General features: G+C 50.8%; 20 protein-coding genes across 23 annotated transcripts in view; 11 read left to right on the forward strand and 9 right to left on the reverse strand.

Moving 5' to 3' along the window:
* The window catches only part of PV10_03249 (uncharacterized protein), a gene marked incomplete at both ends in the record, with an annotated part of 618 nt that extends 499 nt beyond the window's left edge, over window positions 1-119 (forward strand). Inside the window, one exon of the mRNA XM_016367675.1 lies at window positions 1-119. This exon is cut by the window's left edge and continues 499 nt beyond it. Coding sequence (XP_016227193.1) covers window positions 1-119 — 119 coding nt within the window.
* A 173-nt stretch (window positions 120-292) lies between these two features.
* PV10_03250 (uncharacterized protein) lies at window positions 293-1,402 on the reverse strand. The gene is made up of 3 exons (XM_016367676.1): window positions 1,246-1,402; window positions 853-998; window positions 293-763 (listed from the first exon to the last, which is right to left on the reverse strand). The coding sequence occupies exons 1-3, from the start codon at window positions 1,322-1,324 to the stop codon at window positions 410-412; spliced, it is 579 nt and encodes a 192-aa protein (XP_016227194.1). The 5' UTR covers window positions 1,325-1,402; the 3' UTR covers window positions 293-409.
* Window positions 1,403-1,535: 133 nt separating this feature from the next.
* PV10_03251 (uncharacterized protein) lies at window positions 1,536-4,877 on the reverse strand (the record flags this gene model as incomplete). Its single annotated transcript, XM_016367677.1, has 4 exons — window positions 1,536-2,162; window positions 2,221-2,424; window positions 2,489-4,477; window positions 4,575-4,877. The coding sequence occupies 4 exons, from the start codon at window positions 4,875-4,877 to the stop codon at window positions 1,611-1,613; spliced, it is 3,048 nt and encodes a 1,015-aa protein (XP_016227195.1). The 3' UTR covers window positions 1,536-1,610.
* Window positions 4,878-10,908: 6,031 nt separating this feature from the next.
* On the reverse strand, window positions 10,909-14,022 carry PV10_03252 (uncharacterized protein). The gene is made up of 3 exons (XM_016367678.1): window positions 13,585-14,022; window positions 13,164-13,534; window positions 10,909-13,114 (listed from the first exon to the last, which is right to left on the reverse strand). Exons 1-3 carry the CDS (start codon window positions 13,986-13,988, stop codon window positions 11,160-11,162), a joined length of 2,730 nt encoding a protein of 909 aa, XP_016227196.1. The 5' UTR covers window positions 13,989-14,022; the 3' UTR covers window positions 10,909-11,159.
* A 186-nt stretch (window positions 14,023-14,208) lies between these two features.
* On the forward strand, window positions 14,209-16,343 carry PV10_03253 (uncharacterized protein). Its single transcript, XM_016367679.1, has 3 exons — window positions 14,209-14,641; window positions 14,697-14,868; window positions 14,920-16,343. Exons 1-3 carry the CDS (start codon window positions 14,319-14,321, stop codon window positions 15,691-15,693), a joined length of 1,269 nt encoding a protein of 422 aa, XP_016227197.1. The 5' UTR covers window positions 14,209-14,318; the 3' UTR covers window positions 15,694-16,343.
* A 741-nt stretch (window positions 16,344-17,084) lies between these two features.
* On the forward strand, window positions 17,085-18,479 carry PV10_03254 (uncharacterized protein). Its single transcript, XM_016367680.1, has one exon. The coding sequence runs from the start codon at window positions 17,244-17,246 to the stop codon at window positions 18,201-18,203; it is 960 nt and encodes a 319-aa protein (XP_016227198.1). The 5' UTR covers window positions 17,085-17,243; the 3' UTR covers window positions 18,204-18,479.
* A 970-nt stretch (window positions 18,480-19,449) lies between these two features.
* On the forward strand, window positions 19,450-22,910 carry PV10_03255 (uncharacterized protein). The gene is made up of 5 exons (XM_016367681.1): window positions 19,450-19,735; window positions 19,789-20,297; window positions 20,357-20,504; window positions 20,556-20,907; window positions 20,959-22,910. The coding sequence occupies exons 1-5, from the start codon at window positions 19,711-19,713 to the stop codon at window positions 22,526-22,528; spliced, it is 2,604 nt and encodes an 867-aa protein (XP_016227199.1). The 5' UTR covers window positions 19,450-19,710; the 3' UTR covers window positions 22,529-22,910.
* Window positions 22,911-23,087: 177 nt separating this feature from the next.
* Window positions 23,088-24,750, reverse strand: PV10_03256 (uncharacterized protein). Its single transcript, XM_016367682.1, has 4 exons — window positions 24,433-24,750; window positions 24,281-24,350; window positions 23,921-24,204; window positions 23,088-23,810 (listed from the first exon to the last, which is right to left on the reverse strand). Exons 1-4 carry the CDS (start codon window positions 24,596-24,598, stop codon window positions 23,200-23,202), a joined length of 1,131 nt encoding a protein of 376 aa, XP_016227200.1. The 5' UTR covers window positions 24,599-24,750; the 3' UTR covers window positions 23,088-23,199.
* Window positions 24,751-25,060: 310 nt separating this feature from the next.
* PV10_03257 (uncharacterized protein) lies at window positions 25,061-28,685 on the reverse strand. Its single transcript, XM_016367683.1, has one exon. It carries the CDS (start codon window positions 28,464-28,466, stop codon window positions 25,290-25,292), a length of 3,177 nt encoding a protein of 1,058 aa, XP_016227201.1. The 5' UTR covers window positions 28,467-28,685; the 3' UTR covers window positions 25,061-25,289.
* Window positions 28,686-29,149: 464 nt separating this feature from the next.
* On the forward strand, window positions 29,150-30,493 carry PV10_03258 (uncharacterized protein). Its single transcript, XM_016367684.1, has 2 exons — window positions 29,150-29,391; window positions 29,444-30,493. Exons 1-2 carry the CDS (start codon window positions 29,332-29,334, stop codon window positions 30,332-30,334), a joined length of 951 nt encoding a protein of 316 aa, XP_016227202.1. The 5' UTR covers window positions 29,150-29,331; the 3' UTR covers window positions 30,335-30,493.
* Window positions 30,494-31,294: 801 nt separating this feature from the next.
* PV10_03259 lies at window positions 31,295-33,775 on the reverse strand. 2 transcript variants are annotated; one of them, XM_016367686.1, is made up of 2 exons: window positions 32,893-33,775; window positions 31,295-32,841 (listed from the first exon to the last, which is right to left on the reverse strand). In XM_016367686.1, the coding sequence occupies exons 1-2, from the start codon at window positions 33,285-33,287 to the stop codon at window positions 31,653-31,655; spliced, it is 1,584 nt and encodes a 527-aa protein (XP_016227204.1). In that variant the 5' UTR covers window positions 33,288-33,775; the 3' UTR covers window positions 31,295-31,652. The 2 variants fall into 2 exon arrangements, with proteins under 2 accessions (XP_016227204.1, XP_016227203.1); XM_016367685.1 differs by having other exon boundaries at window positions 31,295-33,775.
* Window positions 33,776-34,111: 336 nt separating this feature from the next.
* On the forward strand, window positions 34,112-36,750 carry PV10_03260 (uncharacterized protein). The gene is made up of 2 exons (XM_016367687.1): window positions 34,112-35,998; window positions 36,049-36,750. Exons 1-2 carry the CDS (start codon window positions 34,486-34,488, stop codon window positions 36,480-36,482), a joined length of 1,947 nt encoding a protein of 648 aa, XP_016227205.1. The 5' UTR covers window positions 34,112-34,485; the 3' UTR covers window positions 36,483-36,750.
* A 744-nt stretch (window positions 36,751-37,494) lies between these two features.
* Window positions 37,495-39,302, forward strand: PV10_03261 (uncharacterized protein). The gene is made up of 4 exons (XM_016367688.1): window positions 37,495-37,673; window positions 37,729-37,944; window positions 37,999-38,344; window positions 38,398-39,302. The coding sequence occupies exons 1-4, from the start codon at window positions 37,523-37,525 to the stop codon at window positions 39,245-39,247; spliced, it is 1,563 nt and encodes a 520-aa protein (XP_016227206.1). The 5' UTR covers window positions 37,495-37,522; the 3' UTR covers window positions 39,248-39,302.
* Window positions 39,303-39,620: 318 nt separating this feature from the next.
* PV10_03262 (uncharacterized protein) lies at window positions 39,621-44,223 on the forward strand. Its single transcript, XM_016367689.1, has 2 exons — window positions 39,621-42,924; window positions 42,977-44,223. Exons 1-2 carry the CDS (start codon window positions 39,903-39,905, stop codon window positions 43,960-43,962), a joined length of 4,008 nt encoding a protein of 1,335 aa, XP_016227207.1. The 5' UTR covers window positions 39,621-39,902; the 3' UTR covers window positions 43,963-44,223.
* Window positions 44,224-44,469: 246 nt separating this feature from the next.
* PV10_03263 (uncharacterized protein) lies at window positions 44,470-46,734 on the reverse strand (the record flags this gene model as incomplete). The annotated part of the gene is made up of 1 exon (XM_016367690.1): window positions 44,470-46,734. The coding sequence occupies exon 1, from the start codon at window positions 46,528-46,530 to the stop codon at window positions 44,470-44,472; it is 2,061 nt and encodes a 686-aa protein (XP_016227208.1). The 5' UTR covers window positions 46,531-46,734.
* Window positions 46,735-47,484: 750 nt separating this feature from the next.
* Window positions 47,485-48,374, forward strand: PV10_03264 (uncharacterized protein). Its single transcript, XM_016367691.1, has one exon. It carries the CDS (start codon window positions 47,840-47,842, stop codon window positions 48,347-48,349), a length of 510 nt encoding a protein of 169 aa, XP_016227209.1. The 5' UTR covers window positions 47,485-47,839; the 3' UTR covers window positions 48,350-48,374.
* A 1,485-nt stretch (window positions 48,375-49,859) lies between these two features.
* PV10_03265 (uncharacterized protein) lies at window positions 49,860-50,610 on the forward strand. Its single transcript, XM_016367692.1, has one exon. The coding sequence runs from the start codon at window positions 49,936-49,938 to the stop codon at window positions 50,110-50,112; it is 177 nt and encodes a 58-aa protein (XP_016227210.1). The 5' UTR covers window positions 49,860-49,935; the 3' UTR covers window positions 50,113-50,610.
* A 715-nt stretch (window positions 50,611-51,325) lies between these two features.
* On the reverse strand, window positions 51,326-56,267 carry PV10_03266 (uncharacterized protein). Its single transcript, XM_016367693.1, has one exon. The coding sequence runs from the start codon at window positions 56,137-56,139 to the stop codon at window positions 51,622-51,624; it is 4,518 nt and encodes a 1,505-aa protein (XP_016227211.1). The 5' UTR covers window positions 56,140-56,267; the 3' UTR covers window positions 51,326-51,621.
* Window positions 56,268-56,548: 281 nt separating this feature from the next.
* PV10_03267 lies at window positions 56,549-59,799 on the reverse strand. Of its 3 annotated transcripts, none has more exons than XM_016367696.1 (3): window positions 59,518-59,799; window positions 59,093-59,371; window positions 56,549-58,562 (listed from the first exon to the last, which is right to left on the reverse strand). In XM_016367696.1, exons 2-3 carry the CDS (start codon window positions 59,183-59,185, stop codon window positions 57,156-57,158), a joined length of 1,500 nt encoding a protein of 499 aa, XP_016227214.1. In that variant the 5' UTR covers window positions 59,186-59,371; window positions 59,518-59,799; the 3' UTR covers window positions 56,549-57,155. The 3 variants fall into 3 exon arrangements, with proteins under 3 accessions (XP_016227214.1, XP_016227213.1, XP_016227212.1); XM_016367695.1 differs by having other exon boundaries at window positions 59,461-59,799; XM_016367694.1 differs by having other exon boundaries at window positions 59,093-59,799.
* Window positions 59,800-61,485: 1,686 nt separating this feature from the next.
* On the forward strand, window positions 61,486-62,986 carry PV10_03268 (uncharacterized protein). Its single transcript, XM_016367697.1, has 2 exons — window positions 61,486-61,926; window positions 62,013-62,986. The coding sequence occupies exons 1-2, from the start codon at window positions 61,716-61,718 to the stop codon at window positions 62,492-62,494; spliced, it is 693 nt and encodes a 230-aa protein (XP_016227215.1). The 5' UTR covers window positions 61,486-61,715; the 3' UTR covers window positions 62,495-62,986.
* The last annotated feature ends 1,288 nt before the right edge of the window (window positions 62,987-64,274 follow it).

A 64,274-nucleotide genomic window follows, 5' to 3' on the forward strand; every position in this document is an offset into this window, starting at 1 on the left:
TCGATTTCCACCGTGAAACGATGAGGAGGCGGAACGCTCCCACCGTTCTTACCCAAGAGACCGATGGTAAGAACGGCGACCAAGATCTCAACATCGGTGCAGAGGAAAAAGGGGCTTGAGGATTACCTCACCATGGAAATCACAATTGAGGGCAAGAATGACATGAATGATGAAAAATGGGGCAGATGAAAAGGCCACAGCTTGGGCTAGGGGTTCATATTGCATGAAAGACATGGCATATTACTGGATTCATACTGAAATATACCCAAAACCAGCCAGGGTAATTTCTTTAATGCAGCGATTGGTGCTATCTTGAGCATTTCAATGACATGAACTTCATACTCAATCATCGTTTCATTGGATTTTGGTGATTTTTTGGTGATTTGTCGTGATTAGAACCCACTATTCCTCACATCTCACCACATTCAGCCACCCTCACATCCAAGACAGGACGATCTCCAGACCCTCTTCCCCCTGGGCCGCCAGTCCTAGTAGATTCAATCATCCTAACCACATCCATACCCTCAATGACCTGCCCAAAAACAACATGTTTACCATCCAAGAATGGGGTTGGTGCACAGGTAATAAAGAATTGGCATCCATTGGTATTAGGGCCCGAATTCGCCATGGACAATAGACCTGCACAGGTGTGCTTATGCTGGAATGATTCGTCTGGGAATGAGCCGTTGAGACTGTAAATGCTGGTAGTTCCTGTGCCGTCTGCATGTAAGAAGTCGCCTCCTTGGATCATGAATGCTTTGATCTGTGAGAATTCAAGGTAATAATAGGGTTAGCTAGGTAAGCTTCTAGATGGTGGGATGTGCCTGGATAGACAAGACAATATGACCGTACCACGCGATGGAATTTAGAGGCCTTGTACCCCTGTGGGCGGCCATTAGGGCCTTTGTGCTCTCCGGTGCAGAATTGTCGAAAGTTCTCAGCGGTTTTGGGCACAGTGTTGGAGAAGAGATGCATCTTGATTCGGCCCAATGGTTCACCTGAGAAGAGGTTAGGACTGGGCGCGGATGAAGCAATATCGAATGTGGGAGACGTGGTTGCCGAGCCTGATGGCAATGTGAGGGCAGGAAAGAGCGAAGGCGATGGCAATGTCGCAATTGTTTTGGAAGGTGCGCAGGCCCCCATTGAATTGATCCAGCCAACTTCAAATCTCTTCCTCTCTCTCTCCATTGCACCATGCTTCGTAATCAAAAGGAGCCAGGCTTTGGTGTCCAGCGCTAAACTCACCTCCCAAGGTAATGTCAAAGAAGACAATAGGTTCTCCTTGGCCCGGTTTGGGCACTGGAATTCCACTCTCCGCAGCCATCTTTCCAGGGTTTCACACACTTCAAGACTAACTTCTCATTGAGCAGAGTTTCCCCCTCGTTCTCGTCGGAGTTGTGGTTGTGGTTTTTGTGAGAAAAATGATCAAGAGGTCCAACAACATGAAATAAATTCTCCGAATGATAAACGCGGGTGACTTCCCCGCACAGACGAGGCTGGATTATAAGCAGAGTCTTGTAAGTCTCAACCCCAGGGGACTGCGCTCTATCACAACTGCATACACACTCTAGATCTCTAACTCGTGGCTCTATCATTAGGCTCTATCCTCCTCATCCGACGTTCCCAGCAGCCAATTCATCTCTGACATCAAACTCATCAATAACGCTCCGTGGCTTACGATAGTCCATCAGGACCTGTGGATCTCTAAAATATTCAAACCCCAGCTTGAAATACTCTGGGCCTCCAATCTTCAACCCTCGAGGGTCGTCTGTCCAAAGTGGATGAGCCGGCATGGCAATTACACTAACCTTCAACCCATATCGCAGATCCGGAGACCCGAGCGCTTCACCATCGCTATCGAGAACTGAAATCAGATCTGGCATTGACACCACAACCTGTTCTTCTTGTGGCGAGCTTGATCCGGTCGGACTCAGGTACGCAGCGTACAGATATTCGTTTTGGAAAGGAATGACGAGATGCCGTGTCTCGCGTGACTTAGGAGACATTCCTCTCGCAGTATCTCTCTCTTCAATGGCATAGTCGTCTTCATCCTGCGATAGAGGTCCCAACACACAACGTCCCATTGTGTAGCCTCCTGACACGTCGCGGCTCACGTCGATGATCTTGCCCCTGTATAGGAGGGTGACTGGTGAGATCTCGGCCTGGCACAAATTGCAGTCAGCCGAACCTGGAAGATAATTTGATTTATGGTCGACTTACCATGGCATCAATCAGATTGGTTTTGTTCTGCCGCGCCATCCGCACAGCTCGCCCAAGGTACCATGCTTGCGAAACGGTATTGGGAATGGCATATTTCTTGATGATTTCTCCCTTGAGCGGGCACGTTGCGAGCGCCGTGGAGTTGCCCAGCTCGATGCACATTTTGCGCACCATGCTTTCAAGCCGCGTGTTTGTTTCCGCATGCTGAAATGAGAGTGAGCAAGGCGCCCCACCTTGTTACCAGCCATCTCATTAGGGAACCACTCACCAACATAAGCGCCGAATTCCCCTTGCAATCCGAAATAACGCACGGCGCCACAGGAGCTCCATATACGTGTGGGGTAGAATGCTCGAGAGTGGGATATGCTCTTCCCATAAGGTCACAGTCCACCACCGGTCGATCAAATCTGGCGCTGCTGGGAAAGGTCACGATCCCATTACCGCCTCCTATTTCATCAGCCACAACGCCTTGGAAGTCGTCAACTTTCAACATTTCATTCAATGATTCAATTGCAAGGAACACATCATGACCAGAACCCAGCCTCTCGTTACTGACCGATGGTGCACCATAGCCAGACCCAAAGACGCAGAGCTTGTTGTCATCCAAGGACTCCGGTTTGATGACCCGGATTTTTCCTTTGCCCTCTCGACGAAGTATGTCCAGAGTATAGAGTGCCATCAGATATGGCGAACCTCCACCACCAGTGCCGAGGATTCCTGCGCCTGAGGCAATGAGTTCGACGTCCACGGGCGAAATCATCCACACTCCATTCCTCACCTCGGGTCGATACTTTACCAGATCCACATCCAGACACGGTTTCATCAAGCTGCCGCGGATGATAGAAGTCACTTCGGCCTTGTCGACCTCCACCTGTTCCTCAGTGTCGTCGTCCAAGTAGGTGTCACTGATTGAGAATTCATGATCATGCTCAGCTGAGGACTGGTTCACGGCAAGGCTGCCGACAGCTTTGACGACGATTCTCGTGGCCTTGTTAAAGACATACTGCAGGGGGATTTTGGTGATGTCAACGACTCTGGTGTCTTCCGCGTTGGCTCCATTGGTCACGGCTGCGTCTACTGCGGCTTGGGTTGCCTTTTCGATGGCATGTTCCTCGGTGACATTGGCCAAAATTTCGATCATGCTCACCTCGCCAGCCACTTTGGCAATTGCAGCACCTACCGCGTTTGCCGAGTCATGATGTGGTGGACGTAATACTTTGTCCACCCCGGGCAAAGGCTCGTTGACAAGAAACGATCCGCCTCCTACCAGGATGACAGTTACAGGGGCGGATGAGACCTTCATCTTGTCAATAGCTCTCTCTATCTGAGCTGTGATGGCTATCTTTGCTTCTGTGATGATGTCTTCTGATAAGTGTGCCACTAGAGTAGGATTGCCGATGTCTGCAGCTTTCGCGGCGACCATGATATCAGTCGAGGTCAACACATTTCCTTGAAAGACTAAAGCGTCAGTTGTGAGTCGATGTGCCACAGAATCCGGACCAACAGAAACTTTATTAGTTCCATGAATCTGTCGGACCTTACTTCCGCCTCCGAGGCCAATTGAAAGGACTTCGGGCATGGAAAAGGCCGTGCGGATACCCCCAACCTCGACAAAATTGGGAGCCTGACGGGGGAAGCCAGAGGGTAGGAGAGCACAGATGTCTGTCGTGGTCCCGCCGACGTCAATCACCAGGATCTGGGAGTCAGACATGCGCTGATCCGCATAGCCATATCCCTGCAAATAAGCCGCCCCTATCAGACTGTTGGTGGGGCCACTGGCAAAGGTCTTGATGGGGAGCTCGGCGGCAACAGCGGCGTCCAGCAGTGTTCCATCATTCTGTGTCAAATAGAGTGGAGCTGTGAGTTGGAGATTGGACATGGCTCGTCGAAAACCATTGACAGTCTTTCTGGCGAAGGACAGAATGGAAGCATTGAGGATGGTGGCGTTTTCCCGAGGAAGAAAATCCAAACCACCAATGGAATGAGAACAAACCACAGATATCTGAGGCTGAAAATCTTTCAGGAGATCTTTGCATCGCCGCTCGTGGATGCCGGCGTGGTCAAGAGCGGAGAAGACGCCGATGATGGCTATGAACTTGATTCCTGCTTGTGCAACTCCTTCTGCGGCGGCTTTGATCTGTTCAACGTTGAGAGGAGCAATCTCCCGCCCATCAATCTCTAGTCCTCCATCCAAGTAGAAGCAAGGGCCTGCGATGATGTCTCTCAGTGCGTAGGGGAAGTCGGAAAAGGGAGGGATCTTCAAATGGTCAGAATGGAGCCGGATGCGAAATAATCATGAAATATTTAATGGTACAATCACAGCCGAAGAAAACAAGCGGCCGTTGAACACATACTTTCCGTGTGTAAGGACCGCATAAGCGAAAGACCGCCACACGACTCAGTCTTCGAGCATCGTTCTCAACGACGGCATTGACAAAGTGGGTGGTGCCGACCGCGACGTTCAGAATGTTGCGTGTGTCGACCTTGGAGGTTTCCAGGATCTGCTCGACTGCAGTCTTGATACCGTTGGTCACATTGGGAGTTGTTGAGGTCTTACACGTGGCCAGAACGCCACGCGATGCAGTATCTGTCTTGTTGAGATCGATGATGGCAGCATCAGTATTGGTGCCGCCAACATCAACTCCAATGCAAAACATTGTCCGGGGACTGATAAAGTCCAAGGCTTCAGGTCCCAGCAGACCTCGGCGCTCAGATGCGATTGTAGCGGCTGTCACTACCCGCAACAGAGAACACGAGAGCGCTGACGGGAAGCAAGAGATGATGGATCATAGGGTCTCGTTGCTGGAGCGCGGGAAGAAGAATATCTAGGTACTTACAACTATCTCGTCCTTCCCAACAAGGAAGGTGCCTTACTTGGCACATGTGATGCCGCCACCCAGGGCGAGACTCAGATTGATAATGTATCACCGCCTTTTTAGCATTTCTCGGTCATGACTTTGTGTGGAATGAGCTTGGAGGAGCATTCGTTCGTCAGGATGACTTTCGTCGGACTTGTGCGTGCAGAGCAAGGTATTTGCAATCCTGTCTGCACTTTAGGCAGAACTACCATGACAAAGGAATGAGTAAGAACATTCTGACCAAGGATTCAGGGTTGGCTTTGAGCGTGGGTAATGGCCGAAAGCTTGCTTTGGCTGGTACCCATTCTCTCAACTGACTGGAGCTGGAGATGGAGATGGGGGTTGGGGATGTCGGTGGGATGCCAGTCTGGGGGTTGATCATTTAATTAGAAGAGCGACAGCATTGGGCCCCTCGGGCCAAAACTGATGCCCGTCTCCGCCTCTTGAGACCAGAATGATGATCACGTGAGTATGATGATCACGTGAGATTCATTAGGGGCCAACACTTCGATATTTCCCGTTGGGGAGTTCCTCACACACAGGCTCTCCCCCCCCTCTCTCTGGACGTACCAGTCGTGCTGAGAGGTTCATATTATAACTTCACTCACAGGTCCTGTGCAGCGATGATAGATGTTTTCAGGTTTCCCACCCATGGAAGATGCCCAATGACATCAAAGTGAACCCTGGAGGCCCTGAAAAGAACAGAGATGAGAAAGAGACAACCATGGGAGTCTTTCATATGGTTGGCACTGTGGAGGATTCTGGAGGCTTATAAATTTGGCAGCTGAAATTGTCTTGATCTCATGGGAATATTAAGTAGACAGGGCAACACGTGATGGGAAAACACAGAAACACAAAGACACAGAACCAGGTGATCCAGACAATGGTGAACAAGGATGCATGAAGCATTCATGCCACGATAGCAAGCAATCAAGTCGGTCGTAATACTTAGCTGATATAAAATCTAATGCAAGGCCATCTCTGAAATAGACCAACTACCCAATTGGTGCTACTGATCTAATCACAACATCTTGCAGATCCTCACTGCTTATAGAAATACATCTGGTAGCATTGACTGGGCATGGCATGATTGGTGTCAGACACTAAATCTTTAACAAGAAAATGCAGTGCTTGTGTCTGCATGGGGAATACGCTATGAACAGTTGTACGAGGAGAATAGTCCCTACACATAGCCATACAAATACGCATGGAAGCGACTTATTACCAAATCCAGTTGGAGGGACAAGGAAAAGTGTGAACACACAGAAGGCTCTAGGAGTCTGGATCATGGACTGCAATGCAGCCAAGGACGCCTGTTTGTCAGCTTGTTCAACGGTGCGACATGGGCTTCAAATGGACCCTTGAATAAGTACGATGGATCCAATAAGCTACATTATTAGGTACTTTTCAAGCTTCAGCGCCCAGGATATCCAAGACAATACTCGGTAGTGATAAGATAGTGGCCATGTGTCAGCACATATCCCCCCTCTTTCGGCAAAGGACAAAGCGTCCTCGCAGCAAATGATCATCAAACCGGGGAAGGCCTTCACTGGTTCCCCCTACCGTAACTCCCATTCCCGAGAGTCTATCTCGACCCAGGCCACCATGTCTATCCAATCTACCGCCAATGGGGGCCAATTGACGATTTGACCAGCCAATGCCAGGCATGTCAGCTCACCGTAGTGGTTAAAGCATGGGGCTGAGAGAGCATGGAAGGGTGGGTACAAGGGACCTTGGGGTCTTAATTCCTGGCACTTTCACCACCCAAGTACAGTACTAGGTAGTTGCTCGTACTGTTCGATGCGCTGGTCCTTATCTCGAACAAGTATGTATGTATGTATGTATGTCTTTCATATGGTCTGAGTTTGACCACTTACTTTCCCATCTCTTTACCTCATCGACGTGAAGAGCCGCTTGACTTCTATTGCAGCCATGTCTCTTCGGCGGCTCATCAAGAAGCTCCAAGTGCCTCATGATGGTGGTACTGTTCCTAGTCGATGGATCAATAATGATATTCGGCCCATTGAAAAGGAACGCCGTACTTGGAATTTCTGGGCGTTCCACAACTTGTGTAAGTATCCACTTCATACTATGAGTCTATACAGTAAATGCTGATTCAGGTCTCATCCTCTATCAGGGGTCCTGACAAATACCAACATCTCGACCTATATGGTGGGAAGTTCTATGATCGCTTTGGGTCTTACATGGTGGCAAGCCATCATCGCTATCATCGTCGGCGCAATCATCTCAGCCAGCTTCATCATCTTCAACTCCCTACCCGGAGCATACTACCACCTGGGATTCCCCGTGCTCAATCGATATGTCTGGGGCATGTACGGCAGTTCCTTTGTCATCTACAACCGTATCCTCCTGTCTCTGGTCTGGTACTCGGTTCAAGCATGGATCGGTGGTCGCTGTGTCTATGTCTGTCTGGAAGCCATCTGGCCTAATCTCGAGGAGCGCATCCCCAACCACATTCACGCCACCGGCCTCACCACCGCCACTTTCATGACCTATATCATCTTCTCCGTCATCTCTCTTCCCTTGATCTACATTAGACCTCACAAGCTCAAAAAGTTACTCTGGGCTGGTGTCGTCAGCATTTTTGTTTTCTTCTTTGTCGTATTGGTTTGGGCTCTCGCTACCATGGAAGGCTTTGGAAGCATTATTACCAGCCGTCCGGCTATCCAGGATCGATCAACTGGCTGGTCCATCTGTTATGCCATCATCAGTGCGATTGGAGGAATCTCTGCTGGTATTCTCAATCAAGCCGACTATGCTCGATTCGCTCGCAGGCCTCGAAGTGCTTGGTATGGTCAACTGGCCGCCGCTGCTCCTTACTCTATCATCAGCTCTGTCATTGGCATCCTCGTCACTGCCGCCACACAACGACGCTATGGCGAGCCAATCTGGAGTTTACCTGACTTGATGATTGCCATGATGCATGACGGAGGCTCTCGGTCTCGTGCTGCCGGTTTTTTTGCCGGCGTTGCCATGATCATCTCTCAATGGGGAATCAACATTCCTGGAAATGCGTTGTCCGGCGGCTTTGATCTTGCTGCCACCTTTCCAACCTTTATCAACATTCGGAGAGGCGCATATATCACCGCGCTACTGTCATCAGTCGTCAATCCCTGGCAATTGTTGGCCACCGCATCCACTTTCCTCCAGGTCTTGTCAAGTTATTCCGTCTTTCTGGGCCCTATGATTGGGTTGATGATTTCCTCTTATTATGTTGTCAACCGACAAAAGATCAAGGTGGATGACCTTTACCTTGGCAACCGCTCGAGCATTTATTGGTACAGCTATGGCGTCAACTGGCGAGCTCCTGTTGCGGTAAGTGTGATTTACTAATGATTCATCCCTAGCCCCCGTTGCAGGAAATGATACTGACCGTCATCAACAGTGGGCGATGGGTGTTTGGCCATCGATGCCCGGCTTTGTATCTGCAGTCAATTCTGGTGTCACAGTTTCCATCGGCTGGACTCGATTGTACTATGTCAGCTTTCTGGTCGGCACGACCATATCTGCACTCACCTTTTCTGCTCTGCATTATCTCTTCCCTGCCCCCTCGATCAAGGACTATCTTCTTCAGGCACCTCCTCGAAGAGTGGTCCAGGCTCAATTCACAGCAAAATGGGATGGTGAAGAGGTCACACATTATTTCGACCGTCCCAAAGAGGATCAAGTCTCCGTGGAGCAATATCCTCGAGATGTATGAGCTGGATTCTAGGCATGCTGGGTCAAATTCCACACATATTAATAACATGACCATTTCAGTTGTTAGTCGGATGACACAAAGGGTTGAAAATGCATCAAGTGTCGTCGTCTTCATTTGTCACCAACCCACCAGAATGTTTTCATTCGAGCCGAGTCGCATCGATGAACGTTGGTCCATGGCTCCAAAAGCTGTTGGCAGAAAACCAGAAGGAAGTCTCCTTGGAGCTGTTGACCTTACGTCCACAGTCGTGCCTGCATTTGCAAGTTTCGTTGCCACCCTCAGGCTTGAACTTTTCTGGTTCATTTCCCGCAACATCTCTCCTACGTTCAATCCCATCCCCCTTCATCATTCAGCATCAATCCAGCATCAGTTGGAGTGAAAGATTCCACAGCAGAGCATTTGCATATCAGCATCAGAATAGCAGTCGTTTCGATATACCTCTGGCGGACAACCCACACCCGTTCCTTTCTTTTGCAGACACGTTGGGCTCCAGTGTCACGATAACTTGATCGAATTTACACTGCCTCTTCCTCCTAGCCATTACACAGTCCCCGTATTTACACATATCAAACCTCTTGACTGGTTCGCAATTTTTTCGGTCGGCTCCTGTCGCCTGGTGCCAACATGGCCTGTTCGGCCGCACCCCGTCTCCATAACCCTCTTTATAAACCGACACCGAACTTGATAGGTGACGAATATGTTGGATGGGTGTCTTGTGGCGGAGATTTCGAGATCATTGGTAATTTTTCGACTTGTCAAAATGAACGTCAGTCTCCTGGAGGATTTCATACCCCAGCCTTGGACGTTCCTGCGGACGAATACATTGGTTGGGTGGACTCGACACCAGAGCAAAGAGACAACACTGCGGTGAAACCACCTTGCGAATGCACATGTGGCCGACAACCGGAATACAGCAACATTGTGGTTTATCAAGACAAGTTGATCTCGGAAGAGGAGAAATTGAATCAAATTCGTCTGTGGGTGCATGAAACTATGGTCGCTACTCGTGGATCCTTCAGGCAACCGACAAGTGGGAACAAGTCGGAAACAGTCAATCAAGGTGTGAACTGGCAGCCAGGGCCATGTGGAGGAGTTAAACGATATATAGAATTCAAGCCCAAGAGACGGTGGTGGCAGAAGATGTTGAAGTCTCCGAGGAGAAGCAGCACAGCTTAGGTAATGATAGCATTAATGAGGACAATTATCGAGGTCTTGACTTGACTTTGCTAAGTAGGTAGCTCTAGAAAGCAGGAAGATGCTGGAGGGATATAATACCTAGATCCAAGCGCGAGGCGCCTAGCTTTAGGTGCTGCAGTCTTATTTCTGAGGCCGAGGGGGCCGAGGGACCAAGTAAGTAAGCTGGAGCACTTAAAGTTGCTACTTAAAACCTACGCTTTAAGTCAACCCGAGGCGCCTTGTGACATTCACAAGGCACGACAAAGGAAAAGTCTATGGAAGATGAATACACTAAGGTAGGTAGGTAACAGCAACATACATATCTTGATCAATAACATACACAAAAAGACCATTACCTATCAACACTTTTCCTCTAGTAACAAGATCCAACAAGACCGTCAAAAATGACCGCCACCTCCAACAGCATAGGAGAAACAAATCTATCCAAACTCCTGAGCAGTCTACGCACTACCGTTGCACCATCGACATATGTCTGGATCACCATCCCCATTGCAACAGACTCACCAATACCCATCCCGCTCTCCTCCACCATAATGACATTCCACGAACCGGCGACGCCCGACCACGGCCCATCGACAACATTGATCACAACGCTAGAAACAGCGCTGACTCACAAACTTCCCTACCAATATGAGAGCCGTATGATCACTTGTGCAGTGCATTCGAGTCTCGAGGCAGTGGGGTTTTTGGCCGTTTTGACACGTGTTCTGGCGGATAAGGGTATTAGTTGTAATCCCGTCAGTGCGTATTATCATGATCATCTCTTTGTGCCGGTGGGGAGGGTGGATGATGCGGTTGGGGTTTTGAAGGGATTGGGATTGGCAGGGGTGGAGGGTGAGGGTGAGGGTGAGGATGGTTTAGGTCAATGAGGGTAGCCTAGGTCAAGTTTTGATTCTAGTCGAATATCATGTTTGTACATATATCAGTATCACAATGCTACTCTCTATCGCTTGGGAGAACTGATTGCAAATTAACCTTCAAAACTGACTCCTTGAACCATTCTCATAAATGGTCATCTCCGTTGACATCTCCAGATAGTGTGGTGTAGCTCATCTCGTCGTGTCTTTCGTACATGCTCCGTGGAAGACTAAACTCGGTCATCCAGACAAAACGAAAACGTAAATCAAAGTGCAGTCACTCATGCATGAGATACAAAGGGCTGGTCACTCCTCCATGATCGTCAGAGAAATTGCAAGGCTTTTCGATATTGTCCTCATATCTCCTCCATCTTGACTGTGATATTGCGTCGTGATCATCTGACGCAGTTTCTCTTGCCAGTCTTGTGCTTTGTCCAGTTTCGGGAACTGGACATATGTATTCGCGCCTTGGCTCACATACGTATCAACCGTCGTTAGGAGTTGCACGAGGTTTTTGATCGAGTCGACGCCCTCCTCTAACTCAACAGTGCATGTCAGCGGGAGTGTCGACCATTCATCGGGTATGGTTTCAAGAGGAAGCTGCGTTGACTTAATCCGGCAAGCCTTGTTGGTTGTGGACCTTTGTCGTGTGCGTATCAAGTATGCTCTGGGATCATTGGACGAGAGGAATGATGATACTGGAGATGGGCTCCTGGCTGGTGTGAGGTGATCGGAATCTTGCTGTACGCTTTCGAATCGTGGTGTCAACATCGAGCTGCCCATGTTCACTGGAGTATGTCGGCTTCGGGGTTGAGGAGATTTCGATGGCCGCGTTTGTGGTTGACCAAAGCGTTCGTTGAAAGCATCTTGATCTGCAGTCATTACATTTGTGCGTTGCAAGCTTGACGCTTGTTCTTCAGACGCGATGCTCTCCCACTCACCACCCCGGCGAGATATCCCCAAAACGTCAGAGATGGGTTTGGGTGGCTGACCGAGCGCTGTTCGCCGTTGATATGCGATCGCCGCTTTCTTTCTGTGCTCGAAATCCATAATCTCTTGTAACTCGGTATTATCTTGAACAGTACGCTGTGTCAGGGGCAGCGATAGCCTCCTCTGTGAAGGCTCACTTTGCTCGCTTGGGGAACCGGTTGATGTGGTCTCATTGATGAGCTGAGAACTATCCGCTGGTGAGATGGCCGTCATAGCTGTACTTTGTTCCCGAGCAAGACCAGCCGATGATGCCTTGAATGGAATTACGAAGGGCTTCTGCCTTTGACCAACATGAAGAACCTCATTTGCAAGCGTCCTCTGATTTTCTGTGGGCTCTGGTGATCCCAAAATGCTATCGTGTTGATCGCTCAGGCCACGAGAGCTTCCGGAGATCGGCAACCTTGTCGGGCTCGGTAGTGGAGGACGGCGCTTTTGTGTTTGTGGCGTAAGCCACGCCTGTAGTACTGTTCTCCGTGAAGATGATTGAGATGTTGCCTGCTGATGTGGTGAATCAGAATCTTGAGGTTCAACACCACTCGTGGCTCTGGCTCTGCGTCTCATCGGGGGCCCTGGATTCTGATAGCGTGATTCAATGATTGGAGAAGGGCTGGGTGATAGTAGTTGTGAGACTTGAGGTGGTTGAATTTCGGTTAAACTGGTTCTTCGAGTGGTCGGTAAGCGGGCATCTTCATTGTTGAAATCGTCGGGTAATCTATTGCTTGAAAGATTACATGATCTCTCGTGCTGTGCAGTGTCGTTGCTTGATGGCAAGACTCTGTTCTTCATGGCTGCGATTGTGAAGGGACCGGACATGACTCCTTGGTCAATGGGAGAGTCAGCTGCGGGGGTGCTTGGTATCTCAAATATGGTCGGATGTCCTGATAGCCCCTGTGGTCCAGCGATAGAAAGCATGGTATTCTTCGTTGGCTTTGTCGAATGATCTTGAGAGCTAAGTGCGGAGTCAACCTCTCGATCTTTGAGTCGGCCATATACCTTTTGGAACAAGGCCTCGCACAAAGAGAGAAGGCGACTAGGATTGAAGAATAGGACTTCATCCTTTGCGGGTTCAATATTGACATCATAACTCTCCGGAGGACAATTTATCCGTAAGAAGATGAAGAGCTTCGAAGATGAGAGGTTGGATGAGGTAGAAATAGTAGCTTGATAATATCTTTTGTAGATTTTGAGTATCTCCTTGATCGTTGCCCTATTTGAAGCCACAGGTCGACCGTCGATCGAGATGTAGCTACCGAGATTCCGGGATTTGCTGTCTGCACGGGTCAGCGACATTACCAAATATTTGTAGCGACTTTCACCCACCCGTGCCTGGCAAAAGAAGCAATGCTTCAAGTTCCCAGCCATTCTCCGAATCGACAAGGCTCTCGTCCTTGGCCGATTCTATAGTACAGCTTGACACGATCTCTTTCCCAACGACTTTCGATGCAATGTCCAGTAGAGTATCTTTGGGTCCAGGGGCATAAGTCCAATTGGCCTGGTCACTTTTGGCTTTGAGAACTTTGAAGGAGAACCTGACACGTGGACGGGCAAAAGCATAAGTTGCCAGCATGGCTTTGACCGACTGCAACGTCCGGGCTGCATGTTTCAAGGCAGTCTGCCTTCTGACTGGGATCTCCTGGAGGAAATTTTGAACACGGAAAGTTGTACCGAGTGGATGAGAAGCTGATGACGAACTGATGCGGTTATGACCACGAGTTCAGGGGAGTAAGCGAGATGGACCTACCTTGAGGTGCCCGAGGAATCAAACTCTAGAGACGTACCCACCATTTCTCCGTGTAGACGAGAGGTTATGATGACGGCCTTGCTCAATTCGACAATGCTCGCAAGAGCTTCGCCACGGAAGCCTAGAAATGTTCCTCCAAGCCGGCTCAGATCATTCAAGGAGCGGATCTTGGAGGTGCAACCACGCTTGCAAAGGAGAGGTCTGTCCTGGGCTGCGATCCCAGTTCCATTGTCACGGACTTGGATTACGTCGAGGGTATTAGTCGAGATTTCAATGTTGATCGAGGTAGCTTGAGCATCGAGTGCATTATCAAGTAGCTCTTTCACGACCGACCTGGCGTCTCCGAGTACTAGAGTAGAGCCAATGGCACGTGAGGTGCTCTCTGGAAGAGCTTCGATGGGCATCGTCCGGCCATCGAAGTAAATACTGGTCAACAGCGGCAATGTAACGGCCTGGGCGACATTGATGATGGTGGATTGATGTTGAGATGAGACGCGGTCTTTCGTTGACGCGTCGACTCAGCGGTTGAAGTTCGGATAAATTTAGGCGCTGAACCTTCCCTTTCTTATCAGGTGAGCATCACAAGGAAAGAGCCTCATGTCTCGCACCAACACTCTTGCCTTGCACAGCAACTACTTATTACTGACCAAGAAGATGATGACGATGAGGCAACTATCATGACAAATTTGATAAACCAGAAGCCAGATATTCAACGCGGGTAGCGGGGACTCGCCATGCAGAAGGGGACTTTATCCAAGCTTGCGGTGCCTGTGGTTTCAGTCTTGATTGCATTTCTGTCATATGGATCACAGCTTCTGTTCCCCCGGATGGACCCGGGACCATTGGATACACAACAAACATGGTGTTTCAACTTGATGGTGATAGGAATTTGGATATCGTATGCACGTGCCTGCATAACGAGTCCAGGACAAGTACCGCCCGACTGGAAACCAGTGTCCCCTGACGCTGGCAAACATCCAGGGCCAAGGAGGCGGTATTGCCGAAAATGTAACGCAGTCAAGGCACCTCGATCGCATCATTGCAAGGTGTGCCAACGGTATGTCGGTGTCATGTGTTTATATGCCAGTACTGATCAACATGACTCTGGCCAGCTGCATTCCAAAGATGGACCATCATTGTCCGTGGACTTCGAATTGCGTATCTCACTTTACATTTCCCCATTTCATGCGTTTCCTTTGGTATGCGGTGGCGTCGATGGCATATCTGGAGTACTTGCTCTTTCTGCGAGCCCAGGTCATATGGCAGAATCGCCATCTCCCGAGTGTACGGCTGGTTGGTACATGATTGACGACATTAGGCTAATGCAGTTTCCAGTATCTCGGCCCCTCGGTGAGCCAGCTTGTGGCTCTCCTCATCCTCCTTCTTGTCAATTCGATCACACTGTTCCTGGTTGGCATCACATTCGCCCGAACAGTGTGGGGCCTTGGGGGCAATGTGACTACAATTGAGAGTTGGGAGATTGAACGGCACGAACAACTGCTTCGGCGTGCTCGGGTGCTTGGGGGTTATTTAGACGGACCAGACGGCGTTCGAGTTGCGATTGTGCGACAAGAGTTTCCGTACGACATTGGTATATGGAGCAACATTGTGCAGGGGATGGGAAGTCGCAATGTGATTGCCTGGTTCTGGCCGTTGTCGGCCACTCCACGCACAAATGGACTTGAATTTGACGAGAATGGATTTGAAGATGCAGGGATCACTTGGCCCCCGCCGGATCCAGACAGGATGCCTCGGATGGAACGCGACTACGGACGTGATGATGCATTTGTTTATTCAGGCAGCAACTTGACCTCAGAACAGGAGATTCAAGCTTTCAAGCGGAGGCAACAGAATGATTATCAGCAGAGAGCAGACTACTATGGGATCCAGCGGCGTCGACCATTCCACGAAAGATATGACCCGGATTTGAAAGACGCAGTGGACGAGGAGGAAGACGCAGACACTGCGAGCCAAAGTGGAAGTGGAGAAGAGGGATGGCAAGACACAGGAGGCAATCGGCTCAAGGACTTTGGCGTGGACGAGGATATTGAGTTTTATGATGAAGACGACATACCCATCTCCGAATTGTTGCGACGGCGCCAGGGCTAGTTGTGTTATTTTGGTCTTGATTACCTGCATATTGTTCGTGAGACTCAAAGCAGCTGGGAGACACTCTGGGGTCGAGGGACCACTGTATCACTGATTCATTGGACTGGCGCAGGGAAGGTCGCTGTGGTTGATCTGCGCCCGGACAGAGCGCCGGGGATTCTTTGCACGGTTTGAGCGTGGGGGTAAATGGAGGGGGTGACTGACCCATTAACCCCACGTTCGCCACAGTGCCGGTAACCGTGAGAGGCTTGTTGTACATGAGATGATTCGTCGGGACGCAGGAATTTGACCCTCTAAGAGTGTTGCTTTGGAACTTCAGCTGCCACGGCATTGTAGCAATGTGACACAGGGTCATGATTGAGAGTCATGTGGGTGTCCATTTTGAGGGATTTTGATGTGTAGAAGGGAGATTGGTTGAGTGACGGTGAGGAGGAATGTGGGAGATGGAGGAAAGTACCATGGGGGTCCTGTGAGGGAAGAGGCAGCAGTGTCTTCAGCGTTTACGTATGGGTAACAGTTGGCAGGGATCATCGGAAGAAACTGGAGAAGCGTCCAATTCTGCTGGAGCAGTGTCTGTCTGATTTGTGGAGTTATAGGGGGGGTTCAAGAAACGGGCACAACCTATCGAGCTTGGTTAGTCTGGCTGTCTGGGTAGTTTTAGTTAGTTGAACGACTGGAGCTGAACCCTTATCTTGAAGACGTCTCCTGATCAGAAGAGGATGGTTGGTGGTGGATGTTTTGTGGATGATCGGGCAAATATCATTGAACAGAAGTTGGCGCAGGCGCAGGCTCAGGCTCAGGTTCAGGCCAGGTTCAGGTACAGCCTCTCTGGTTGCTTGCATCGTGCCTGCGTTGGCTTGTGGCCTCGTGGCTTCCAACCAGTCATGAACTTTCCCAGGTTGTTCCTTCCTAATCCAATGCCGGAATCAGAGAGCTGCTTAATACTCAGTCGAAGGTCGTCGGGCATCGTGCGACCATGCGACCATGCAAACTACCATTACTACTAACCTACAGTAGCGTGAGGAAGTAGTGAGTTACAGTCAAGTGAATTGCAACCCCACGCCTCCACACGTTGCGGGGCCAAGGGGGCTCTTTGCCCCAAAGTCTCCCCTTCACAAGTTCCGACTCGAGCCACGAGGTGAGGAGACAAGGTGTCCGGGGATGGGCTATTGGTGAGGAGTCACCTCTGGTCGGGTGTATTTTCGTGTAATGATGATGATGATGATGATGATGATATTGATGGACCAGCTGAGGCCATACCTCTTCTTCCCGAATCACCGCGGCGCCAGGCTCTGATACTCGGCACACTGACCGGCTGAGAGTTTGGGTCACACCTTGATTTATATACCGCTGTCTCCCCGTGTTTTCGTCCTTTGGTTTGATTTCTTACCCCGACATTTCTTCCAAAGCACATTTATATTCTCTGTGAGGTGTCGTGATCTCGTGGCAAAAATTATCCCTAGCCCTGGTTGCTGCATCGTCCAAAGTCCAAAATCCAAGATTCACGGCATCGCCAATTACGTCATCTTTGATTGGATAATTCTCGCCCGATGAATGGCCATCACCCAATCCGGCCTTTAGGACCGGGAATCAATGTACCGTTGGTTGCATTTTTCCATCCAGATACCGAGGATGTGGATGTCGAAACCACGGCCAAACATGCAGTCCGACTGGCAAAGGCAGGGTTGACCGCCGTCACCACGCAGGGTTCCAATGGTGAAGCTGTGCATCTGACCAGGCAAGAACGAATCCTGGTGACCAGCACAGTCCGCAAGGCTCTTGACGAAGCTGGCTTCACCGAATTTCCTATCGTCGTCGGCACCGCCGCCCAGTCGGTCCGCGAAACCATTGAGTTGTGTCAAGACGCCTATCGGGCAGGAGGAGACTATGCGCTGGTGCTGCCACCCTCGTACTACAAGTCAGCATATACTCAACAGTGTTTGATCGACTACTTTGAGGGCGTCGCCGATGGCTCGCCGATCCCAATTCTCATCTACAACTATCCTGGAGCGGTGGCTGGGGTGGATCTGGACTCTGACACTATCATCCAACTGGCCAGGCACCCCAAGATTGTAGGCTGCAAATTGACCTGTGGCAATACGGGCAAGCTCAACCGGATCGCACATGCGGTGAATGCAGCGACGCCATCAGAGCCTAACTCTGGGTGGCTGGCATTGGGAGGCTCAGCCGACTTTACTCTTCAGACGCTCATTGCAGGAGGGTCAGGTATCATCACGGGATTGGGGAATATCGTGCCCAAGGCATGCGTCAAGGTATATGATCTGTACGCTCAAGGCAAGGTGGAGCAAGCACAAAAGTTGCAGGCGGTGGTCGCGCGAGGAGACTGGGCTGTCATCACGGGCGGTGTTACAGGGACCAAAAGTGGATTGGAGTCTTATTTTGGGTATGGAGGATATGCACGACGACCTCTTCCCCGACCCAGCAAGGAGGATGTGGTCAAGTACCAAGGGTTACTGAAGGAAGCAATGGAACTGGAGAATTCCCTATAAGGACATCTGGAGGTTATCTGATCTGTCAATGTTGCGTGGGCGGATGGGCTTGTGTGAGAGGTACTGACTACTCACTGTTCTGGGAGGATCTCGTGACCTGGGTGGCTCCAGCATCCAAGTGAGCATAAGACAAGTCACCGAGGCCGTTGTTTAGCGTGGGAGGTTTCTTGACTTGAATTTGATGCAATGTACAACACTTGCAAGCAAGAAGGAGAACATATTGAGGTATAGCCATGTTGGTGCAAATTAATGCAATGATCAAGCTGATGCAATTGATTTTCTTCTTCTTTTGATAGCTCTACCAGATGGCTGATGACATACTTGGTGCATAAATTAGGCTCCTTCCCTGAAACGAGTACCTAATCTACCTAAACTTGGGAAGGAACGGTGTTGGTACCTGCCGTCCGTCTGGGGCGCAGGCTTCGCATCCTCTTCTTCCTTTTTATCCTCCTTGGACGACCCATCAACCACATCAACCTAATGCACGTATGACATACGCCAGTTCCTCAATCTTGGTCCTTACCACCAGGGCAGAGACCCCCTACGAAAGGACCGAGGGGACATTGCGTGCTCAAGTTAGGTACATACTCTATTTCTGGAGGTACTCAAGTTAACTACCTAGTAAACTTTTGACCCCTTACACCTCCCCGCCTCCTCCACAAAACAATTACCATGGCTCTTTCAGTCCCTCGGCAGCCAAAAGCTCCTCATCGCTCCTCATCGCTCCTCTGCAAAGCGTAACCAGCTCCATGCACAATGCTGCACGCTGCGGGCCCAACAGCATAACCATGCATGACCATTGGGTTGGAAATATCACCGCATCCCAAGGCCTCGGGTGCCAACGCATCGTCTCGTTAGCAGCAAGTCACCAAGCTGGATTCCAAGCAGCCCCAGGGTCCGGCCATGCATGGCTCTTCGCTTTGCAAGTTTGCACCAATTCCAAGACCGCAAGGTGCACATCTCAAATGTCCACCTCTTCAGTGCTTCTTCTCTCCCTCATTCTCATCGCTATTCGACCAGCCAGCCACCTGATTTTCTTTACTCATTGGATTTGTTTTGATTATTCCATGCCGCCAATCCTTCCTCCCGACATGAGCCACGTTATCATGTGAGTTTTAAGCTGCCGAACGGACGGCCTGTTGCCCAAAATGTAGATCCCAACTCGTCATACGAGGGCGAGCTTGGCCCGATTTCTACCACCTCACCGCCGAGTATTAGCGCCTTCACCTACTCCGTTGAGTCCAGCTCACCTTTTATGCTCCATTTTCGCTTTGAGGCCTCCGTATTTTTTGTCTTGCTTGTCTTGCTGGCCTGTTGCTGCTCTCGTTTGTTCATTCCTGTTTCGTCTGTTTTGGTCGTGCTGTTGTTGATTTTGACCGTTATATATCACCTGGCTATTTCTTGCACCTCCTCTTCAGTCGGCCATCGACTTGGGAGGCTAGCCGGAGTCCGCTATGCTTCAGTCTACAGCAATTGAAGCTTTGTTTTACACTTGGATCCAGCAATAATGGCCACGGAATCCCGGAAATCAGGTACTGTTTTCCTCTCTGACGTCGACTTCGCTTATCATTCATAACCCAACTAGGTCTGCGCCACGGCAATCATGTTCACAACTCCTTGACCTCGGTCACCGAGTGTGTCCTCGGTCTCAAGGACCAGTTTGACGATAATGATCTTCCCGGCCTACGTTCCTTGATCGATGACTACTTTGACTCAAATGTCTCCGTCGACGAAGAGCATTTCGTCCAACGCTTCTTACGTGCTTTCAAACAATCTAGGAAGGACTCGACCTACAGTCACCTCCTTGGAGACTATGACGACGAATTCCGTGTCATTGTCAACGACTTCGTTGATGGGAAGATCAACGCCCAGGCTGCTGCCGAGAGGTACTCGCCTTTTGCAGCACGTAAGCCTCCAAAGGGGATCGTGCAAACCCCTGGCCTTGTCAGTCTCGCCGGCCCCGATAGGAACCTCCTTGAAGAGCACACCAACCTGCTCAAGGCCCTTCCCACTGCCATTCCGTCTTACATCAACAAGCTGATCGCCAAGATTGCCCCATCCCTCAAAGATCCCAAAGAGTTTCTGTACATTCCTGTGCGCTTAACCTCCCTCCAGACCCCATCCTTTGCCTGGCATTCGCTAACCTGTCAAAGTCGTTCAAAAATCTCGAGTTTCAGAACCATGGCCGCACCGTCAAGCATACTCCTGCCGTCACTTGTGTGCCCAAGACTGCCCAAGACATTGCAGAGATTGTCAAATACGCCAAAGCCAAGAAGATGGGAGTCCGCGTGGCTGGCTTCCGTAAGATCTCCTGTCCTACTCATCCCAAATCTTCTCTGACCAGACATCTAGGTCATTCATGGTCTCCTGTTTTTGGCCGTTCCCACAAGCACAAAAACAAGAACAACGGGGACATTCTCATATCAACTCTCGGACTCGTCGATGCTACCCTCTTACCCAATTTTACCTCACTGCCAACCGACCTCTTCCAGCCAGAAGCCAAAGACCTCAACTCCATCGTATTTGTCGACCACAATTACGTCAAAGGTCCTCAGCTCTCTAATGGAAAACGCTATGTTCGTGTCGGCACCTCCACAACCAACGAGCAGTTGAGAAGGTGGTGCATCAATGCTGGCAAAGTGACCCTGCCCTGCCAAATCATCGAAGTTGAGATCACCATGGGCGGTAGTAATGCCACCATCTGGTATGTTTCTCTCCATCAACTTACGTGACTAAAAAGCTGAATCTACCACAGCCATGGTGCAGGCATCAACAACCCGACTTTGAGCGATCTCGTTCGAGCCATCGAATATGTTGATGCCAATGGAGTCTTGCGAATGATCGACATGTCCACTCCAGCCATGCTCCGAGCAGCTGCGGGTTGTTTTGGCCTCATTGGAGTTGTCACCCATCTCGTCCTCGAATTCGACAGGCTCGCATGCGCCTTGATGAAGCCACGCAAAATCCCTGTAGTTGAGGCCATTCCGCCCCCTCCTGGTTTCAAATACACTGATATCCCTCTTCCCCTACGCCCTAAAGAACCACTGAGCCCGGAACGTGCTGCCGAGGTGCAACGTGACTTTGAACATCGTGCCATCAACCATTTCTACGCCGAGTGGTTCTGGTTTCCGTATTCGAGCGACGTCTGGGTCAACACCTGGGAGAAGACGGATGATTTGACTGGCGCCAAAGACTACCCGAGTAATATCAAAACTGTCCTACAGGTTTTTGGCACCTTCATGATGCAGCTTGCCCAAAATGCCACCATCCTATTGGACATCACCGACAAGTACCCTGAAACCCAGACGAAGCTGCTCACATGGCTAGCCATGAAGAACCTTGACGACGTCGGACCCCACGGCGAACCTATCAAAACTTGGATCCCTGATGCGCTCCACTTCCAGCGAGGTGTGCAAAACATTCGAGTACGCGATCTCGAGATCGAGATTCCGTTACAACCACGCATTACCAACTCTGAACCCCAACAGTCCACCACGAGCGTGACGCCAGAACCCGGGACGGATACCAACACCGATGCTGATACAGACCCGGAGATCCATAGGACATCTCTTGCCTCGTCAACCACGTGGCAGTCATCCCCCACAGCTCTTCGAACTACGCAGACGATCGACCTAAGCATTGTGCAGCGGGCATGGTGGGACGCGATCATCGCGTGCTACAGCGACATCGACAGTTCTCCGCAACGCATGCCACTGGAGATGCGCATCATGTCGGATTCGAAAGTGACACTGGCGCCGCAACGAGGACACCCGCTGGGCGTATGCGCCATCGAGATTCTTACCCTGCACAACGTTGCGGACATCTGGCCTGCGCACGCACAGAAGGTCCTGGACAAGTGGACCGACTACCGGGATGCGACTGGGGCACTGGTGCCCGTGCGACCACACTGGGCTAAAGAATGGTATGGATACCAGTACCGCGGCCGACCGTGGGAGGAAGTCCTCCGCAACGAAACAGCCGAACATGGTGGCTACCGCGACGAGATTGCCGAGTGGCAGCGTGAGGTGACGGAATTAGCCACCCGAGACGGCTGGAAAATCGAGAATGCACGCCGTATCTTTGGCAACGAGGCTTTGGATCGCTTGTTCTGGACCGGCATCGATAGAGTATCTGCCTCTGCAGCTGCCGCCCGTCTCGAGTCGACCAACGGTAAGGCGGCGAATGGCGGTACCCGCCGCCGATTCACATTCAGAAGCCCCAAATCCTTGCCTCAAGCCGAGCAGGAATCTGCCAATACTGACAAACACGGGCGGCAGCAACCATTGCAGCGATTGATGACAAGACTCAAGAAAGCGATAAACTGATTACTTGATGGATCGATCCATCAAACATCGACCCAGGTCGACCAGATCGCTCGATCTGTGAAAAATAGAAGAGGGGGCGATACATGGTCAAGAATCAGCCACGACTTTTATGACTGACTGATGAACGAACCAACTGTTTTAGCGACCGACTATGCGATTATACGACAATGAAAACAAAACGTGAATTATGAATTAATGCTCAACGATAATGACAGCGATGAATAAAGCAATTTAGGGTTGGGATGTGCGCGCATGCAATCTGTTTTGACATGTTTTGATATGAGATATTCATAAGGCGACTACTTACTGATTGACGAGATCCTAGTACGTATTGGTTAGATTATGAGGCAACTTAATTTGGTTGGTTGGTTGTCTGATTGACGATTTAAATGTATGATGATTCATGAAACATTGAAGTCATGACTTGACATGACGATTAAAATTGCTGAACTATTATAATACCAAGGAATGATTGTTGCTTGCGTGTGGTGATCTAAGGTCTTGCTATGGGGATATCCCTCTGCAGCCAACATCTAACGTGAGTGAAATCAAGCACCTCAGAAATTATATTCAATCTTTTGACGATTGGGCAGATTTCTCTCTATTCAAAATCCATCTAGTTGAGCCTTATTTCCAACCACTTGCCCACACTGCCTAATAATTCCTCCACATCAATACCCTTTGCTTCTCTGCACCAGATTAAATGGCTTCAATCCTCTCTCTTGCCTGTCCCAGTTCTGAATCCACACGTCATATGCCCGCTGGTAATACTCAACTCCCAGCCCACTGACGTGTGGAGTGATGATGACATTCTTCGCATCCCATAATGGATCATCCTTGGGCAAGGGTTCAGGGTCTGTGACGTCCAAGGCCGCACCCGCCAAAGTCCCATCGTTTAGAGCCTCGGTCAGAGCCACCTGGTCGAGAATGGCTCCTCGTGCGATGTTGATCAGGAATGCTCCTTTGGATCCAATCTTACGGGTGCCAGCTTCGGCGCTGCCCGGCGCTGGTGCGGCGAGGAGCGCAAATTCTTCTTTACCAAACAAGTGACGTGTGGCGGGGGTTAGTGGAAGTGCTATGATGATTGCGTCCAAGCCCGAGCGAAGGAAGGTGTGGAGGGAGGCTTTGTCTTTACCACTATACCAAGCCGTGGGAACTGTGCCGTCAGGGTCACCGGTACCGGGAACCCGATACCCTTCGTCTCTGCGTGATTCAGCGGTTGGGCGCGGGCTGGCCGTGTATGCATGGATGGTAGCTCCCATAGCGGAGAAAACACGGGCAGCTGAAGTTGAGTGGGCCGAGAGTCAGAATGACAGGTAATGGAAAGACGTGTACAGGAGTGAAGGAACGGGGGGGAGAGGGACACGAAAGTCTCAAACAAGAGAAACTCACCTTGTCGTCCTATACTGCCATAGCCCGCGATACCGACTCTCTTATCAACCCAGTCGGAGACATTGGCTAGGGCAGCCCTATTTGCGCCCCAGGCGTGGTTTTTCTGGTCCTCGTACAACGGGCCGAATCTTTTGCTGGAGGCAAGAGTGGTCATAATGATCCATTCGGCTATAGGAGGTCCATGGATGCCAGACGATGTTGTAATGTCGATATCGCTGTCAGTGACTAGAGGGTGGTTTGTCCAATGATCGATGCCAGCAGAAAAGAGGTGGAGAAGTTTGAGACTGTGGTCCGGAATTAGTGACTGATGACCTGGCCAGGTCTGCTGACCACGGTCTGGTAAAAGAGGAGGTCACTGACTTGGGAGCAGCTTCCCTGTTGGCAGGGAGAGCCGCGAGGGTGATCAACAACGTCGCTGAGCGAAACAGTTCTGGATGTGGGTCAGTCTCACAATACATAGGTCATGCATACATATGGATCGCTCTGCAGCTGGGACCAGTGAATCAACTAACCTGGAGGAACTTGATCTCCAACATCCTTGAAACTGATAGGACCGTTGAGTTGGAAGTAAGTTATCTCAATATGAGGCCATCGACTTCTGATGCTGTCGGTGATATGCTTGGGTTCAGCGTCCCATAGAACGATAAGGAGATGTTCTTTATCTGGTCCGCCTCCCATGATGGGCTGGACAGGGTACTATTTGCAGGTGATAGGAAATCTGGGCTGTTCTTCTACCATTCACCAAGTGGCCACGGTCAATGGTACTCATAGAGGAGAAGGACAAGGTAAATGATTGGAAATCCAGGTGGACTTTTTGGAGATGAGATGTTGGTTTTTGGCATTGGAGTGAGCAAGTGGGGGGACTAGTCCGAGGAAGGCACGACCAAAGAGGAAATGAGGAAGGAGCCGTGCACGTGCCGCACCACTTGCCTCGTGCCTCGTTTGTTAGTTCTTTGACAATTCTGTTCTCCTCTCGCTTTTTCAAACTCCCACACTCGCTCTCTCACTACTCACCCTCTCACCCTCTCCTCATATCCACTACGCACCCACCAACCAATTCCCACACTCGCAAAAGAGACCCCTCGCCCGGGAATCGAAAAGCGAAAAGCGAAAAGCGAAAATCGGTAATCGTCGCCTTCACAAGCCATAATGATGCAATTTCTGTCCATTCATCCCACGTGTCAACGTGTCATCTCAATCAAACTTTGTGCTAACATCATACCTAGTCTCCAGGAATGCTGACAGACCCAATATCGCCATGCTGCAAACTCCTAACCGAAACATCATCCTCAAGAAATGCACTCTCTGCTTTCAAACCCCATCAACGCCAACGCTTCAAGTTCAAGCGAAATGATACCGACTGGTCTCCTCATCCTCTACCACTTCTTCCTGCTCCCTCTCCATCTCCTCCATATCTTCCAACCGTCACCCACTGCAACTTGATCCTTTTATCGTCTCGCCGTTCTTGCAATCCAGACCACCCTAGTTTCTCCTCACCCATCATCCCCAAACCCCCTTCCCGTATCCAGCATCCCACCACTGCCCGTATCCACGATAGCTTCTCCTTGACTTCGTTGGTCCTCACAATCTCCGTCTCGGTTCTTCGCAGACAGTCTCCAAGGATGTCTTCAAGCGCTAAGCTGCATGTACTTCGTCGCTCCAATGCTTCCGCACTAGACATGCCGTCATTCGCCAGGTTGATGGCGTCAGTTGAGAGTAAATAAACAAAGTCCACCATGTATCGGCCTTCCACTTCTCCGACCGCCTGGTGATGGTACACGGTGACTTTGGTATGGTCGGGAAAGTTGAACTGCAGGCCCCCGTCGGCAAATCTCCAGACGCCAACGTTGCCCACTCGCTGGTAGAAATGCACCAACGAGGTACTTTTGCGACTTTCTCCATGCACGGTATCGCAGGCGCCTGTTTGTTTGTTCATGTATTTCCCAAACTTGTCTAGGAGAGCCACTTCCTTCATTCGCTCTGACTCACTCCCACTCAAGCCTGCCTGGAGAGCGTTGGCCGCTGCCACCTGGCTGGGATGATTGTCCAGGTCCAGCTTGAACACACTTGCGGGCACGTCAAGTCGCTTCATTGCCTGCTCATAGTCTGTCTGCTCATAAAACTCAATTTCGTGCGCTTCAGGGCCTTGTGGAACAAATTGGTAGTCAAGTCCGCGCGCTCTTCGGATCGTGTGCTGGCTGCCATTCCGGACGACCACACAACTGCTCGGTCGCGTGTTGTCTTCAGACGATTTCAAGATCATACCTACACTGCCATCACTCAAAATATACGCAATTCCGTGCCGTGTGGCATAGTCGACCCATTTGTCCACACGGGGATAACTAATTGGCGTCTTGACGTGCCGCTTGGTTTGAGTTGATCTGCCACTTCGAGAGCGCTCCTCGTACATTCTCCCATCCAAGGCGTTGCTCAAAGACTGCAGGCCTCTCAACACATCGGCGCATGAAGTTTCTGGCACAGCTTGAGATTCTTCATACGGAGCAATGATTCTATGATGGTGCCGCGGTCGACTGGGCTGGGGCTGTGAGGACGGTTTGGAGGCAGCTCGCCTCCTACTCTCTGGCTTGACAACCGTTGAGCCCCTCAATTCTCCTTCCAAAGGATAGGTGCGATCGTTGCCGCTCGTTGGCTGAAGTGCGCGGCTCGATATCTCGGCACAATGCAATGTCCCGGATGAAAGATGTTGTGACCTAGCATTGTGGGCAAGGTTTGTCGGCAGCGTCATCTTCTTGCTGTATGCCTCCGTCGCCATCAGCCGGGCCTCGCTAGAAATGGTATTGAACTTTCGGTCTAACGTCTTCTCTGCTCTCTTAACATCTGCGTCGATTTCGTCTGCAAGGGCCTCGATGCTGTTCGGCAAGGTAGTAGATCTTGGCAGTGTCCTCGAGATTGGCTTGCCTGGCTCATGTGTGGCCATGCTTCTGGTTGTTCGTATCGTTGCTGCTCGAAGTGGTCGTTCCTTCAACAATGGCTGAAGCGGAACTTCAGGTAAGACCGGCGAGATTTGCTTCATATGAGCCTGATCGTCGACAGCCTTCTCGGTCCTTCGGAGTGGTGCGCTTGGTAATGCCTGTTGTCTTTGTTGAGCAGCAAAGCTCTGGAACGGCCTTGACGTGGCCGCAGCTCCGGAAATGGGCGCTTTGATGGTCGAAGTTGCTGGCTGCTCGCCCTTTGTTGTCTCAGCGGCAACATCAGCAGTGGTCTGGCCCACCTTTTTCCCTCGAACGCGAGTCGGGAGCAATGGATGTTTCTGCCGGGCTGCAAACTCTGCTTGTGCCTGGGAGAACTGTCGATATAGAATTCCTGCTGGAAGAGGAATGACTGGAGCACAGCCCTCACGGTTCTCTGCCTCGACTTCAATCAGGGCAGAAATTCCGGCTCCAACTCCGACCGATGGGCGAAGTCGACCATCAGCTCCCGTACCGACACCACACTCGCGGCAGATTCGACCATGACTGATGCCGTAGCCGGTCTTTACACGATCACCACGGGGGTCGGCATTCTCGAGCCAGGATGGAGGTGATTTCAGGCACGAAAGTTCGAGTTGGTCTGCAATGGCGCCCATGGTGAAGAATTCGTGCTCAACGAGTTGGTCCATATCCGGTCGTTCAGCCGAGTTGAGATTGAGGCAAGATGCCACAAAATCTTTTGCTCGTTGAGGAATATAATTTCGTGAGTCGACTTTCCATTCATACTCCAATGTCTTGAGTTTCGTATAAATCTCTTGCTGGGTTTTGGACTGGAATGGTGGGGTGCCAATGAGGAGAGCATAGCAGATGACACCGACCGCCCAAGTATCAACTTTGTTGTCATGGCCACGACTACCGGTCTTGCTCAAGATCTCCGGTGCAATGTAGTTTGGGGTTCCACACAAGGTCGTCCGTCGGTCTTGTTCATCCGCCATGACGGCAGCCAGGCCGAAGTCACCAATCTTCAAGTTCATTCTCGAGTCGATGAAAATGTTGCCCATCTTGAGGTCCCTATGGATCACGGAGCGCTTGTGCATGTATTTGACACCTCCACAAATCTGAATCATATACCTTCGAACCTCTGGTAAGCTGAGACATGATCGAGCCTTGATCATCTCGGTCAAACTCCCGTTTGGGCACATTTCAAGCACGACATATGTATGGTCGCCGACTGTGAAGGCCCGCAAAAACTCCACAATGTTGGGATGATGCATCTTAGCATGAATTTGTAGTTCTGTTCGGAACTTCTCCATCATTTTCTTCTGCTCGACTTTTGCTTTGACGACCTTCAATGCGAAGACTTGGGATGTGCTTTTGGATCGACCCTCAAAGCAGACCGCAAAGCCGCCTTTACCCAGCTTTTTGCCGGTGACATATGTCTCTGCAGACGGACCTGGCTCGGTCACGGAGACAGGTGGGCGCCATTTGTCATCGATGCGATCGGGGTTCGAAGGTTTGTCGGCAGGCTTCTGCGTTGGCTCAGGCTTTGTACGTTTGAGCGGTTTTGGCGGAGGCGCCATTGGAAGATTGGCTGATCGGGAAGAAAGGACCTCCATGTGTGGTTTTTGATGATCGACCGGAGAACTAAGGAAGGAGGAGCAGTGAGGAATTGGGTCGCTGGCAGGAGAGTCGAGACCAACGATCAATGCATTGCCAATAAGTTAGTATTTTGAATTTTGGTCAGGACTTGCCCTGAGGATGGACCAGAATGAGAGATATCGTCAATGAGGCAAGTGCAAAGTGACGTTCAAAGCCAATGTAATCAGCAACAACAGTTGTTGTTAAGCAGTAGTCGGAGGTATTGGTGATGGGACTGGCAACTTGAAGAGGAAAGAGTAGTTTGTATTGATTTAACCTAAAGCGGTTTAGTTCAGATACATGCTTGGCATCTGGCTCACTGGGTCTGTCTCTGCCTGGACTTCCTGGTAATAGCTTCAGCTTCCAGTGGTCTGTGATGCCCGGTCAGACCAATCGCAGGGAGCGCGAGGGTGCCCCTCTGCCCCGGCCAGCCCCTGTGCCACCCTTCCGGCGTCTCTACGGAGGTATTCTTCGGACACTCCAAGCTTCCTACCACGAGCGCTTAGGCTCGGCCAGGCACCTCCATGAGCCGCATCCAAGCCCGAGGGCCCCTCGGCCCACACTATGCCACTAAGTAAACCAATCCCTTAGACTTGCGTCACCGACCTTGCAGTTCCATACGTCGGGTCATGAATCGCGCTCATCTTCATTCATAGTTGCAGCAAACTGCACCCAGTTCCATGAGATGTATACTTGGTGAAACTGAATACCTACCCAACTCACAATTTAAGCAGGTCTTACTACAGCCGTCCACACTTTCACTGCTGGCGCTAAAACGCCTGCCGGTCCCCATGTGTTGAACATGCGTGAACCACAGGTTTGACCCATTCCGCTCATCAAGCCATGTCGCTCGCCCTCAAGTTCACATCGCTGGCTATTCGGACCCTGTCCAAGCCCATTGCTGTAAGTTGTGTTAGCACCCAATATCTGGCAGGATAGCTGCTGACGGCTGGAGAATTTCATCAAAAGGCAAGCACGCGAACATGAGGGCTTCAAAAACACCTGCATCTCCTTTGCACAGGCACTCCATAGAGTTGACATGAGATGGAGAATTGGCTTGCTACAAGATGCTGCGGCGATAGAGAAACAAGCTGCAAGAGAGGCAGCGGCCGAATCAGCCAAGAAACACAAACATAGCTTTCCTACAGTCAAGACAGAGGCTCAAACAAAAGCTGAGGAGGAGGCAGCAGCCAAAGTTGCGAAAGAGGAGGCTGAACCTCCGAAGCCACGAAGCAAACCTAGAATCCGGCCTTTGTCAGAAGCCAAGGCTATTGAATCAGGTGCCACCTTCATCAGCGAGACCTTTCTCTTCGGCGTGGCTGCCGGGTTGCTGTTGTTCGAAGCGTGGCGAAGCCGGCGGAAAGATGCCAATCGACGTGACGATGTCGCCGAACGACTGGCTGAACTCGAAGAGTCCGAGAATGCGGCTCGTCGTGCTTTGATCGTGTTGGAACGCGAGGTCTTGCGGTTAAGAGCAAAAGAAAAGAACGGCAAACCAGGCTCACAACCAGTTCGAATATTACCTGAAGAGATCTACGAGGAGAAGGATGACGAAAAGGACACGGCCCCCAAGGGTCTCTTTGCTCGGATATCGTCCTGGTACTCCTCCCAAACCGAAGACCAGGAAACCAGAGAAGCTAAAGAAGCATTGGCGGAAGACAAGCCAGGGCCTGCAGAAAAGATTTTGGTTGAATCTGACAAGGCTCTAGAGGAGAAACGCAAAAGGCAACAAGCGTTACAGGCTGCAGCGGAAGGAAAAGAGGATCCAGTTGTGCAGAAGAAATCGCAGTCGGCGAGCCTGCGATCTGCATCAGAGGAGGGTAAGAACACGTCTACCAACAAGTAGCGCCTGCCTTGCAGAGGCTCTGGGGTTCGTTGTCCTTTTGCTCCTCCACGGCCACAACCAGCAGCAGCAGCAATTCGAACTCTCTACTCTCGACATTCTGTACATTTGTCGTAACATATTCAAGATACCCTACTCCAATGTCGAATATCAGACTTGCACAATTTGCTTCCGCTCTTCGTCTTTCCCCGCATTGGCCTTCTTTGCAACATGAGCTTGTCAATTGTACGGGATACAGGTTCCAAGGTGATTTCAATTCCCCCGTCGGTGGAAAGACCTCTCTAACTAGCTTCCCTGAGAAACCAATTTACATGGCTTCGACCTGGCAGTCCCGTTGTCACCCAATTCTCGTTCACCTCTGATCCGAATCCTTCTCCTACACACGTCATGTCCAGAGAGCACCTTCAGTGCCGTACTACAGGAGAAAATGCCGAAAGAAGTGTCCAAGCACCAGTTTGATCTAGCCGTGTTGGTGGCATACGAGACACAGAATAACGGCCTTGGTGATCTATTCCATTGTCTCTGTCGCTTGCAGATCCGGTCAGTTGTTAAGCTGCTGTTACCCTGAACTATGTCGGCTAAGAAGGGTAGCATGCAAGAAACCTCATTCATCCCCGTCGTCATAGCTTCTTCTCCTCGAAAGCTGATTCCAACCATTTCCGAATACCTCGAGCAGACTGCCTACGCCGACAACGCCAGCAAACTAGAACTCCCGCTCCGCCTGCCCACCGACTTAATCTCCCAAGCTACATCGTCTGCTCCGATCCAACCACTATCCGACCAAGATGCCAACGTGGTGATTGACATTTTCCCATCACTACGTATTCTAGAACAAGGAACCAGATCCGCTGACGCCACTAAAACCCTTGTGGACTGCTTGGGCTCAGCTACTGCATTCCATCTAGCCGAGTTTTGGGAGTATGAGTGGACCGTTTGACACGGACAGGACAAAGAAAGAATAAATATAAGGCCGCAAAAACTCTGTTTCATTCGTCAGACTACATACACAATGGATGGGATCGGGCGAACGACGGGTGGCTTCAACACGCACTGCGGAAACCACTATCGAGAGACCCTCCCATCATTCCATCTTCACGTTCCTTCCCTTGTCTCACTCGGCCATGGTACTTTACGACTCAACGACAAAGACCACGGCTCAAGTTTAGTAGTAATAACTACTTAGTATACCCGTATCGCATGCCCATGCTCTCCTACTTCTCGGAGCGCATATTCGGTTCCTCTTGTCATAATGTACAGAAGTCAGCTCCTCCACAGGCATCAACTACCCAAAGGAGTGGAACTTTCGGGCTTCACAGCCAGTTTATGCAGTCACCGGCTCGGCGGCAGCAGCTCCGTTGGCTGTCTCGCCCGCGCCCTCAGGTTTGATCAATTCCTCCTCTGCTTCTTCGTCCACGAATTTCCTGTCGCTCACATGGTCATTGTTGTCTTTGGCGGCGTCCTTTTCGGCCTGCTTATCGGGAGTCCAACTGTAGTCTCCCAGAGTTTTGGCTTGTTGCTGGCCCGGCTCGTGCTTGAAGGGACATCGAAGGTTGTTACAGGGGTTATATCTGCATCTTTCTTGGAGATGTGTGAATGTGCAGTTGGGGGTCTTGCAGTTGTCGCCAAACCGGCAGAGTGGTGCGCTCGGGTGCTTGAATGCACAGCCGGGATTTGTGCAACGAGGGAAAAATTTGCAGATTGTATCGGCTTGTTGTGCCTTGGTGAGTGCAGGAGACGGATGTCTGCCTGTGCACTTTGCATTTTTGCACGCAGTTGCGAACGAGCAGGTGGTTTTCATGTCAACAGCCACACTGGTTGAGGCGACGGGCGATTGATGGGCATACGCACAGTCCTTATTTGTACACCGCCAGTTGAAATGGCACATGGTGTCAAAGGGATCTTGCGATTTCTTCTGCCCTGAGGTCGACTCAACGTCCATTGCGGTGGTTTCGCTCGACTGATCTGCGCCCTCCATGTTGGTGTCGGCATCTGGCTGCTTGTTGCTCTTTGCGTGCCCGTTCTGACTGCCGCTGGCACGACCACCACGACCGCGCCCACCTCGGCCTCGGCCTGGTTCGACTCGGTCAAATAACGACCGACCATTCTGTTGTGGTTGGCCCCCCTGAGGAAAACCTCCATTCTCGGGCATAATTCCCGTGATCTGAGCCAGCATGCGAGTTTGCTGTTCCCACATGGCTGCCATGAATTCCATCTGTTGTTGGGGGTTCATCGGTGGCATGTTTTGTCCAGGCTGACCTGGATTGGGCATCATCTGCGGCGGAATTCCAGGTGGTTGACCAGCTAGTCCAATGTTATTGAGAGCTTTTTGCATGCCGGGTCGGACACCCTGTGAGTTTCGAGGGCCCTTGGGTGCGCCCCGCGTGTTTCCATGGCTGTTTATCCGATCGTTACCTCGGACTCGGTGTAAAGCAGAGTCGGAAGATTTATGATTTCCACGACCTCGATTTGACTGTGCGCGCCCGCCGTGCAAGCCTTTAGGACCCCTGGGGCTACAAAGCAAGTTAGAAAACACAGGATGAATTTGGAGTTGTGCAACATACGCGTTTTCGGGGGCGGAATCTGCCATGTCCATTTCATAGGCAGCTGGTATTGATGACTCGGCGTTGGCTGAGTCTGTAGATTCTTGCGCAATTTCCAGTCCAGATTCTTGTTGAGGCTGGGGCGCGTTTTGAGAGGAACCGGCTCCACCAGACATGTTGTCAACTTGTTGGAAGAGCCACTGGGCGAATTCGGTGGTGCCATCTGCATCTTGGAGGAGTTCACCGGCTAGCTCCGATGCGATTTGGTCTTGAGTCTTGCCATTGGCAAGCATGAGCACAATGTACTCGGCGAGGGACGTATCGTCATCTTGGGTCCAGCCTTGATCGACGATTTTCGAGTGGACGGCGCTACTCAGTGCTTGCGCCTCGGGAGTCTCGAGCGCGATGGCGGACATCTTTGAGGTTGCGGATGGAAGAATTGGTAGTGGGATAATGTGCCTCACGAGGAGGAGATGGAGCGCGGTGACTTTGAAAGCAGATGAGATTCGAATCCGTTTGCGGAAACAATGAGAGATGGATGTGATGGTTTGAAGGTGGCGGCGCGGCGCTCAACAGTCGCCAGAGGGTGACAGAGTTAGTGGTGGTGACTTGAATCAATCAGCTCTCAGTAGAAAAGTGAGATTACACACGGAACTGAAATGAATCAAGGGTCAAGTGAAGACTTGGGTTGAAAGACGAGTCAGTGGTTGGTGATGGATGTCCTGCGATGGCGTGGAGACGCAGTTGACGCAGACAAATCCGTTTATTATGCCAAGAATCACGTGATCTATGAGTACGCCAAGGTCACGTGCTATGTCAATCTGTGCAACTCTAGGTTGTTCTTTCCTGCCTATTATTATTTCTAATATTTCTCCTGTTGACCATGGAAGGCGCGACAGAGAAAAAGTGAGGCAGGCACCAGTCGTATATGGACGTTGCGTTGAGTTGTTTTATGAAGATTTTCATGGATCCGACCATTTCATCAGACGACTCCATCAAGGCGCCAATGATTCTAAATGACTAAGCCCAAGATCGGCTCATCGTGTTTGGCTGAATTCGCCACATCATCGCGCCTGGGGAGACCCTGAGGCTGACTAAAAGTCGGCCTCACATTCCACCTATTCTGTCACGCTCTCGAACAATCCGTCGCGTTCGCGTTCGCGTTCTTTCCCATCCAACACGCTATTACCATTCAGTCTGATTGTGTGGGTAGCTCCTGAGATGGCGATCTACAGGTAGGGAGGTGATAGACTCTACCTGTTTGCATACTAGTCAATGGAGAGAGTCTCTTATCAATACATTCATATTCGTGTGCCTTTTCCAACGTACTGGCTTGCATTTCAAATGACATGGTTTGACCCCTGGTGCCTGACTCTGCCCGTCTGCGAGATTCCCCACCATCTTCCCTTTGCAAGACTTCTAGCCAGTCTCTACGAAAGATTCTAGAGTGTCTGCAGGAGCCATCTTAGCAAGGAGAGCCTGATGCTCCCTTCTTCATCGACCCAGCTCTTCAACGCTGCCTATCTACCAGGAGCGACAACAACCATATCCGTCTCAACTTCAGTCTCATGGTAGACAGTCACCTTCGATGTCAGCTGAGGTAGTCAGGTCAGCATGATGATCTTCATTCATGTTCTCATTCTTGCTCAGGTATCTGCAGCCACCAATGGTTTGCTGTGGCCCGAACCTTCGGAGGTCAGCCTGGGAGAACAAGTCGTCTGGCTGGACCCAAGAACAGTGGATATAGTGTTTCTATGGTCTGATAACAGTCCGCAAGTTGTCGAACCAGAGACTGTTACTAGCCAAGCTCATGGGACTGGGAGATGGCTGATGCAGCGCCCGTATGATTTGGTTCATGACTTGCTCAAGGAAGTCCGCATAGTCGCGACACATCTAAAATCCCCCTCGACCCCGTCAAAAACATCCCCCATCCCATCAGAGCGACATAAAGTGTCTGAGAATGCTATTTTGGAATCGGCTGTGGGTGATATGCTGGAGTCTTTGACTTACTCTGGTCTTGTACCATGGAAATTTCATTCGCGACATTCAGATTTCGAGCCCGAGCCCGAGCCCGATTCTTGTGACCCCAAAAGGCTTATCTCGGCTATTCACGTTGTTTTACCAAGTAGTCCGAGCCAAAGAGAGTTTCAAGCGGACGAGTTCTTCCATGGGGACGAGTCTTACACCTTGAGGGTCAACGAGTCTGTTGTATTTGTGCAGTCAAACAGTACTTTGGGGGCTATTCGAGGCTTACAGACGTTGGAACAACTGTTCTACAAGCATTCACGATCCAGATTGTCATACACTCCTCATGCGCCAGTCATAATCCATGACCAACCAGTGTGGAAGCATCGAGGTATCAGCATTGATATAGCCAGAAACCCGTTTGTCCCTGGGGACCTGATCCGTACAATTGATATCATGTCGTCTGTCAAGCTGAACAGGCTTCATGTGCATGCTACTGACTCTCAGGCATGGCCTCTCGATATTCCCTCCTTGCCGCAGTTGGCGCAAAAAGGGGCGTACAGGTCAGATCTTGTCTGGACTGCGCAAGAGCTAGAAGAAATTCAGGCTCATGGAGCGTCAAAGGGGGTTTCCGTTTTTGTGGAAATTGATGTGCCTGGCCATACGGCCTCTGTGGCTCACGCATTTCCTGACCTCATAGCAGCCTTCAACGAACTCGACTGGGACACATTTGCCGCTGAGCCATTGAGTGGTCAGCTCAAACTCAACTCTTCTGCAGTGACGGATTTCATGTCCAAAGTCCTCAAAGACCTTCTGCCACGAACGAGAAGATTCACGTCTTGGTATCATGTTGGAGGGGACGAAGTCAACCGGCCAGCCTACGAACTGGATGAGACGGTTCGCAGTGGCAAGATGGACGTCTTGCGCCCATTGTTGCAACGCTTTATCGATCATATCATTGGTCTTTCCCAAAGCTTTGGCTTTCAACCAATCGTCTGGGAAGAAATGCTTCTTGATTGGGATCTGACATTGCCGTCTGCGGGTAACGGGTCGTCGAATGGAACCCTGATACAGGTATGGCGCAACAGTCGACGGATTGAGGAAGTATTGAAACAAGGACACCGAGTTATATTTGGCGACTATGGACATTGGTACCTGGATTGTAAGTGACCCCTTCGTATGGCTCCACCTATCTGACCATTCACGCATCAGGTGGCTTTGGGAATTTCATTAATCCATATCCTTCTGGGAAGTCCCCTCCAGGGGTTCCTTTCAATACATCTGGAGGTCAAGATAGCCGCATCAAACAGCCCTATCTCGACTACTGCCAGCCGTACCACAACTGGCGACACATGTACGTCTACAACCCGATTGCGAACATCAGCGAGGATCTTCTCGGCGGTATTGAAGGCGGTGAAGTTCTGATGTGGTCGGAGCAAACCGATTCATATGATCTGGACTTCAAATTATGGCCTAGAGCAGCGGCGGCAGCAGAAGTCCTGTGGTCAGGAGTCAGAAATGAGTCAATGCTGGAAGATGCCACTCGAAGGCTAAGCGCTTGGAGAGAAAGAATTGTCTCAGCGGATGTAGCTATATCGCCCGTCCAAATGACCTGGTGTCTGATGGAGGGTGGCTGTAACCTGTGACTTGTGTTTCCTAATATGTATAGGCTGCAGGTCATCTAGAGAAGAATACATGCCCACCACCATTCAGTGCAAGTTTGTGTGTGACTGGGACGGGATATGGGTAAATCGTTGTTCTCAAACCAGCCTGTAATATCTGTCAAAGATTGAGGTGAAATGAGTTGCTTGGGCTTCCTCGTTCCTGAGGGGGAAGCCCATCCATCTATAGCCAAATGTACGGCTCTACAGTGTACAGGATGCTGGGAGATGTTACAAACCCTTATGTAATGATGTTGGCATCTGACAATGGATGCCAACATCTAGGTCTTGGGTTGTGTCGAGCCTCGGTCTTTGTCGTAAAGCGTATTCGAACACGGAATACGACGACTCTAAAGCCATTTCCATTTGAAGGTTCTGGGCTTTGCAGCTGCGGAGGCGGGGTAATGGTCTTAGACTGACGCCGTGAGTTGTACTCCGTACACCTTGTTTCACCTTGGCTGGCACTTGAGGAGGAAGATGGAGTGATGATGGAGTGGATGGGTATACATGATGCTCGAAAGTGACGACTCAGCAGGGTTACAGGAATTTGACTCGGCCCCTGGTCCTTAATGTTAGTTCCTACTCCGTAGATATCTTGAGATACAACTCAGACAGATTTCGCAATGGTTTTCCCCCATGGATCTGCGTCCTCAGGCCCATGCCAAAAGCAGGTCCCAGTGGAAATGGTGCATTAAGCGAAGGATTCCAGCATGTCGGCGCCCACAGTGACAGTCTCCTAGGCCACCAGCAAGCATGTGCATATCGACCCAGGCTGCAAACTTTAGAGCGTTTCGCACGGGGAATTCTTCTGCCTAGACAGGCGTGCCGGTTCCAGCTCCCCTCGAATCCGTTAAAAGAGGATCCCGCGTCACCCACGGGCTCGAGCGGCACCAGGCGGGTGGAGTGGGTTCACGAATGGTAGCTTCCATATAAACAATTACCATCCCATCTCCACCCACATTTCTGGAATCAAGTCTATTAGATCAATTGCTCTACACCTCTTTCATGTAGTTTTGTTCTTCACCATGATCCTGGACAACTTCTCCTGGCGCTATCTGGTCGCTGGACTGTTTGCGATCTATGTGACACAGATTTACGTTCGTCGATATGTGCAATGGAAAAAAGTGAGCCGTCTAGGCGGCGAGTGTCCCAGAGTAAAGACCAGATTCCCGCTAGGTTCGTGGCCTCTAAAGTTGTCGTAGCCGCCGAAGAGCTGACCTCTTCTGTGTAGCTCTCGACTTTCCCGTTTACTCGACGCGAGCGATCCTCGCAGACAAGGCCGAGGAGTTTTGGAATTGGATCTTTGAACATACTGGAACTGACTCCCGTGGGAATGGAAGTTTCACTGCCGAACTGCATATTCTCGAAGACGTCCGGGTCATTTTCACGGCTGATACAGAAAACATTAAGGCGGTCTTGACCCAACAGTTTCAAGACTATGGCAAAGGTGAATGACTGATCCGCCAAACCCTTCTGACCTCGGTGCTAACATATACTTGAGGCGAGCAATTCCATAAGGAGTGGAAAGCCTTCCTCGGCGACAGCATCTTCACTACCGATGGTTCCATGTGGCATAACTCACGCCAGTTGATCCGACCAATGTTTGTGCGTGACAGAGTGGCAGACCTTCCCCTAATCGAGGGACATGTGCGTAAACTTATCTCGCTCATGGGCACGGGTGACGGCTCCCCGATCATGCTCAACAAGCTCTTCTTCCGCTTTAGTCTGGATGCTTCGACCCATTTCCTCTTCGGTCACAGTGTCAACAGCTTGGACGTGGAGCAATCTGAGTTTGCCCAGGCTTTCGACGAGGTCCAGCGAGTGCAGGCACTGCAGGGCCGTCTAGGGTTCGACAATCCCATATTGGCATTGTTTCTCATGCATTAACAATCTGTTCTAGGCCACTACGACATTTTTATTCCATGAAATCATTCAACCAGGGACTGAAGACCATGGAGAAGTTTACGGAGCAATTCATTAGCGAGGCACTTGCTCTCAGCCCCGCAGAACTCGAGTCCAAGTTGTCACGATCAGATACGTTCATCCATGCCCTCGCTCGGTATACCCGTGACCGCAAGGTCATGCGAGACCAATTGACAGCGCTCCTTCTTGCTGGCCGCGACACGACCGCAGGGACACTTTCGTGGACGTTTCTGGAACTGGCTAAACACCCTCAGGTGGTTGAAAAGCTTCGAAAGGAGATTGTGGATACCCTAGGCCCCGGTAATCGGCCACCAACTTACCAAGAGATCAAAGACATGAAGTATCTGACCCATGTCATCAACGAGACACTTCGCCTATATCCTATCGTGCCCTTCAATGTCCGGACTGCTCTGACCGACACGAGCCTACCACGTGGAGGAGGACCGGATGGCAACAGTGTCGTTGGCTGTCCAAAAGACACCGTCATTGGATACAGTACTCTCATGATGCAGCGTCGTAGGGACCTGTACCCTCCCATCTCGGAGTCATTCCCTTACGACCCGCTAGAGTGGGTGCCAGATCGGTGGAACACGTGGACACCCAAGTCATGGCAATTCATCCCCTTTAATGGTGGGCCCAGGATCTGCATTGGACAGCAGTTTGCCATGGTGGAAATGGGATACACCATTGTTCGAATCTTGCAAGAGTTTGACAAGATTGTGGACTTTGGAAGTAGGCCCATTCTACACTGTGAGATCATCCTGACTCCCGCAGAAGGAGTCAAGGTGGGATTTGTAAAGAGTGCCAAACAGTCGGAGAAGGTGTAAAATGGTGAGAAGGCGATGCTGGTTTTTATGAATACATGTCTCTTTTATCATTTCTCAAGTTATGTGGTCATACCTGACATATCTCTCACCATCTCTTCATCATCAGCTCCCTTGCAAGGAACGGGGGTTCTTCCGTGCAGAAAACCACTTTAACAGCTCGAGGCACTAACATTTTAACCGGATGCCCTAGCGCAGTTAGCAGTAGAGCTAGTCTCAATTATAATGGCAACCAACGGTCGAAAGGGCGCTTTCCAACCCGCGCCACCAGTAGCCACCCTAGCATTCGCAACTAGCGGAACCTAGTCTCTCCTCCACCTCCACAACCACACTAGGAACGTCCCATTGTCCTCGACATGTTGCAACATCTCCGAGACCTGTCCACCTCAACTTGTTATCACAACTGCTCCCTTCACTCTGTCGCCATCATCATCCCTGCTGTTTCGCAGATCGGTGTTTGCTGCATTCTGGCACTGTAGCCAGTCATCTTGAGTCTGACTCTGTCGAGACCAAGTCACCCACCCTTCGATATTTCGATTCCTCCTCGCTGCATGACCTGCCTTCCTTGACCTTGACAATCTGTTCACGGTCATCGTCCTTGCCAGCGGTACTTCTCTCCCCGGTTTTCGAGGCTTCATTCCAGAAGCCGCATCACACCATGGCCTCCCTTACTGCCGACCCCAACGTCGCTTCGGGCTCCAAGACGCCCGCCCAACTCTTGCAGGAGCAGCACGAGGCCAGCGAGTCTCACCATGTCACCGTTGAAGATGTGGTTGATGAAGAGGATGTTGCACATCCACCACCACCAGAAAATCATGTCCACGACTCAGCTACGGCCGCATCCACCAACGGTGTCAACGGCACTAATGGCGTTCCTCTGTCCGCCAAAGCCGCTGGAAAGCAAAAGGCATCCGACAAGCCCGTGGCCCTCGATACGCAGTCCGAGGAGGCTTTCCCTTCCTTGGGAGCCTCGACCAAGGCTCCTGCACCATCCACCTCGCGTGCTCCTGGTTGGGTTGCCAGTGCCTCCGCAAAGGCTGCCCCAACGAACGGCTCACCTGCCCTCGGTTCTCGCCCTGTCTCCTCTGGTGGCCCGACACCTTCCTCCACTCCCGGTGCCCGAACCCCAGTCCCTGGTGCCAATGCACCTCGAGGGAATGTCTTGCTACCAGGCCGTTTCCGGGACTCTTTCGAGATCGACAATGCTGACCTGGACAAGAACAAATCCGTCAAAAGGGTCCTCGATGATGTCAAGAAGAAGTATAATGTCATTGTTACCCCAAAGTCTACAAACTTTGCTCGGGGAACCGAATTCATCGCTGAGGGTCCCAAAGCGAGAGTCACTGAAGCCTTGATGCACATCTCCAAAGAGTTGACACTAGAGAAGCAAGTCAAGCTTGAGGTTCCATCGGCCGTTTCCGCGCAAATCATTGGCAAAGCCGGTGCAAATATCAGAAAGTTGGAATCCCAGTTCAACGTCAAAATTCACATTGAACGAGACACAAGGCCTTCCACGAACCCTGAGGACATCAAAATCGATGTTGTCGAGATCCGAGGCCACGCTGCTCAGGTCCGTCAGGTTTACGAACAGATCTCAAACCAAGTGAAAGCTCTGCAGCCCAAGGTTGACCTTCCCGTCCGTGGCATTCCGCCTGAGTTTTATCCTTTTCTTGCTGGCCTTCATCGCGATCGCTTCCAGCAACTGGAGCAAGAGCGCGATGTCAGGATCAATGTTCCCCAGTACCATACTTGGCAACAACAGCCGCCTCCACGCCCGGCTGACGGCAATCAACGCCCTTCTTTTGTTCCTCATGGCGATTCGCATGTTGTAGTCTCTGGAGAGCAAGCTGCTGCGCTAGAAGCCCGAGCTCTCGTGGAGCAATTGGCTGCAGAGTTGGAACAGAACCTGCTACTGGAGGAACTGGCAGCGGAACAGATTCTGCACCCATACATCGTCGGCGATCGTGGCATGGACCCCCTGAAATTTCTTGAAGAGACTGGGTGTGCAGTCATTTTGCCACCACCGCATCATGAGACCGAAGACATCCACATTATTGGACCTCGTGACAAGCTCGAGGCCGGCCGCAACCTTGCAGAGGAACTCATGTCTCGGAAACACAACCGCGCTGTTGATCTACAGAAGCACTTCAGTGATGCCCCTCAGGGCGCTGAACGCCATTCAAAGGCCCTCGCCCAATACCTCCAACAAAAAGCAATTGAGCGCGAATTTCTCAACTCGCATAACGCTGAGATCGTCTTCCCTTCACCATCAAGTGCCTCTTCGAGTTGGAACATCATTAGCAATGATCCTCAAAAGGCTCTCTCCGCCCGCAACGAGCTCTCCAAAATCACCCAAGCTTATCCCACCCCTCGCCTGCAGCTGGTAGAGGTCGATCCATTCTTCCACCCTCACCTTGACCAACTCCACTCGGAAAAGCTCCGAAAAGACCTAGGCGTTCACCTCATCGTTCCTACAGACGGCTCAGACCCAGTGGTACTGGTGTATGAGGGACCTGCACAGGATGGTCCATTCACGATTCCCCGCACCAAGCCAACCAAGACTGATCTTGCTGCATTTGAGAAGGCTCTTCAGGAGGCACAAGCAGAACTCCTCAGCTCCATCCCCCACCAAGGAATCTCTGTCCAAGATCTTCATGTGCCCAAGAAGTTCCAGGATAAAGTTAAACGTTTTGTCAAGAATGAGCCGCAACCAAGTGGCCCTCAATCTTTCCCCGTCCAGGTCGACTTTGGGCGTGCCAGAAGTGGCCCCAAGCATACTGGCAGCGCTTCTCGTGGACCCTCGCCGGAGACTGTCTATCTAAGAGGCCCCAGCGAAAGCGACATTACTGATCTGCGCAAGAAAATTGAGCAATTTCTTCTCGAGGCTGAGCAGGACGAGAAAGAACGCGGTTACACTCTGTCCTTCCCATTCCCTGCCAACTACACCAAGAATTTGATTGGCAAGCAAGGCGCCAACATCAAAGCTCTGAGAGAGAAACATGATGTTGACATCAGTACCCAGGAGAATGGCAAGATCACCATTCAAGGACCGCAGAAAAAGGCAGAGGCTGCAAAGGCAGAAATCCTGCGCCTGGCCAAACAATGGGAAGATGAAGTCAATTTTGTGATCAAGATTGACCCCAAGTATCATGGCATGCTTGTTGGCAGAAACGGAGAGAACTTGCAGAAGATCCAGGGCAAAGTCGACAACTCTGTCAGAATCGATTTCCCCAAAGCCACTAAAGCTAGTGATGATGCCTCAGTTGCTGATACCGCAAGCGAGGCAGGCGGCAACCGTGCTGGGCCCTCTGGCGATGAAATCCGGGTTCGCGGCCCCCGCGCCAAGGCAGAGAAGGTACGAGACGAACTGCTCAGCTTGCATCAGTACCTGGTGGATAATTCTTACTCTGCTACTGTGTCTGTTGCGCAAGAGCAAGTTGCCTCGCTCATTGGCCGACGTGGTCAGGAGATGGAAAAGCTACGCGCCGACACCGGTGCTCAGATTGATGTCCCCAAGCCAGGTGGCTCGGAGAGAGTATCTATCCAGATCAAAGGTACGAAGCAACAGGTTGAGAAGGCAAAACAGGAGCTCCTGAAGCGATCCAAGGCATTTGACGATGTTGTCACAAAGACTCTGAATATTGACAAGAAGCATCATCGTGCCCTGATCGGGGGTGGTGGTAAGTCCTCAACATGCACATTCTCTTAGCGAAACCTCTCTAACACAAACAGGCTCCAATATCCAGAATCTTGTCTCCAAAGCTGGTGGCACTGGTAGTAGTGCTGAGCACGTGCGATTCCCACGCCATGGAGAAGAGTCTGATACTCTTACGATCAAGGGTACTGCTGATGTCGTGGACAAGATCCTTGCGGCAATCAATGCATTCGTCGACGAACGAGACAGCCAGATCACAGAGACCATCGACATTCCTGTCACGTCTCATCGCGAATTGATTGGACCCAATGGGAGCACCCGCAAACAAATCGAGGACGACTTTGGCGTTACACTCAACGTACCTCGTCAAGGCTCCGGCCAGACCGGCGTCAAAATTGCGGGACGGGCTGAGAATGTTGCCAAGGCCAAGGAACATATTCAATCGAAGACCGTCAAGCCTCAAGGGGAAACTATCCTGGTTCCAAAGGCATTGCACCATGCAGTCTCAAAGAATGGGGCATTGTTCCGGGAGCTTTCAAGAGAAGGCATTCGCATCGACCACAATGGCCAAAAGCCACCGCCGAGATCGGCCAATGCCAATGCACCTCGACAACGGACCACGAATGGAGACGTACCTTTGATAACAGATCAGCCTGGCGCAGACTCGTATTCGTGGGACATTGTCTCCAACGAGAGTGCCACGAACGGCGAAACCGGCGACATTCCTTGGATCATCTACGCTGGCAAGGACGTGACGGAGGAGACGGTGACCAAGACCAAGCAGAAGATCCGGTCATTGCTAGATAAGGCGGCGGTTCCACAACACACAGGCTATCTGATTCTACCAGATCCACGACTCCATCGCCACATTGTTGGACCAGGAGGCTCCACCATCAACTCGATCCGCAAACAGTCGGGTTGTGATATTCAAGTACCTAACAAAAACAGTGGAAAGGGGGAGGAGGGCGAGGCCATCACCATCGTTGGACAAGAGAAGGGTGTGCTTACTGCTCGAGACCTCATCCTGGAGGAAATCAGCAAAGCCACGGCAGGTCGGGGATAGAATACCCGTACCGGGAGCCGCCCACGTGGCTTCAGAGACGGTCAAGATCCCGCATACGCGGGTCAGAGCGCCAGCAGGCAGGATGATGTTGAAAAAACTTTTCTTTGATGCAGACTAAAAGCCATGTAAAAGTGTAGATGCGAAGGAGCTGATCTGGCCTGAGAGATAACAAAAAAGCATAACTTTTCGAAGGAAGAAAAGGTTTTAGTAGCTAGCGTGAGACTATAGCAGGTAGGATAATACTACAATGTTTTCCTCTCCTTTCTGGTCAGTCACGGCTCCTTTGACACTAGGAAGAAAATATGAGAATGCATATATTGTGTGACGTGGAGATTTAGCCTCCTCACGTCAATGGATTCCGATCTATGACTATCAACGATTTTATCTGAGATTCAGACATAGGCGGTCAAGCCTCCATCCGGCGATGGAAGTCTCCCTTCGACCTCAGCCTTCTTCCTTCAATCTATATTAACAAGCAAGAACGATATCGCATAGGCATCACATAATCTAGAGCCGAGACCGGAGATCGGTCGGTAGGGTTGAAGAAGGGCTCAGAGAGGGCGTATCTTCAATCTCGGTATCAACATCTGCAGCTTCGACAGGAGTGCCTGGTGGACCATCACCTGTTCTCTCTCCACCGGACCGAGGGGCGAAGTATGGATACCGCCAATGCCATCCGCGCATCTCGTCGCTATGTCTTTGTCTATCGCCAGCCGGCGCAGGGTCGTTATTCCGGGTACGATGATTGCTGGACGACGAGGCATGCCTGTCGACACTTTGTTGATACGTGTTGGATTCAGGATCCATGAGATTCAGGGGTGCGAGTACATATGGGTTGTAGCGTGGTGTAGCTAAAGATGGCGGCCCGGGGGGATAGAAGACTCGTGGATATGGGAGGGTTGGAGGCTGACAATGTTGATTATTTCGTTCGGCCGCTGTTTTCATGTGGATGTTCTGAGCCGCGGCAGCATTGGCGGATTCGTACAGCGGCAATCCGCGGCGGTGGAAACGAGGGCCTTGCAAATTCGTATTACGCATCCAGGTGTCATTCATGTTATCGTAATTAGTATTGGGCAGGTGACGATCGAGGCCCGGTTGGAAGGCCGATGCCGAGGAGATATCGGGGTTTGGAGTTGAACCTATCGTGTTGTATGGTTGGACTGGCCTCTGGATCGATTCTGGATTCTGGGTGGGCTGTAGAGACATCTGTGGACGATGTCCCGTTCCTATAGGGTTGACGGTGGGCCAGTCTTCATCACGCCATAGAGGTATCGCATGTGGTGGTCTTGGGACATCCCAGTCACCACGCCTCCGCCGGGCAGAGGAAGGCAGAACGTCTCTGACACGTTCTAAAACGGTACGATGATTGTTCCGTCTGGCCTCCACAAGTTGACTTGCGGCCCTTGTACAGGCGCACGAGGGGTCGTAGGAATCACTTTGCTCACCACAGTCGTAACAGAACTCGACTCCGCAGGTGCAAATCATGTGGGCACACCCCTCAGTGCGTTCGACCAGAACTCGGCATCCAGGGCACTGTTTCCATTTCTTACTTTTGGCCAATCTGAGATCTCCAGGGGACATGAGCGCCTCGGGCGGTCTGCATTCATCATTGTTGATGCCTGTATGAGAGGCCGAGTTTTGCTTGCAAAGGCTGCACATTTTATTGTTGCATCTGGGGCATTCGAGGAATTTTGATGAGGCAACCAAACGTTCTGGATCGAGATACTCACTGCACGACGCATTGTCGCAGTAGGTTGGGTTGCGATCACAAAATTCGTTAGTGACGCTAATATAACGAAGCAAGACTTGCCGATCCAAATGATCTTGTATATGTTCGACGTCGATGCCCATGCTGCGACCAAAGCAGCATCGGGGCGGCCACGATGCTCGGTTCGCCGTACCGACCTTGACAAGTTCGTTCAGGCACACTCTGCAGTAAGGGTGTCCGCAGGTGAGATAAATTGGGGCGGGAAGGGGATCATGACATGCTTGACAGCGTTTGGCGTTGCCATCGGACTGATGTGGCTTGGTTTTCGCAAGATAAGGGAAGTCAGGTGGCAATGGGGGATGCGAGGGATCGAATGAGTAATACGGTGTGAAGTTATACCCTCTTGTGATGCGATGAGGATTTTCTCGTGTGTAACTCATTCTAGTCAACTCGGGCATCGGGAGCGGGAGCTGAGAGGGGTTTGTCGATGTGGCTGTGGGAATAGAAGATGGAACAGAGGACAATGGTGGTGGGCGAGGCATAGTGTGTCGTGCCATGGTGAGAGGGTTGAAGGATGGGGCTGGAACGTCGTAAAACATATCATAGTAAGTGGTCATGCTGTGATTGTTGGATTCGAGTTCCATGGGATCATCCTGAAGATGGTACATCCACATTGACGACTCTGCATCACCATCGTTGGCGGTCGTGGACAGGATATCTGACGGTTCGGATTGCTGGCTGTGGCTGTGGGCTGAGTTTCGGGAAATTCCCTCCGAAGGTGAAGAGGTCTCTTGAGCTGATCGTGCAGCTGAACGTGGGCTTTGCTCGGAGAAACGAACTCGGCGGTGGTGGTTTCTCATTGTGAATGAAGTCAAGATAGAGAATTGGGAAGTCGAAGAGGTTTGTGGAAGGCTGTTGAGATCAGCGGAGGTTAGGAAGATCGAGGCTGAAGGGGATGTCCAGGGTTGAGTTGAAACGAAGGTCTCGAAGATATCCAGGCTGAATGAAAGGTTCAACAGAGGAAGGGAAAGAAGATATGGGCTGGAAGAGCGGTGGGGTTGTGCCTAGTCGGTCAGATAGATTGATTCATAACCGCGTGAAAGGTTAGTGTCAAGTCCGGCCGGAGGACAGGCTGCTGGGGAAACAAAGTCAGAGAGACATAGGCTTGCGGATTCGATGATATGAAGATCTCGGACATTGCTAGGGAGGCTTTAGTGAAGTTAAGTGGTGTCACAGTTCGGTTGACCTTGGCGCCCGGCATCAGGCTGAAAGATTTGTGTGTGGTTGAGGATCAGGGCGGACTCGGGCTTACTTCACTGGATTGGTTGACATGCAGGAAGAGGGGTACTATCAGGCAGCAAGAAGGCCTTTAACTTCTTCGACCTGAGTTTGTCCGTTATGGCGTTGTTCTTCCTGTTGCCTACCTTTTAGTGATTGGTTCATGTGGGTGGCACCATTTAACACCTTTGGAGGGACGATGAGCCGTGTCACTCTCTCAATGGATTGCTTTGTGCTATGGTGTGCGGCATGAGAGAAGTATTGATGGTTTGAATGGGTGGTTGGGTTGATACAACAGAGGTTGACATGAAGGGAAAAACTGAGGCTGTTGGCGAGAAGCAAGTGCAAAACGGAAGGAACTGGCGGGGAAATTCCTCTTGTCAGACGAAAGCTCAAGTTCTGATATGCGGGCGAGATTACCACACCTACTGCATCAGCCCTGCTGTCAGACTTCTAGGATATACCCAGATGTTCAACGCTATCTACACCCTCCCTCCTTGGCCTCAACATTAAAGTGACATCCTTCTCATGCCATCCTTCACATCGTCTATCACACGTTTCTTGAAGCCACAGGCCTCTGAGCCAAGCCATCATCATGAGGCTGATTAGATGGTTGTCCTATTTTTCTTTGAGTATTTTTCCAGATCAAGGGCCAACGCAGATAATAGACTCCAAGACAAACATTATCTCCTAAGCAAACAATGCAGACATTGTTTGGTCCATACCACCAAAGCCTTTCATCTGTCTTGCTATTATTGTCATTGATCAAGTGGGTTCATAATAGCATGCCTTTACTTAAGCATATACTTCTATACATCGGCCTATCCCTTGCCCCTTGTCATCATCTGGGACGTCCCTCAATTCTTACCACAACAGTCCAAATCATCCCGAATGCCAGTCGATCTTGCAAACAAGATGACACTGATGATCACACTGAGAGGCCCATCTGGTTTCCAATGTGCTTGGGGTTTCAAAGGTCGTTTTGAAGAGCCGGCCCCTCTCCCGTTGTGCAAGGAGGCCTTTCTGCTTGTCATTGCTGAAGGAATCGACTCAGCTGATTTGATTCGAGCAGGATTTCAGGCATATCAACAAGCACTCAACTCCAACAAGACCCAGGGATTTTCGCCTCGTTTTCTGGCGAGTGAAAACGTCTCAATAGCCGTCACCCAGCACCAGCTGGACAAGATCAAGATTTATCTGGAGGCCATCCGGGAGGAGATTGGACGCAGTAGTTGTGCCGACACTTTCGTCGATGACGAGACTGTTCACGATGCTATGTACTGCCTATCTTGGATAGCGAGATGCCGCGCCATCCTAGTGCACTCGCATGTCTACTACAAGGTCAACTATACTCTCGTTGGATCTGAGAACAAGGACATCACCATGGCCTCCAAGTCTTGAGATCTACTGTTTTGTAACAAGCACCTACGTATGTGTAGATATCAATATAAAGAGATTTCCCGCTAACGTGTCACATTTGCTTCACAGGATCGCGGATTGCGTGACTAGTTCGCAGTTTCCCTGTTGAGCCCAACGTCCCTCGTGCCTTCCCTAACATCCTCGTGTACGAATTCCCAATAAGGATACACCGTTTTGCACCTGCCTGTCTCGGCATTGGGAATCGTTCCTGCCAAAGAGAAACCCATTTGTCAACGTCTTTCTTGACTTTCAACCTTGAAGAAACTTCTCCTTTTAGTCTCCCGTCGGTTGAACGCAGTCCTCGTTTCTTCTCTTGGTTGCCGCTGGCATATCCTCTAATCAATGCGCGTCTTGCAAGCCTCGCGAATGGAATGACACCATCTTGGCCATCGCCCGCCGACTCGTAAGCCTCACTTCAAGCCAAGCAAACGTATCTGCACCTAGTCTGGCTCATCCCTGCTCGCTGCTGATGCTAACCAAACTGCTAGGGTCCAACCTGGCCAAACCAGCCAAACACGCACTAGTCACGTGTCCTACGTCCTCAAGTCCATGGATAAGCGAACCTCTGTGCCGCTCAAACAATCCTTGTGCAGCATATGCGTATGCGTGCCCTCGAAGATGCCCGAGGAGGGTCGGGTCTAATGTGTTGCCGACTTGCCGACAGAAGTGGTGACGATTTGTTGTGAACACCTGTCAGGTTGCCCTGTGCCTCCCAAATGCCATAGGACGGAGCCACCGCTCGGACAAGACTGATGGAGGGGCAGAGGGGCAAAAATTGGGTCGACCTTCCATCACCATGTCTTGGTGGCGTTACCAGATTGGGTCTAATCTCAATCTCATGTTCCTGAGTGCCCCTCCGCCCAGTAAGACCTGACTGTACTCAATCGAATGGCTATTAGGACACTGTCATGTCTTCCAGGAAGGGCTTCGAAACAAATCAAATTGGTCTCGCAACTCTGAAGCACCACCGATTTCACACGCAATTTCACATGTGTTGAATCCCTCTTATCCTAGCCGAGTCCAACAGATTCGTCCACCTCTCACCGCTACATGTTCTCCCGTGGGTCGGATTCATGCATCACCCACATATCTGATACTAGCTTTCGGGCTCCTACTCACCCTCCATTCCCCAAGACTAATTAACTACCGCCAAACACGGCGCCATGCTCAATCCAGCGGGCCGTCACTTCCCGTCGAGGGGTTCTATTCGATCTGTTGATACTTTGGTTCCATTGGCGTCTTGTTTGATTGGCTCCAATCATGCCTGAGGCCGCTTCCTCCAACTCGTCTTGATGTGGGGACATGGCAGCATCAGGGGTCCCGGTTTGAGCCATGATAATCTCGAGGGGCTCTAAACTGACACGACATGGTGTCAGTGTGTGTACGGAGGGGTCGAGGGGTAAAATGCTTTGACCCAGTCTTTCTTGACATGCATATAAACAACACGCTCCACGCTGGCAACAAGAATTTACTTTCTTCTTCCTCTCCATAAGCCTTCCACTCAGTCCAGTATCCAGTCAATCTTCATTCATAAACCAATCCATCCCACATAACGTACCATAAGCAACATGGCCGACGACAGCATCAAGCAAGCTCTCCGAACCAAGTTCGACAAGCTCACCCCTGCCGACTTTGCTGCCTCTCAGGGCAACAAGGAATCCCTCGCCGAGAAGGTTGCCGCTGCCTACGGCATCTCCAAGGAGGAGGCCCTCCAACAAGTCGAGGATGTCTTTGCCGGCAAATAAATAATTCACCTCTCTGGGGAATCCCCCAACGGCCAACCTCATGACAACATGCTATTGGGAAAGGACACAAGAAGACAAAACACATGACACATTTTCCTTGTTTGCTCGATCGAATCCACCGTCGGTACAACGCCTCTAGAGATTCCCGAATCTGTTGAACCTACTCCGAGTCCTTGAGGAACAGGGAGGTGAAGAATGGGTCAAAACCCCCAAGAGTTGCGCACGAAATCAAGTTGCTCATGAGTTGGACACGTGCGCAGGCAAGAGGATGATATGTTTCTCGACTCTCTTTGTTAGAATTGATTTCAATTCAATAGTCATTCATAGCGAAGGAGCTCCAACTACACACCGATTATACTGTTATACCTCCAATAAGTGCGTTTGACACATGGACACACTCGTCTGCTTGGCTGTGATTCTCATGATTGATTCCATCTGTGCTTAATTCTACCTATAGTTGTTTTAACTTCCCGGGTTTAGTGTGTGCAGTAAATAAAGTATGTCGTTCAAACACCCTTTCGCCCTCTTCCATGGAAGACCACAATTGTCAATTGCTGATGGTCTGTTGGCTTTCCACACACTTGGATCTAGATCGTGACATCCCACTCCCTCCCTGTCCAAGTGTAACTGCCGTGATATTGTAGACACATGGATCATCAAACATGCTATGTCCTCATTATTTCGGCATGTGGTCTTGTCCCTAGACTGGACCTAGACCTGGGTCTGGGTCTGGGTCTGGAAGACCTTGCCTTTTCTTTGGTCGGTTGGCACGGTTGGCTATCTCGACTTCTCGGACCAGCCCCTCTCTCTTTGCCCCCTTTTTACCCCTCGTCAGGCACTTCATTCATGTCACCTTATCTCGTGTCCTACCTATCAATGTAACACTTCGTGATATGATACGGCTTCGTTCCTCTTCTCATATCTTCTACTCTGACATGTCAACATGCCATTTATCACTTAGAGATCCTATAATCGGCTATATACTGTGCTACTTACTTGTAAGGACACGGCGGGCACAAGCGGGGTGAAAAAAGGAACAAGCTCAAATCCAACTTCTATTATTAGTAATGCTACTCATACAGCTTGTCATTGAGTCATGATCAATTAGGTGGCACTCACGTCTATGTACCTCCAAATCTTCAAGAAGAGGCTTTAACTACCCAAAGGAAACTATGGTAATGTTGGCATCCCTCAGAGACAGACATACTTCAGACATGGATATCAAGTTGATATATGAGGTATCTATGTTACACACTGTTTGTCATTACCTGCTGGTTCTCGTCATCACCTCTCCTGGCTCTCCACCTCCTAGTTCAGATTGTTTAGATCCGGCAGACCTTTCCGTCGTCATCCATCGATACGGTCATTCAAACCCATGTCAATCTTGCATGCCATGATCGCTCTCCCCTGGATCGTGCCACGCCACGATGAAAAGGTACAAATAACACAAAAAGAAGAAGCTGTTCTCGTTTTATAAGGTGGCTTCCATTCCACACCACCGCAGGCTACTCACACTTCTTCTTCATCCTCCAATCCATCTCCAAGAAGTTCATCGTCCTCCACCACCTGAGAGTAATCTTGTCGTCGACTAGCAAAAGCATCTCTCGATCTATACGGAGCTCCGTAATTTCCCCCAGTGGCACCAGCTCGCCCAAATCGTCCACCTCCGGATCCAGACCCGAGTGGCATGTAGCCTCGAGCACTTCTCCATAGACTCATTACAAGAAGTGGTGTGGCTTTTGCAACTGCAACCACTCCACTGACAATGGCCACAGGGATAGTGATCCAGAGCGTGTCGCCAGAACTGGTGGATCCAGAACTCCCGTCACCCAGTCGGATGGCGCCAAACCCTCCAAACCCTTGCTGCTGCCATCGGCTGTAGACCCAGTATCCCACACCAGCGGCTGCGGCTATGGGGAGGACAATGGCGAAGAAGAGTGCCACTCCACCAATACCGTGCTTCTTCTCGTATTCCTTTTCATGTCCTGGACATGGTTTGCTTTCAAGTCGATCAAGCTCACGACCGCCCGAGCAAGTAGTGAGAGGGATGCGTCGGTATCCTGTGGGATACCAAAATTCCACTTGCTTGGGATTATCCTTGCAGTATTGTATATGATTGGGAGGTTCAAGACCTGGTACCAACTGACAGGATCCATCAGCTTGCATCTCGTAATTGTAATCGCATTCAAAGTCCTGTCGAGTACAGCTGCAGTTCTGGGCGATACTGTGAAGGTGATCGATCATCTTTCCATTATAACAATCTGCGTCAGTACGCTTGCGGTGGTATCGTGCAATGTGCCCAAAGAGGCAGTTGTCGTTTTGCATCGGGTGCTTGGGTTCCCACAGCGTATAGTCTTTGTTAACAGGATCGATCTCATCGAGGTCACACTGTCGCTGTCTTTCTTCGAGCCCACTGAAATCAAGACTAACAGTAAAAATGCCCCGTCTAGAGCCAGTGCCGACTTCGCGACCCCAAAGCAGAAAGTTTCGAGAGTTGTCCGAAGGAACAGTTGTGATTGCATCGATTTGCATGTCCACCTCAGGCGAGAACTCAAACTCTTTCCATGTCGCACCTTCGTCCAGGGAGTAGAACAAAGATTTGGTGGGTTTGGATTCTTCGATGATGACGATGATGCTGCCTTGGTCGCCATACTCCCACATGTAGCTCCCCTTTTTGACAGACGTCCATGTGATTCCAGCATCCCGTGTGATGAAGGTGTCTGTGGCCGGATCGTCTTTGCGAAGGAGATGGTCTCCAACGTTGCCGACTGCCATCATTAGTCCGACTGCACTCGGGCTTGAAAATGTGGCTGATTTATCTGTTCGCTCTGTGTAGCTGTGAATATGTAACGAGCATTTTTCGGTAGCCTTGTTTTCCTCATCAACACACTTATAATTATTTCCCACAGCATCCTTCTTGGGTGGTGGGAGTAATGACCATTCTGCACCATCATTGTGAGTTATTTTGGACTGCAGCTTCTTTTTCTCCCCCGTTTGGGTCTCTTCAACGTTGGAGACGACGTTGACCATGGCAACGCCTTCGAGGCCTTGCATTTTCTCGAAATCAACGTATCCTTCGGTGTCTCGGTTGACGGCATTGATCGTAAGCACATAAGAGGTACCATTGCTGTTAGACTTGATGATCGATCCGTACTCCCGGTCCTGAGCAGCATTGACAGTCACATGAAGGAAAACGGCATGCGTCGAACTGTCCAAAACAGTATATGCCTGCTGGTGCGCCACCTGGAAGTTCTTGGGGAACTGCGCAGCCGCAAAGTTTCTCCCATCAACACTGGCGTCAACTTTCAGCCCTTTCTTGTCGTCCGCTTTAGCCGCCACAATGATGAATTCCGACATGGTTGCAAAGTCTAGAATGTCCTGGAAATGCACATGTGAATCTCCAAACCAGTTATCGCTGGAAAGGAGTCGGAGACTCTTATCTGGATTCTCGTCCTCATACTGCTCACAGTAGATGAGTTGATCTGCGTTATCCTGACCTTGGCGAGTGATGAATTCACATTTCCTCGCATATCTCACCAGCGTCTGCCAATGGTCACCTCGATCTTTCGAATAGAAGATATTGGTGTGGTCATCTTTGCCTACCGCTCCAGACCAAAGAAGCCAATCCTTGTAGTCAGGATGAAACTTGAGGGTGGGGAGTCGGAGGTTGCTGGGTCGTTCAGGCGCTTCGAAATGATCGAAGCGGTCGCCACGATCAATGGTGTAGTGGACCTTTTTGGACCCGGTCAGGAAGAACACCACGTCGTGTTGGTGAGGATTTGGAGCGATGGCGGTAATTGGTTCTCCCTTTAGGATTGGCTCCCAGGTCTTGCCGTGATCGCGGGTGATGAATATGTCCTGTTCACTTGTGCGCATCACGATTGTTTCGTCGCTACCAATAGAAGTGTCGCTTCTTTCCAGATAGTACCACTCTGAGAATCGAGAGGCGTCAAAGTTGGTCTTCTCGACACCAATATCGCCAGAGACAGGTTTATGCACGCTGTCAGTGCATGGTCTTTCAATCTCCTCGTCGAATACTTCACCGCCCTTTCGAATACACTCATCGCCGGGAATCAGTCGCCATCCTGAAGGTCCCTTGAAGGTATCTTCTTTATCTTTGCATGCTCCTGGAGGAACCGGAATTGGTGCAGCGGGATTACATTTCTTGCGATCTTTCGGGTCCCTGACAAAGTTATAGTCACATTCGAAGTCTGCAATCGTGCACGTGCAAGCTTCGTACTCAGCGACGGGGTCTTTAAACTCCTCGTCGATGAAACATTCGGCGTCGGCTTTGCGTCTGGTGAAGAACTGCTTGTGACCCATGATGCAACTTGGTTTACCGTCCTCGTCAACACGAGCAGGCCATCGTTCAAAGTCGTTTTTGCCACATGCCCGTTCATGCAAACCCTCGAAATCAATCTTGAATACGTGATATGTGGCCTTGGAGCCAGATCCACTGGTGCCCATGAGCAAGAACTTGAGGGTAGTCGAGTCTGGCACGGTGGTGATGAACTTGGCACGGATTTTCACGTCGAGGTCGACCTTTTTCCAGCTCTTGCCGTGATCGATTGAATACCGGAAATGGCTGGTCGTGTCTTCGTCGTCAATCGCGACGATGACAGCGCCTTGATTGCCAAACTCGTAGAGGTGGGCACCGTCGAGGCCCTCGTACCAGGTCACACCTGCGTCATCAGAGACATAGAGATCTCCGTCCTCATACGGCTTCAGATATTCTCCAGTGTTGCCAATACCCATCACAATGCCTGGAGCCGGGCTGGAAAAGATCCGCCCGGATTGACGAGCATCGGTGACCGAATGCAAGTTTAACCGGTTTTTGCCAGCGACCAAGTCTTGAAATGTTCGACCGTCGTCGAAGCTAATCTGAGACAAGATTTTCTTCTCGGCAATGGTAGAGTCTAGGACTTCTTTTCCGTTTTCCACGATGTTTACAATAACAATGCCTTGAATGGTCTGGACTTTTTCAAAGTCAACACGACCACGCATGTTTCGGTTGGTGTAGTCGATATTGCGGGTAAAGTAGGTACCATTGGAGTTTGAGGTAAAGAGAAAGCCCACGGGGTTGGTAGGTCTGGACCCGAGGACGTCAACCTGCATGCTGTAGTTTGTGCTTTCCAAAATGGTATAGGCGTCTTCATTGACTCGGTGTTGACCAAATTCGGCTCTGTGCCATTGGGAAGCGTCTTTGGTGACATACAAGGCCAACTCATCGGTTCCCTCGGACTTGGCAGCTGCAACGAGGAAGCCCTTGACAGCGGCCATGCTGATGATGCCGGTGACGGCGCGACCGCCATCGAGCTCAGGTTCAACGATCTCAGCCTCAAAGAAGTCGTCCGAAACCACGAGACGATTGTCTTTGGGCCACGGTGAGTAGAGACCTTCGACGATACAGAAGATACGGTCGTCGATCTCTGAGGCAACCTCTGGAGCGAACAAAGGAGAGCTCACAGCCCATTGGCAGCCTTTGGTCTTTGTGCCGACTCGGTGGTGGGTTTTGAAATCATCGTCGGTGTAAAAGGCGACCTCGGAGCACGACAGGCCTGCACATTGTTCACCATTCCAGATGACTTTCTTGGGATCGCGTCCGTGGAAGCTCAAGGGGTTGGGTCGAAACAAAGCCAGATTTGCGCCAGAAGAGAACTTCCTCCAAGTTTCACCTCGATCGTCAGTGACCCAGTGATCGCCTGAAAGACCTAGGATATAGGCTCGCGTATGATCCCATGGATGGGGCCACAGATCCCAGGCCTTCCCAGCCTGGCCCTCATCCGAGACTTTTTCCCAGGTCTCACCGGCATCTACGCTGCGCCAAACAGTATTTGCCTCTTTGTCATGGCCGAGGATGGTGTCCGAGTCATCAAAGTAGAAGACGTTGTCTAGGGGATTGTCGAACGTGGTAGCTGAGATGGTCGGGCCATCCTTCTTTGCATTGGTCTGATGGGGTAATGAGGCAAGGAGGAGGAGGGCAAGGGAGAGGGAGGCGAAACGGTGGCAGAGGGACCTGATTATCATGATTTGATTACCGCATTGAGCAGAAGGATGAACACAGAAAGGCGATTCCAAAGGAGAACACCAGAATAGAATGCTTGCACCAAGAAAGAATGATGGAATCCAAATAACAATATGGGCGCAGTCTGGACAGGTTGCTGTTTCAAACAAAGATCGAGTTGGGGATGCCTGCGGACGCTTTACAAGTGACAAGTCAAGGCACCAATAAGCTTGTTTCCAGCTTCACGCTGTATCAAAGTCTGGGCAACTAACTTTATTGGTGAGGCTATGGACAATAACGTCTGCCTAGGTGCACAAGTGTCTGAGTGCAGGGGCCATCGATCCCTCAGGACAGCATAACGGGTCCTCATAGTAACTGATTTTGGGGCCGAGAGGCCCCCTCGGCCCTTTGGACGCCTGTGACGCCCCGACCAAGTATGGGGGATGAGGTCCACGCATATGACAAGTCTTCAGAGCTGATGGCCACGTACGACGACGGTAACCCTTCCACTTTATCATTGGCCATCTCAGAGAGACCCTGACCCAGACTTCAGGGGACAGCATCCAACAAGTCATATATGAGGTCGCAATAACCTATGTAGGTAACCATGGTATGGTACTACGGGAATACCTGACCAGGCCTCAATCAACATTGTATGGTCTGGCAGGTTTCTTGCCTTCTAATTAATGACTAAGTAGTGTAGCAGTGCTCTATTGATCATCTCGCAATGACTTGGTTTTAAAAAACGTCGGCCTCGCTGTCATTAATGCACACCTCTTCTTTCTCAAACCTCAAACACCGCTTGGCATGATCGATCTGTACGATCGGCAGTCAGCAGCCGAGTGCCATCGTCTGAGTCATACCGTTTCCTCCATTTTGATCCCTGTTCCTCATGCCATAAATCGCATGGTGCGTGCCCCAAGGGTTGATCCTTCCAACGCCGACGCTCGATCCCAAATGCACAGATATGATCGTGTCAGACATTACTTCGCAGTGTAGAGGATGATCTAATGCACCGCCAAATAGGTTGTCTGTGCCTTTATTTGAGTCTTAACTTGCGAAGGAGTCTTTTGACCTTGGATTCTTCGGCAGGCAAGGTATCCCATATTGAGGTTGGATCGCCATCTAAATGTAGCTCTGGGCGGTCGAGAGGTATCTTGTTGATGTTTGCTGGCTCTGAGAGTTTGGCCTCGGGATCTCGCAGATCTGGTCTCGTCAGAGTCATGTGCAAGGTCATTTCTCGATCCGATGATGTTCCTCGTCCGTAGGCTTCGGGCAGTCGCCGCGGAATCGATGGTCTCATGACACTCAATCCGTCCACGCTCAATTTGGGTGTCGGCCGATGCATGTGAAAGAAGGGATCTTCAGGCGTTCTTGGATCGTACATGTGGTCGGGTTCATCGAGATCATCGCCTTCATCTCCAGACAATTCGGGCGTGTCATCGTGGAAGAAGGTTCGATTGTTATCCTCGGCTCGCGCAGGGCTGGTCATTGGTCGGACAGGAGTTCTTGGACTCTTTGCTTGCACCGCTGGGAACCCAAACTCGACAGCTTCATCAAACTTTTGAGGTGAAGCGAGGTATAGGCGCAACTTTAACCGAGCCGCAGGGTCCTGATAATGTGTGGGGCGAGGGTCGACGGAGGAAAAGGAGGCCTGTGACCTGATATGCTGCATAGGAAGTGATGGAGAAGTGGTCCCGGAAGTGGCGATGGGCAAACCTGGCATGGGAGGCGAGTCCACCTGTACTCTTGAAGACGAAGTTGATGTACGTCCAAGTCGAATAGAGATGCTGGACAATGAGGTTTTCCGTCGAGATGGTCTCCGTGCGTCTCCCATCATAGATGTGCGGCGAGCCGTCTGAGCTATGGCTTCATGATAGTCGACGAGTCTCAAATCAAGTTCTCTATCATTTTCCATCCAAGGAAAGTTGTTGACGGTGTAGTCACCCATGTCCACGCCAGAGTCAATGTCCTCCTCACAGAGGTATCCAAAGTCGTCTTTTGAAAGATCAGCGCGTGACTGCTTCGGGTGTAACACCAGCCCAAGCGATCTGTTGGCGTGCCAGCTTCGTCGGCGGAGTGTCTCGTCTGCAGCGTCAAGGATGAGGGCGTTGGTGGTGCGGGAGTATTGATCACACTCTTGTCGGGAGAAGAGCCTGCGCTGAACAGGCAGCGGGAGAGAGGTAAACCAGTGTATCGAGGGCGCGGGTATTGGTTCAACAATGGTCTTCGGAGGGCGTAGCTTTTTGTGAAGTCGGTTCCCAGTCAGCCGCGAGTTAGGTTGCAATGAGCTATTGTCGAGATGGGAGAGACGGGAGAGGAATGGAGAGGTGTGATGAGGACGGTTGTTTGGTCGATGGATGGACAAGCGAGAGGAGGGAGCAGGAGGTGGTAGGCAGTCATTGCCATCTTGTGCCAATCTGAGACGTTCCAAACTGCTGAAGTACTGGTGCAACAGACGAGTTAGCTCGTGGGCCGTGCAGAATAAGCGATCGATTCAGATGCCAACGGTCGAAACAAGACAGCACCAGCGACCTTTTGATGGACGGCGCCGGGCCCAAAATTGCCCTAGCACCCCTAGACAAGTCAAGGCGGACCCTCGGACCAATGCTTTCAGGGTCCAAAGGGAAGAAATGCAGGCACGGGTTCCAGAGGAGGAACGTCCCGCAGCGCCCAGACCAGGGGTGCGTCGACACAAGGAGGAATTGAGGAACGCCCGTTGCGCCCTAATCTCCAAGTGTGCAAGCCCCAAAAAGGGCGGTCGATGGGGACCCGCTGCCAGAAAAGTCACTAGACACCGCCCCCCAAAGACCAAATGGTCAATTCTTGGGATGTGCAGATCACGCCCCAGACTGGTAATGGCGGACATTCCTCCCTTGTTAGTTGGTAGGCGTTGGACAACACATGCCTGCTTCCGACCTTGACTTGCTCCTGGGCATGGGCAATAAGCGAAAGTATGGGTAATTGGGGACTTACTTTTCGACGAAGAGCAGGTGGGAGAGACTGATAATTCTCAAGGTCGATAGGAGAGCAGGCCGAATGAACACGGCTTGTTGAATGTCGCCTCATCGTGATCGTCTGGGAGTGATTGCAAGCTGTGTGTTGGATCCTCAGCTTGTCTGCAGTATCCGTCCATCATTTACTGTTCAAGCATCTCAGGTTCTACTCGAGAATCGTTCATCGCGTCCTCAGACAGTCCGTCGACCTCAGGCGGGCACGTCGATCTGCAGAGGGCAACTTGTTGGTGGGTGCGATCTGCAAAGTTGATAATCAGCGTCCGTTGCGAAGGAATTGTCTAGGTAGAAGTGCAGAGAGCCTTGGACAAGTGCGCAGTGTGTACATACTTGAAGCATGTACTCGAAAGTAAGTAGTGCAGAGGCGGTACTTGGAGGCTAGCTTACCAGTGGTGCCAACGGTTGACCCAGCTGTAAGCGTTAGGCCCAGGGGTGGAGAGCAGAGGATGACGATGCCACTGGAATGATCAAAGGGAAGTGATGTGATAGATATCTTTTTACCCCTTAGTGTCAAAAGTTTGAAGCTGGAGGATCCGGCGACCCACGTCGGTTGACAGTGGGCATTGAGCTGTCAATATGTAGACATCTGCCTTGGGCGCCTCGGGCTACACGTAAGGATTTTGTCAATGCTGCAACTCTACCTGGCTTTTTACGCGTGATGACTTTGTATGAAGGCCTGTCACCTGAGAATGGCAAACACGGCTGTGGGCGACGCCGGACGAGATTAAAACTACAAGGGACTCATCCGCAGCCGGGATAGAATATCAAAAGATTAACGGGTTCCTTGCTACCCCTTCGTACGCGTTGCCCGGCGTTGTTTCCTTTGGCTGTGGCGTTGGTACTCCCTGGACGAAACCACCACGAAGACCAAGGGTATTCCCTCCTTTAAGCCAGTTGACGACTTGACATATACACAACATCAAGCCATCAACATCCTTGAAACGTTCCGCCAGTTAGAAATGTAAAATTTCCGAGGAAGTTCCCGTGTGGCGCTTGCTTTCGCGTGGCAGCATGAACTTTCTCATTTACACAAACGGTACGAGTACTCACACACATTTGAATTTTTGATTCCGAGGAACCGAAGTTGTTGTTCCAGTTCGTCATCAGCCTCGTCGTATTGTCCACTAGACACTTACTCCGTACATCAGGTGACTGACGCCAAGGCACCAGTACTTTCTTCCTTACGGAGTATATGCCGTGCCATCTAGGCCCTCGTTTCGCAAGGCTATCTTTGATAAGATCCCACTCTAATCATGGATGCTTCCAAGGCAAGAACGATGTCCGGGTCGTCTATTTGTATATGGGGTAGTTAGCCAGTCGTCTCACATGCCAGGGAGTCCGAAACTACGTCTATTGTAAATTTGGCAGGCAGCTAGGTGAGTGAGGTCAGGATGTGAGTCAGGTGGAGTGAACTGCATCAAGGGGATCCCGTCAGCTCTTCCTGCACACTCCCGTTACATGCACACGCATATGTAGATACTCGTAGACGGCTTTGAAGCGGTCGCATTGTCAATATCATCGTCGCCGTTCGAGTAATTATGTCTGCTAATGCGCACCCTGTATTTGAGGACCTGGTGACACCTTTCCGCTGCAGTGAGAAGGTTCCCGAGAATTGGCTAACCTCCTTTAGAAGGCCTGACCATTTAGAGCCTTGGCTCTCTCAAAACACTCAGTAATTCTCCGATTGATGTGCTATTCTTAACAACCATCCTTGTATCGTGGCCGCACTCTTCAGAATGACAGCATCTTTAGAAGAAAGCCACGATGAGTGCCTTTGAGCTGCGGCTGACCACAAGTCCGTTTGCTTCTAAATTCAGCTGGCCATTCAACCTATGCACACTATGCTCGTATGCGTGACAGTCGGAACCGAAGTGAGTCGATGCCTGGCCGAGACAATTCTAACCGGCTTGTCTCGTCCATCATCGAAATGGTGGGTGAGATTCTTTCTCAGTGGCCCAAGGTGAAACCAGATGCGTAGGCGCAAAGCGTGAATTATTTTTCTGGACTTACGGAGTACGGAGTACTGTTCTCTGATGGGGTAATCTGAACCTTGGGGGCATTCAGCCACGCCTGGTGACGCCAATATCAACGAGAGGATCAACAAGGGATTGCGGCTGCTAGCCCCTATTGCACTAGTCTGGAGTGCCTAGACAGGCCCGAGGCCCGAGGGGCGCGAGAGGAAACGCGCGAGCTGTAAGTGGGCATTGTGGACGGCGCTAAGCCCGGTTGTCGCGCACGACCGACGATCCAAGACGATTGCTCCCTGGTTCCCTGGTTCCCCCAGCGCGTGTCGACGCCAATCCCCCGGTTATGGCGTTGTGGGCTCAGCTCGTGCCTTCGTCTCCTGACGCGAAGAAGAATATATTCCAAACTAACTCTCACGACAGTATCCTGGTGGCTCAGAATCTTTTGTTTACTCTCACAGATCCTTCCTCTCTCCTATCAACCACTCGACGTGTCACAGGGATTGCCTATTTCGAAACGTCATCGCCGCCCTCATCAACGCGTATTCTTCGCTGCCCATCTTCATCCCTAAACATTCGCGTACTTGCCTACCTGACTACCTACCACTCAACACCAGCAACATGAAGTTTCTCAGCATTGTTGCTGCGCTCTTTGCAGCCACAGTGACAGCTCAGCTGAATAACGCCATTTCCATCCCAGAAGGCTCAAGCACTCTGGACGTCACCGCAGGCGAGCCCCTGACCATTGAATGGACCAACCCATCCAGGGGTACCGTCACCATCAAGCTGCAGCAAGAACCTGTGACACCTGACGGTGGAATCGTCCTGCTTTGTAAGTGTTCCCCTCACAAATGTGCTCTCTAGAACCACCTTCGAGTTCCATGCAATCCAGAAACTGACGTGACACTTGATTTCCAGCCGGCGTGCCTGCGTCTCTTCTGGGTGCCACCGTGCAAATCCCCGATGCTGAGGATGTCAACTCGTTTCAGTATACCATCCAGATCATCGACGACACAGACCCTAACAACTACAACTTCTCTCCCAACTTTGGTATCACAGGTGCCACTGGAACCGCAGTCGCCACAGATTCCACCGCCTCAGCAACTGGTAGCACAGCCTCAGCAACTGGTAGCACAGCCTCTGCGTCGAGCACTGGAACCAGCTCTGAAGAAACCGCCTCCGAGACCTCGACCGACTCATCCTCTGCAACGACAACTGGCACGACAACCGGAACCTCTAGCTCCGAGGCCACCACTACGTCTAGAACAACGACTTCCACCTCTTCTGCCACTACCGCTGCCGCTACCACATCTGCTCCCGATGGCAACGGTGCCGACAGCGTCAAGGTTCAGGGAGGCTTCCTCGCCTTAGCCGTTGGCGCTCTCATTGCCGTTGCATAAGATCCCACTCTGACAAGACTTGCATAGTACTGGAAGAGCCATCGAAACTTTGTTCTAAAGCTAGCTGACCAGGCTTACCTCGAAGCTTGCCACAGAAAGAGGTTGCGTGTATACATACCAAATTGTCATTTCCTTGCATTTGGCCTAGGTAGGGGTGGGACGTGGGACTTTTACTCTTGAGACCGGCCAAGATGTGTGTGTTTGTGTATAAATCAGCTTCCCGTTCTTTCGACCATGTCTTACTTTGACACTTTTTTGCATCACCAGGCAGCAAAATCGATCCACGCCGTCATGTCACAAAAAAGGTCACTAGGTGCGTGGCCATTTCACAATTTGCGTTCTGCCACCGGAATCAGAGCAGGGAAAAAGGTTCTAGAGGCGAAACTCGATGGAGGGTGAACAGGTCTTGATTCCTCTGCATGGCGCTGGTATGAACAGTGATATCGAGACTAGGGAGATAGTTATTCAATCTATAAACCTATTACTAAAACATGCACATTCCTACAATCCGAATCAATCGCCTACACATTCCACAAGCATTCTTCTTTGATGTACATTGAGAAACCAGAGCAATCATTTCTGTGCCTTTGCTTAACAATGTCTCATCATCCTTTTGCCGGGTAAACATGTTCTGCATACCCGTGGCTCTACCTAGGGAATTTCGGCAAGAGCCGGAAAGCATCGTCCCTCGATGCCACTACTAGTGATAAGATCTTATCAAAAAGTACCAGGGGTCTAGCCTTTTGTCGCTTGTCCTCTCGTCACTCTACAGGACGACAACCACAAAACCCTGCCTCCCAAGACACGGCAACAACAGACGGTGAGATCTCCTACGAGTCGGAAATGACGCGGATCTCCAGGAAATGATTTCGTGTGTAACATAAATCGAGATAGGGCTTCACGGCGACCAGGAATGTCACCACCATTGATAGCCACCCTTGACCTAACTTCGTAAAGGAGATTTCGCATTTTCCACATTCCCAAGTCTCGGTAGATGAAATGCGGTAAACATTTCCAGACGAGCATACAGGGTTCTGTCCTGTTTTAGGAGAGAGGAAATGAATCGTCCGTCGGATACGGGTTAATTCGGGCATGAAGGGTGAAGCATGGGATTCTCATGTCCTCTATGTCTACGTCCTTCCTTCGGCGAGAAGGGAAAATCGCCACCACTTTAACGGTGTGTTTCAGGCGAGAATCAGATATTAGGACATGTAACTGTAGGCAGGTAGTTTTCTACTTAGTCAAAAGTGGTACACCGACGCCGATTGTACTCCGTAGTGCTTTTGCCATCAAGTGACTAAGGTACCTAGTGAGCGGGTACCTTGCCGTAACTTGGATCTTTTTATGATGGATACTTGTATATACCTCATAGTACTGAAAAAGAGCAGAGCCCACTAGGGACCTACTCGTATGTACTCGTACGTTGTACCCTAAGGAGACAAACATCCGATTTTGTAGGTCTTGCAGCCGTTGAACCGACGGAGCGAGCGTTGAAGATGCATACACTACCTAGGAACTTACTGTTCTAGTAACACCTAACCACTACGTCTGTATATACCCACCCTCGGATGTCAAGGCCAACTCCCTCAGACCTAAGTACAGAAAAGGCCGAGGGGCATCAGTAATAATAATAAGCCTCTGACCAAAACTGGCGGTGTGCGGTACCTACCTACGAGTACTCGCAGGTCCACAAGTCCACCGACTTTGCTTTTTCTGGCCTTTTTTTCTTGTCAAATGCCAACAATGGCCATAAAGAATGATACCTAGTCCAGTAGTGAAC

Source organism: Exophiala mesophila, assembly GCF_000836275.1.
Source record: "Exophiala mesophila strain CBS 40295 unplaced genomic scaffold supercont1.2, whole genome shotgun sequence".
NCBI classification, from domain to species: Eukaryota; Fungi; Ascomycota; class Eurotiomycetes; order Chaetothyriales; family Herpotrichiellaceae; genus Exophiala; species Exophiala mesophila.

Coding starts and splice junctions, on each gene's coding strand:
- PV10_03256 (XM_016367682.1), bottom strand. CDS start 24,598: ATGGGAGGCGGACCAGATAAAGAACATCTCCTTATCGTTCTATGGGAC. Junction 24,351..24,432: donor TGGAGATCAAGTTCCTCCAG/GTTAGTTGATTC, acceptor ACCCACATCCAG/AACTGTTTCGCTCAGCGACG. Junction 24,205..24,280: donor AACAGGGAAGCTGCTCCCAA/GTCAGTGACCTC, acceptor TCCGGACCACAG/TCTCAAACTTCTCCACCTCT.
- PV10_03258 (XM_016367684.1), top strand. CDS start 29,332: ATGTCGCTCGCCCTCAAGTTCACATCGCTGGCTATTCGGACCCTGTCC. Junction 29,392..29,443: donor CCCTGTCCAAGCCCATTGCT/GTAAGTTGTGTT, acceptor TGACGGCTGGAG/AATTTCATCAAAAGGCAAGC.
- PV10_03253 (XM_016367679.1), top strand. CDS start 14,319: ATGCAGAAGGGGACTTTATCCAAGCTTGCGGTGCCTGTGGTTTCAGTC. Junction 14,642..14,696: donor CATTGCAAGGTGTGCCAACG/GTATGTCGGTGT, acceptor GACTCTGGCCAG/CTGCATTCCAAAGATGGACC. Junction 14,869..14,919: donor AGAATCGCCATCTCCCGAGT/GTACGGCTGGTT, acceptor TGCAGTTTCCAG/TATCTCGGCCCCTCGGTGAG.
- PV10_03261 (XM_016367688.1), top strand. CDS start 37,523: ATGATCCTGGACAACTTCTCCTGGCGCTATCTGGTCGCTGGACTGTTT. Junction 37,674..37,728: donor AAAGACCAGATTCCCGCTAG/GTTCGTGGCCTC, acceptor TCTTCTGTGTAG/CTCTCGACTTTCCCGTTTAC. Junction 37,945..37,998: donor GTTTCAAGACTATGGCAAAG/GTGAATGACTGA, acceptor CATATACTTGAG/GCGAGCAATTCCATAAGGAG.
- PV10_03254 (XM_016367680.1), top strand. CDS start 17,244: ATGAATGGCCATCACCCAATCCGGCCTTTAGGACCGGGAATCAATGTA.
- PV10_03260 (XM_016367687.1), top strand. CDS start 34,486: ATGATGATCTTCATTCATGTTCTCATTCTTGCTCAGGTATCTGCAGCC. Junction 35,999..36,048: donor TGGACATTGGTACCTGGATT/GTAAGTGACCCC, acceptor TTCACGCATCAG/GTGGCTTTGGGAATTTCATT.
- PV10_03250 (XM_016367676.1), bottom strand. CDS start 1,324: ATGGCTGCGGAGAGTGGAATTCCAGTGCCCAAACCGGGCCAAGGAGAA. Junction 999..1,245: donor CTTTGACATTACCTTGGGAG/GTGAGTTTAGCG, acceptor ACCTCTTCTCAG/GTGAACCATTGGGCCGAATC. Junction 764..852: donor CCTCTAAATTCCATCGCGTG/GTACGGTCATAT, acceptor GAATTCTCACAG/ATCAAAGCATTCATGATCCA.
- PV10_03266 (XM_016367693.1), bottom strand. CDS start 56,139: ATGATAATCAGGTCCCTCTGCCACCGTTTCGCCTCCCTCTCCCTTGCC.
- PV10_03257 (XM_016367683.1), bottom strand. CDS start 28,466: ATGGAGGTCCTTTCTTCCCGATCAGCCAATCTTCCAATGGCGCCTCCG.
- PV10_03252 (XM_016367678.1), bottom strand. CDS start 13,988: ATGCCCATCGAAGCTCTTCCAGAGAGCACCTCACGTGCCATTGGCTCT. Junction 13,535..13,584: donor GATTCCTCGGGCACCTCAAG/GTAGGTCCATCT, acceptor TAACCGCATCAG/TTCGTCATCAGCTTCTCATC. Junction 13,115..13,163: donor GCTTCTTTTGCCAGGCACGG/GTGGGTGAAAGT, acceptor TGACCCGTGCAG/ACAGCAAATCCCGGAATCTC.
- PV10_03268 (XM_016367697.1), top strand. CDS start 61,716: ATGAAGTTTCTCAGCATTGTTGCTGCGCTCTTTGCAGCCACAGTGACA. Junction 61,927..62,012: donor CGGTGGAATCGTCCTGCTTT/GTAAGTGTTCCC, acceptor CTTGATTTCCAG/CCGGCGTGCCTGCGTCTCTT.
- PV10_03267 (XM_016367696.1), bottom strand. CDS start 59,185: ATGAGGCGACATTCAACAAGCCGTGTTCATTCGGCCTGCTCTCCTATC. Junction 58,563..59,092: donor CACCTGCTCTTCGTCGAAAA/GTAAGTCCCCAA, acceptor CTGTTGCACCAG/TACTTCAGCAGTTTGGAACG.
- PV10_03259 (XM_016367685.1), bottom strand. CDS start 33,287: ATGTCCGCCATCGCGCTCGAGACTCCCGAGGCGCAAGCACTGAGTAGC.
- PV10_03262 (XM_016367689.1), top strand. CDS start 39,903: ATGGCCTCCCTTACTGCCGACCCCAACGTCGCTTCGGGCTCCAAGACG. Junction 42,925..42,976: donor TGCCCTGATCGGGGGTGGTG/GTAAGTCCTCAA, acceptor TAACACAAACAG/GCTCCAATATCCAGAATCTT.
- PV10_03264 (XM_016367691.1), top strand. CDS start 47,840: ATGCCAGTCGATCTTGCAAACAAGATGACACTGATGATCACACTGAGA.
- PV10_03255 (XM_016367681.1), top strand. CDS start 19,711: ATGGCCACGGAATCCCGGAAATCAG. Junction 19,736..19,788: donor CACGGAATCCCGGAAATCAG/GTACTGTTTTCC, acceptor TAACCCAACTAG/GTCTGCGCCACGGCAATCAT. Junction 20,908..20,958: donor GGTAGTAATGCCACCATCTG/GTATGTTTCTCT, acceptor AATCTACCACAG/CCATGGTGCAGGCATCAACA.
- PV10_03265 (XM_016367692.1), top strand. CDS start 49,936: ATGGCCGACGACAGCATCAAGCAAGCTCTCCGAACCAAGTTCGACAAG.